General features: G+C 43.4%; 2 protein-coding genes and 1 long non-coding RNA gene across 3 annotated transcripts; 1 reads left to right on the forward strand and 2 right to left on the reverse strand.

The window, feature by feature from the left end:
* Positions 1-14,473: 14,473 nt before the first annotated feature.
* LOC138926811 (uncharacterized) lies at positions 14,474-17,890 on the reverse strand. Its single transcript, XR_011443489.1, has 4 exons — positions 17,588-17,890; positions 14,917-15,702; positions 14,736-14,858; positions 14,474-14,677 (listed from the first exon to the last, which is right to left on the reverse strand). It is a non-coding gene; the product is annotated as an uncharacterized lncRNA (long non-coding RNA).
* Positions 16,978-22,435, forward strand: Rad23 (UV excision repair protein Rad23). The gene is made up of 5 exons (XM_043213618.2): positions 16,978-17,170; positions 20,506-21,154; positions 21,704-21,798; positions 21,860-22,153; positions 22,223-22,435. The coding sequence occupies exons 1-5, from the start codon at positions 17,105-17,107 to the stop codon at positions 22,331-22,333; spliced, it is 1,215 nt and encodes a 404-aa protein (XP_043069553.1). The 5' UTR covers positions 16,978-17,104; the 3' UTR covers positions 22,334-22,435.
* A 42,775-nt stretch (positions 22,436-65,210) lies between these two features.
* On the reverse strand, positions 65,211-65,600 carry LOC122322145 (uncharacterized). Its single transcript, XM_043213585.1, has one exon. It carries the CDS (start codon positions 65,598-65,600, stop codon positions 65,211-65,213), a length of 390 nt encoding a protein of 129 aa, XP_043069520.1.
* Positions 65,601-72,089: the final 6,489 nt, after the last annotated feature.

Here is a 72,089-nt window from a genome sequence, read left to right on the forward strand (position 1 = left end):
CTCGGTGGGCTCTTCCATCCACACACCCTCCAGGTCTGCATGATCTAGGATGCTGGGGCTAACAATATTAGCTTTGGCAAGTGCCACTGCTAGCATCAACCCCTGCAGCTCCATTGCTATCATCCTATTTCGAGTTAAAAGCATCTCGAATAGGTGCCCAGTATCAATTTGGGACTTTTTTGCTGACCTCAGAAGTTGGTTGACGGTAGCGGAAATTTTATTGATTTGAATTTGTACTTTGTTGTTAATATTAGCCTGCCTATTGTTTGCATTTGTTAATTGGAATTCTTTAAATTTAATTCTTTCAAAATCTTCTGCGTCCGGTGTTCCTGCCACTACTTTTAGCGCAGTCCCTAAGAAGTCTAAACTTCTTGCTACCCTATGATGGATGCTCAAAGAGTCGAGCAGGTCGCGTAGATAGGCGACATCAACAAATAGGAGTTTTTGCATGTGAGATTGCGGGAACATGACGGTCATCCCATTAGTTTCTTCGATGACGCGCCTATATTCCAAGCGATTCGCTGAGTGCTTTATAAAAGCGAATTCCTCCCATATCAGGATTCGACCATCAATGAAATACATCAATGGGAATGTATTTGGCTTTGGAATAGTCCAAGACGCGTGCCGATGTTGCGGCCAAAAGGAAAATCAGGGTTATGGTTGAAAACCTGTAATTTGGATGTGCTGTGAATTCAATTGAAACTGGGTAGCCCACCATTAGAGCATGATTAAAATATTAATGGAAGCAAAAGCTTATGCCAAGTGGCTAGGAAAAAGACAAATAAAAAAAGATGAAAAATTATTAGACGGGCGATAGTTGAGTCACGCTCGGCCTTCCTAAGGTTGTCTTTGTGGACCACCCTCCCCTTAATGTGGACTGTGGTCCCCATGTCCGCTTCTACGGGTTCTTTCTCGAACAAAGGGGACAGTTTGATGCTCAGTCGCCTGCTAGACTACACTAGGATCTTTTCGCCAACTTCGAAAACCCTATTTTGCCGGGAAGCATTTTTCCTGTCGCGGAACTTATTCTGGGCGTGTTTGATCGTATCCTGTATCGCGTATTGTGGGTCATTCGATTCCGTTTGAACCGCGTCGGCTGGCCTCTTGTCATTGGCCGACGTGTAGCAGGGATATTCCCTTAAAAAATTAATGACGTCCGAATCATAATCTTGAATAACGTCGTCGTCAATTTCCTGAGCCGTGCTTTAAGCTGCGGCTGTATATTTCTCCCCGGTTCCGCCTACGCTCTGCGCGACGTGCTTCACCTTCTGCTTGTTGTGTAGGCCCAATCGATCGGACACGGTTGGCTCCCTGTTTTGGTATGACGGGGCCTGGGATGGCCTTAGCATTTTGGAAAGCGATGGGTCGATGTCCATGGGTTCAGGGGCGCCTCCACTGTGTGGGGCGGAGTGTACTTGCGCCTTGTGTTGTTTGACGTAGTACGGATTTTTTCCAGCATTTGTTTGTGTATTTGCCTGCGCAGAGGCCTGTCGGTATTCTTGCGCTTTTGGGTGCTGTTTCCTATCTTTATCCTCTTGGCTTTTGGCAAATGAAGCCGCGAAGGAGTATCTTTCGTGGTTGGATTCCACTTCTTGTGCCAAAGCGAGAGCTGAAGGCATATCTTTCGGTTTTGCCGAGAAAAGGACGTCCGTGAGGCTGCGCTTAAGCCCCGAGATAAATACTCGGAGTGCGTCATCCCGGAATTTGTCACACAAAACTTTTGCCGCCGAGGCTTCGTACGACATGGTAGCTTTGTTGGTGAGCAAGGTGAGCTTTTTCTCGACCTCGTCGTAGTATTGCAGGAGGGTTAGATTTCCCTGCCTGAGAGTACCCATTTCTTGCTCGATAACGTGAATCTGACGCTTATCACTGTACGTAAAGTCGAGTCGATTTATAATCGCGTCGAAATTTAGTGCAGTGCCAAACGAAGACAGTACGGCATCGGCAGAGCCCCTTATTTTATTCCTAATAATAATAACTGCCTGATAATGGCGCGAGCTATTTACATAATTCCTGAAAATATAGTATGCGGCTACTGCCGCTTGTCTCCAGGAGACGTATGCGTTCTGTGCTCCCATAAATTCGGGCAGGCAGTTGACGGCATCTAGGGGCTCGTCACATTTGACGTCGTCCCTAATTTCTATAGGTTTATAGGGTTTGATTTGGGAGCTTCCGCTTGGGCGAGAGCGATTTGTGTTGCGTCGACCCGTTCGGTCAGTTGTTGTATAGCTAGACGTAGCTCATTTTGTCTACGCTGGCTTTCAATATTGGCTTCCCGAAAGGCATGGTTAACGGCCGCCTGTATAGTGGCCGTCATTTGTTCCATGCTGAATGCCATATTTGCGGCCTCGGACTCAGAGTCGCTGGAGAATTGTCTTATACTTCTTTAGAGGTGAAAAGGGCTGCTCATGTGGAGCTGTACCCATAATATCGCCCAAAAGAATTATTGCATGCTCGAATTGCATGTCTATAGAGATATTTGGGCTTGTGGGGGGTTCGCGGGAGCTGAGCCGCCGCTTCAGTTATGTGTGCGAGCTCGTCGAACTGCGCTGTTGCCTTGCCCAGCAGAGACAAGGTGAGGGGTGCGCGGGGCCTGAGCCTCCGCTTATTATAAACGAAGAAAAAAAATAAAAACAACAAATTGCCACAAACTTCATGTGCGGCCGTATCGTGTTCTTGAAAATGGAGTGGGGAAACAAAGCGGAAAAGAAAAATAAGTAACCAAAACTGCGCGGCTAATACCAAGAATTCTTGTGTAACAAAACAGACATATAAAAGCTGAATTAAATACACGCGATTATATAAATTATTTCCGATTGAAATTTAAAATTTTCTGCCAGCGATTTTTTGGTTTTGGTTAGGAATTTGTATTCCGCACTTTTTGTGTTATATAGAATATTCATTTATTTATTCACAACACCAGAAATGCAAACAATATTGGGACAATAATTGGTTCACAAAATGAAATGGTTTAAATATTTTATAATAGGTAAAAAATGTTAATGCTAAACCGTCAGCCAACTAATAAAAATTATTTAAATTTTTTAAAAATTTTATGGGGCTGCAGTTTTTTATTAGCGTACGGCACAATATTTTACTATTCTTGTCTTTCTTTCTTTCTTTTTTTTTTTTTTTTTTTATTTTTTAATACACAAAGAAAAATTCATGCAGACTTAGAGGTACTATGTAAATAAAAGTGCTCACTTACATGGTTTTTTACGATGGGCGCCAAATAATATAAATTGGGTTTTGTGTAATAATGTTTGATATATGATGTTGTTGGTTATCCCTCGCTGCAGTCGGTGATGCTGCACACGCTGGAGATATTTGTAAGATAATTACCCCTGGCGGTTGCCGGGGGGTGTTGCTAATCCTTGTAGGTAGTGGTTGAAATCCCTGGCGGTTGCCGAGGGGAGATCCGTTCTGTGACGGGAGTTATGATGGGAGCACTTGCCCCGTTGTCACGGCCCTTGAGGCGCGGTGACCAATTCAACAAATGAATTTACAAGATAACGGCAGTGCCGGAGATTGGTTTTATGGTGCTCTTTATTGTATGAGACTCTGACACAAACTGAAACTTAAAGCTAACAAAAAGTATTTCATAGCGGCCACGCAAATGTGCAGTGCTTGCCGCTATGCATGGGCTTCCGGCCAGACGCTGTGTCAGCAGTTTGGCCAGAGCGAGCTCTTAAATAATCGGACATTACCGATGCTCGGTTAACTTCAGTTAACTTGTATAAGCCATCTTGTCCGAAATGTCAAAAAAACTGGAAAGCGAATGCACCGGACCGTCCACCCCAGCGCATTCCGTTAGGCTCAAACAAGGACAAGTAGGAAGAGAGCGACAACGAGCTTCGCGAAGGAGAGCATAGTAAGGCCAAGGTAGACGATAAGATTAGGTCTAGAAACACTAATAGGTTAAGGCAATATTGGAATTCGTTAAGTAAAATAGAAACAATAAGGTATAAAACTTCGGACAAGCGTCCATTTGCAGAAGTTAGATTATTAGGAGATGTAGTCCTGGGTCTGCTTGACACTGGGGCAGCGGTCAGTTGTATCGGAGGGAGTTTCGCAGAAAGGTTCATAAAAAGCAAGGCAGACTTTAAGCGGAAAGGAACAACAGTGAGCACTGCTGATGGTCAACGACAAAAGGTTGTGGGACAGCTGACGACGGATGTGGAGTTCAAAGGCCTAAACAAAACTCATACCTTTTACCTAGTTCCCACGTTAAGCCAAGATCTGTATCTAGGTATTGATTTTTGGAAGAGTTTCGAACTTTTGCCCTCGGAGTTCCAGATCGGCGAGATTTCGGCTAGGCAGGAGTTGTCCGAAACCCAGCAAACGAGCTTACAGGCGGTGATAGAGCTATTTCCATCCTTCGCCAAGCTAGGCTTGGGCAAAAACCATTTGATCAGCCATAGTATCGACGTCGGAGAGACGAAAGCGGTAAAGCAGAGGCATTATCCGGTGTCTCCGGCAGTAGAGAAGCTGCTCTACGGAGAGGTCGAGAGAATGATGAAGCTAGGGGTGATCGAAGAATCGCAAAGTGCTTGGTCGTCGCCGGTGGTGCTAGTGCAGAAGCCGGGCAAAGTCCGGTTATGTTTGGACTGTAGGAAAGTGAATAGCTTCACCCAAGGCGATGCCTATCCACTACCACAGATCGACGCAATCCTAAGCAGACTTCTTAAAGCGATGTTCATCTCGAGTTTGGATTTGAAGGACGCTTACTGGCAGATCCCGCTGGAACCAGCTTCACGCGATAAGACCGCGTTTACCATTCCTCTTTACCAGTTTAGGGTCATGCCTTTCGGGCTCATGAATGCTTCTCAAACCATGATGCGACTCATGGATAAAGTTATTCCGGACGCGCTACGGAACGGGGTATTCGTGTATTTGGACGACCTGCTCGTCGTATCCGATACTTTATATCGCATCTAGCGGTCCTGACGACGGTGGCGAAGCACATAAAGCAAGCGGGGCTAACGCTGAATATCGAAAAGAGCCATTTCTGCATGAGAACTGTTAAGTATCTAGGTCATGTGATCGGGGAAGGCGTCATAAGGACAGATCCCGAGAAGATATCTGCCATGGTTCCCTGTTCCGCGGACATTAAAGGCGTTACTCAGTTTTCTAGGCATGACCGGATGGTATAGCAAATTTATAAGTAACTATGCGGATATAGCAGCACCTCTAACCGATTTGATGAGACCCAAATGCCGTTTTACGATGACGCAGGCGGGTTTGGAGGCATTCTCAAAACTTAACAAGAAAGGAAAGTTAACTTCGGGCGGAGCCGAAGTTTATATACCCTTGCAGCTAAAACCGGATATATATCGCAAACATCGGATATAGTTAGCCGATCCTTATGAAATTTGGTAGGTTGTATCAACTGACCAAAAATAGAATCTGTATAAATTCCAGCTTTCTATCTTCAAAAACACGAAAGTTGGGTCATTTCCGATCGTTCAGTTATATGGCAGCTATAGGATATAGTCGACCGATCCTTATGAAATTGCATGTCGTATTATTTTGCCAAAAATAGCTCTCATGTCAAATTTGAACTCTCTAACTCTAAAAACACCGAAGTTATACCATTTCCGATCAATCAGTTATATGGCAGCTATAGGATATAGTCGGCCGATCCCGGCCGTTCCGACTTATATACTGCGTGCAAAGGAAAGAAGGGTGTGTGCAAAGTTTCAGGACGATAGCTTAAAAACTGAGAGACTAGTTTGCGTAGAAACAGACAGACGGACAGACGGACATGCTCATATCAACTCAGGAGGTGATCCTGATCAAGAATATATATACTGTATAGGGTCGGAGATGTCTCCTTCACTGCGTTGCACACTTTTGGACAAAATTATAATACCCTCTGCAAGGGTATAAAAACGCAATGTGTTAGGCTCCGGTTTTGCATAGTCCGGATTTTAGGAAACCGTTCTATATCCACTGCGACGCAAGCAGTTATGGGATCGGCGGAGTATTGGTTCAGAAGACGGAAGGAGAGAAAGGGGACGAGTACCCAATTCCCTTCGTTTCGAAGAAGTTGATCAAGGCCCAACGGAACTATTCCGTCACGGAACAGGAATGCCTGGCCGCGATTATTTGTATTAAGCGGTTCAGACCTTACGTAGAGGGACACAAATTTACGGTGATTACAGATCACGCTTCGTTAGGGTGGCTCATGGCACAACCAGACTTAAGGTCTCGGCTGGGACGATGGGCGTCGAAACTGCAGGCGTATAAATTCCAAATAGAACATCGGAAAGGCAAACTTCATGTCGTTCCTGACGCGTTGTCTAGGGCGTATGAAGGAGACGCAGAGGAGGAGGTAGTCGCCGGCTTAGGGATGGACTATGAATCTCCATTTTTCGAGAAGAATGAGTATAAGACTCTAAGGAACACGGTCGAAGCTAATAAGGAAACGGTGCCAGACTTGAAAGTCATGGAAGGGAAGGTTTTCCGGCGGGCGAAACAAGATCAGGAAGTAGGGCTAGGCGAGAGTTTCGCGTGGAAGTTATGGGTGCCAAACAAAATGATCCCGGAGGTAATGAAAGAAGCCCACGACAGTCCCACAGCAGCCCATGGAGGGATCCATAAAACGCTGGAGAGGATTCGACGGATGTACTACTGGCCAGGATTAGTTAGGGACGTGAAGGACTACGTAGGCAACTGTGAGGTTTGCAAAGCGTGTAAGGTACCCAACCAAATAACGAGATGCTCGATGACAATGGGACACAATTCATTTATTAGAGCTTTAGAGCGTTTAGAACGCTAATGCGGGAGAATCGGGTGACGCAGATTTTTACAGCCGACCATTCGCCGCAGGCTAATGCATCCGAAAGGGTGAATAGGTCCATCATCGCAGCCATAAGATCCTTCAGTCCATTTCGGTACGGGCGCAACCCCATATTATTTAGTGTTCGGGCAACAGTTTGTGGGATCAGGAGGATCGTACAAGCTCATGAGAGAGCTAGGGCTCTTGGAGGATAGAGAGATTTGGTTTTCCCGGGAGGATTCGTTGGATTTAGTACGGGCCCAGGCTCAGAAGGTTTTAGCGAAGCAAACGGAGAAGCATGAAAGGCGGTACAACGCACGGTCCAGAGAGGTGAGGTATCGAGAAGGACAAGAGATTTTCCGTAGGAACTTCAAACAAAGCAACTTTGCGGCGGGTTACAACGCCAAGATTGGCCCAAGATACGTTAAGGCGAGAGTTCGTAAGAGAACGGGTAATTCAACCTACGAGCTCGAGGACATGCAAGGAAGAGCAATAGGCAACCCCGGGGAGGGGAGATGGCAACCGATCTGGGTACTTTTTGCCGTAGTAGGACCATAGCAAGGCCGGACCATTGGCAAGGACCTAGTTGCCGGAGTCTAGGGTCTGGCCAACGGAGTGAATCGGTTATTGGAAGCTGGAAGCTAGAAGCAGAAATCCGCGCGGGTACAGCACTTTCTTTTTCGTTTCTGGCGCGACCCAAGGAAATTCATCCAATTAAAGAAGCAGAAAAATTTACGTGGGAAGCGCACAAGCAAGGTGGAGAACAAGCACCTTCGGAAGTCACCAGCAAATCACAACAGCAAAACCGAAGCGCAGCTTGTTGGCAGACGCGCCAAAGGGTCGGCGCTAAAGTGAGGCAGGTCACGGATCGTAGTGGCGAACGGAGGGCCTGGTACAAGGAGTACGGGGCGGTCGTAAGGAGAGACGTTGGAGTCGTGCGAGATTCCCAGTGGAGCAGTCGACAGCGCAAATCTAGACGGTGCGCGGCGCGAAACCGCCCACGAGGCGCGGCCGCGAGAGGACAGAGTTCCTACCGGAGAGCACGGTCGGAGCAGTCGCCGGAGGAGCTAGAGCTGGTTGTGGTCCGAGGCGAGCGAGCTCGGGAGCTAGGCTCGGAGCGTTTGCGGCGCTTTTAAGGAACGCTCCGCCGCAAGAAAGAGGAGCGAAATCAGTCCAACTGGTGGCCTCGTGGTGCCACGAGGCCTAAGTAAAGAATTCGCTAAGTGAATATTTTGTTGTGTGAACGGGTTAGCGAAAGCTTTCCCGAAATATTTCCTTTCCAGCTTCGAGCACGTGGAAGCGCTTCAACCAGCTCGTCGCGGATGAAAGGGGTGAGTAAGTGCGAGTAGTTTTATATAAAGCCAAACCAAGCGACGCGGAACATTCCGGTCGTCAATCTACCGCATCGTCCGATTCCCGGCCGCAGGGGGTCCACCAAGTGGACGATTACCTTCACCTAGACACCGCGAGCGATCCGATAAAGAGCCCGATCCGGGCTCGGAGGAAAAAAGTCGACCGAGTCCGTTATAGAGAAACGCGCAGATACGCAGCGATACCACGTACGCCAGGCGCAGTCAGCCTTTCACCACGGAGCGGTGCAGAAGAGTTTAGGGTGTAATTTTTATTTTTATTATTTGGAGATCAGAGAAAGAGATACATGAAATGAAATATTATTCGTAATCCACTAATTTAAGCTAATTTTAAGATTTGTTACATTGGAGTTCATTGCGCCCACGCGACTATTTTAAGTTTTTCATTTTCATTTATTTAACCTAGCATCTAGTTAGTAGATACGTAAGCCAAGAAGGAAAACTGAATTTTTAGCGAAGTATGGGGAAATAGGGATGGTGCTGTAGTAAATGTATAAGAACACTTTAGCCTAATAAACATGAATTTTATAATGAGATAAAAGAAAAATAATTCGCCTCGCTTAATTCGCCACCGCCTTGCAGCTGGACCACCCCCAACTATTGCGTTCTCGAGGATCTTGAGGATCTAAATAAAATCTGTTTTGAGAGGACTATGTTTGGCCTTCGCAGTTCGAGAGGCCGTGCACGCATTCTTCTAACGATAGAATTTATGATCTTCGAGGTAAGCATCAGGGAAAGAAAGGGGGCGCTATATGACCCACCCATTAGCCGACGAGGCCTAGCTGGCAACCGCGTGCAACCGCGCTCTTGAAATAGAGGTAGGCCTAATAGTCTAGGCAGACTATAGTCTAATAGATAGGCCTAACAACGATACTCCGGAAGGCAGTAAACAGTTTCCCAGTTTACATTTTGTATTGCAAATTACAGAAACTGAATTGGACAGTTTCCTTTGGTGGAAATTTTTCCTTTGATGAACCAAGTATTACAGACTCCAAACGCACGAACAGTATTTCTAAGTTACTACCTCGTGAGACACCAGATGTAAGTAGCATAGCATGTAGTAGTAGCATGTAGTAGCATAGCTTACGACACTAGGTAACATGACACATGATTTCTTCCATCGCTTGGTCCAACGCTTTGACATGCAAGGTCAAAGGATAAATTAAAATAAATAAATTAGAACGTTATAAAATGTTTCACTATTCATCACTTTCACACTATTCATGGTGATTTTGATGCATAAGGCAAAAAAAGAAAAGAAAAATTTATGATAACTATGTTAGATAACTATGTAGATAACTATGTTAGATTTTATATACAAAATGTTATATCTCCATTAGATGGCATATGAATTAATAATTCTATTTAATATAATATAAAAATATATAAAGTGTATAAACTAAAAGTAATATAAAGAAATCTATAAATAGATTCTTCTATTCGGCAATGGTTATTCTCTGATATTATTTCTTAAAATTATTTTTTTTAAATAGTTCAGAGGTAACTAATTTATTTTCAATTCAAATTTTATGGCAAATTTATTTTCAATTCTAATTTGATGACAAATGTTTTAAGGATGTAGTCTCATGTTCCGGCCTAATTTTAGAGGTTATTTCAAAAAAAATTTGTTGTAATAAAAATCGTTTCAATTTTCAAATATGTTTTTATAGGCATCATAAACTACTTGAAAATATTTTGTTTAATTTATTCTTTATGCATTTAAAAAAAGTGGTAGGTCCCTGGCGCAGGTGATTTCGACTGCTAGAGTCATCCGAAACAAAAAATTATAATAGATTATTCTTTTGTAAGCTTAGAGCTCTGTCCCGTATTAGAATGAAACATTTTCATCAATAAACAACAAAATGAAGAACTCACAAAATAAAAAATTTTAAAAAATTTAGTTTAATTTAATGATAAATAAAAAACTAATCATTAAAAATAAATGATTCTAGTACGGGACAGAGGTGTTACTTTTTATAACAACATATCCAAATTTGAGCTAGATCGGTACCTAAAATTTTGTGAATCATTTGCGCCGCACACAAAAATGTCGTTCCGAGAAAAACTCGTTTAAAGTTTAGACGCTACCGAGTAACTCATACTATTCGGTGTAGGCGGCCTCTCGATTATGGGCTGTATCTCTGTAATTATTTGATATTTTTATATGAAACTTCAACAGTACATTCTCAATAAACAGTACTTTCAAAATGTCAGAAAAATGAAGAAGTCGGGGGAGTCGTGTGGGTAGGTTCGCACTCAGCTTTATTCGCTGCTTACATGGTACTAAACTTAACTTAGAAAGAATAAACGCTAAACGTAAATATAAACCAGAGCGGACGATCGACGACGGCCGATGAGAGCGGGAGAATGCATAGAGGGGCGAGCGCGGATGCGCTCTTCAGCACGAATGAGCTTTTAAGCGCGGGTGCGCTTTTCAGCGCGGATGCGCTTTTAAGTTCAGCTGAGCGGCACAACGGCCCCTCACCTAAACATCCCGCCCCCCTTGCAATCAAAAAAGGAAAAAGATCTCTCGAAAAAGGATGATGGCAGATTTCTTGCCAACTGCGGAAGAACGTAAGCAGCAGTGTAGCTGCTGTAGCCCGGGTCTAGACGGCGACCGAGTCGAGAAATCGCACAATTTAGAAGACTGCGCGGAAATGGTCTTATTAAGGCCGGAAACTTGTGCGTGAATCGTCTTGAAGGGAAACTTGACAAGGTTGAACAGTCGTTCCGTTATGAAAGTCGCTTCGGAGCCTGAGTCTATCCGTGTTCGTGCCTGGACGGTGTACCCCAAATGGGACTCGTTGATAAGAGCCGTGCCCAGTAGGACGGTTCCTGACACGGAAGCGAAACACACCTGCACATTCGACTGATCCTCTGAGCCGTTTGCTGGCGTAGGCGGACTTGGAGCGGTGGCGAACGGATTGCCGCGGAGCAGGAGGGTGTGGTGTCGGCTGTGGCATGTGAAGCAGGTATAGGCGCTCGTACAGTCTCGCTGCTGGTGCCCTCGGGCAAAACAGTTTAAACATAACTTCTTCCTCCTTATGTAGTCAGAGCGCCCATTTACATCCATTTCTAGGAAACGCGGACATAAGCGAATGGGGTGGTCCTCCCTCGAACAGAGACCGCAGCCCTTTTGGCACGGAACCACTCGAGTCTCGTATGAAGTGAGCCTCCGAGCAGGAAGTAGGAAGTCCCTACCTTGGCGGAAATTGCACGGAGCCACTAGGCCTGACGTCGTCGATGGCCTCCAGAGTGCGATGGCGCTCTGTCAAGAAGTTATCTAATTCCTTCCATGTTGGAATCTCGGTCTTATTATGTACGGATTGCTCCCACATAGAAAGTGTGACTTTGGGGAGCTTTGACGAAATCATAAATACCAGGAGACGATCCCAAGCCTCAACATTTATGGAGGACATTTCTACGGCTGTCAGACAACTCTGAATGGTGGCTTGCAGCTCCTTCAGCGCGACTCCGGACTCTTGAGAAATAGCCTGGATGTTGAAAAGGATCTTCAACTGGCTACTGACCAATAGCCGCCGGTTCTACAAGCAGTCTTTGAGGCTTTGCCATGCGGTGACAAACCCTTCATGGGTAAGCGGAGCCTTAGAAACAATGGCGTGGGCGTCACAACTTGTTTTGGACAGTAAGTGGAACAACTTCTCTACCGGGGTGAGCCGCGAGTTTTGGATGTAAATGGCCGTAAACAAGTCTCTGAAGGTGGGCCACCGAAGATAATCACCCGCAAAGATCTCGGTATCCACTGGAGGTAACCGGCAGCCTGTAGACGCGGGCGTGTAGACATTTACGGAAGCCTGAGTGGATTGTGAGGCAATTTTCTCCCGAAGCTGGGCAATACACCTCGAATAGACGGAGTAATAGTAGCTGTACTTCGCTTCCAGCACTGTCGAGGCGGCCGCATTGACGTCGGACACGGCTAGCAAATCGGAGCAGCTCTTATAGCTCTTTTCCACCTTCTCCCATAGTGCCCGAATTTGGTCCCGATGGACTTCGCACATGTATTGGGAGCCTATTTCCGTTTCTGGGGCGCCCGGAGTATTTATGTTAGCCTCAAATTGGCTTATTCAATCTGTTGTGGCGATGAACTTTTTCAACGCCACTTCGACCGCACTTGGAGCCATTTTTGCAACGGAGCGAGTCTGCCTCTGTGAAGGACTGGGGGTTGTATTGACGGATTCGTCACTCTTTGCCCTTGGACTGGCACTGGTAGCCTTAGGCTTCAAAAGCGGCGTCCGCGGAGATGCGGATTGAGATCTGTCCAAACGGATGGCTGGGATCGAACGCGGTTTTTTATCGTCTCCCGTGGGCATTCTCAGAGTCTAATTCGCTGGTCAGCGCTTGTCGACTGACTTGCGCAACAGGTACCTCATGCGAAGTGGTGGCCGGTCGCACTAATGTGATGAGAACGGTGAGATCGCGGATGAAATGCAATTACAAGGAGCAAGTGCGAACTAGTGGCGCCGATGTCGAAAGGAAAGTCGTGTGCGGCACAATTCGAATGTGGAAAGAAGAACTTCAGGAACCAGAAAAAAAACCCAAAAGAAGACGAGGTTTGCTCAGATTGTAGGCGGATGTTGCCTGATGCGGAGTACAAGCAGCGTTGGGGCACAAAAAATGGACAAGTAAAGAAAAATTCGTGCTCGTTCAAAAAACAAATTGATGACGAACTGTATATGTATATATGTATATGTATACAAGTGTGGTTCCTACGTAGATATTGAATTCTTAACTCTTTTCGAACTTGCGGAGTTGGAAAGGTGGACTTGACCTTGGCTTGTATTTAACACAAAAAAATAAATAATCAATAATAATTAATTTTTGACTAATTGTCGGATTTAATTATTATGGAAGGGTGGAGCTGAAACCTTAATCTTTAATTAATTTGATTTAATTATCCCGAAGCCGGAATGGTGGAATTAAAACCGCGGCTCTATTCGGACAGAAGGTTGATAATTAAATTATTAATAATTTTCGATTATTACTTTTTTTTGTTAAAATAATTTTAATTGTATCATGGCCGGAAAGGTGACTTAAAACAAACCTGGCCCTTCGCTCGAACAGAAGTAATAATTAAATAAATTGTGGTGGTTAAAATTATAAATATAAATTTATAATTAATTGATTCCTTTTTTTTAAAGGTAGTTGTTACGCAGCCGATTATGCCGTCGGCACCCTGTACGTACCCCAAAGGAAAAAAACAGCACCAAAAAACACAACACGGCTAGGTCTGAATTTAAGCGACACAATCACGGATTTTGAGTGAAATGGCGGTTTATAATTGGCGGTTTATAAATGTTGGTTTTAGGAAATTTAAAAAATTTTTTTTTAGTTTTATCGGTTATATATTTCCTGAAATTGGAAGCAGAAAATATTTGGAAATATATGGACATGCATGCAAGTAGGGCAAGGTCATGTGGGGCACAGTGGAACGTCGATAAGTGGACTGTACATGTTAAATTTTATCGGTTTTATATTTCCTGGAATTGGAGGCAGAAAATACATATATGGACATGCTTGCAGGTACGGATATTTGTAAGGGCATGTGGGCATATGTTGGCACAGTGGAGCGTTGATAAGTGGACTGCATAATTGGGGGAACAGAAAAGTTATGTGGTGTAAAAAAATGGCACTGATTGGGGAAGATAAAAACAAATATTACGACAGCAGCGGACTGTTCGGTGAATTTGGAAATTCCGGAACTAATTCACACTGGCTGGCCAATATTAATTATGCCTTCTCTTTTTCACCACACAATTTCACTGTTCACTTGCGAATTTTTCGCGGATTAATTGCACCAAAAAAATATGTAAGTATCTATGTGTGTATGTATCTATGTGGATGCACATATGGCTCGACCGTTGGCAAGCGAATGGATAACGTAGAGGCCGAAAACGGCGAGGAGTATGGGCAGCACACAAAACGGAGGCGGATGGAAAAGTTTGAAGAATTTGAAGAAAAACTGAAACTGCCGTCGTGTTGAAAAACTCGGACTTGGAGTTGACACGGAGGGAAAAACAATCTTGCAGCAGTGTGAACAAAATTTAATGTTCGGACCACTGCTGAAGACCGGCAGAGAGAAGACGGAAAAATGTCTTATCTTTTGGCGGAACAATGCCGGGAACTGCTGGCAGAAGAAAATCCAGGAATAATCCGGCTCGAAGGACCAAATGTTTGTAGGGGAGCGTTGTTGCCGCAAAAGGTTCCAGGAGTAAAGTTGAAATAAAAAGTCGGGGGCGTCTTCGTTAAATTTACAAAAGAAACGCGTTCAGCTTTATTGGGCTGCTTACATTGGATACTGAACTTAACTTAGAAAGCATAAACGCTAAACGTAAATATAAACCAGATTGGCCGATCGACGACGGCCGACGAGAGAGGCAAATGCATAGAGGGGTGAGCGCGGATTCGCTCTTCAGCACGGATGAGCTTTTAAGCGCGGGTGCGCTTTTCAGCGCGGATGCGCTCTTAAGTTCAGCTGAGTGGCACAACGGCCCCTCACGTAAACAACCTGAAATTTCGGAATTTCAGCGCTGCAGGAAAGTTGATCTTAAATCCTGACTACTCACCTGAAAGTTGGCCAACAGTCCCTTGGTGACTCTGGCTTGGCGCTGAACAAAAAAAAATCCAGGTCCTGGCACTCCTGAATTCGTGACTGCGGGATCTCGGGAAGTTCAAAATTTTTTAACCTGCTAAATTTTCTCAAATTCAGTGGGGCACAAACATGAATTTCATAATGCGTGTACTCACTTGGATTTTGGCTCTTTTGTCCCGCAGTACCCATGGCTTGGTATGGGGACCATAAGCTGGGTCAGTTATTAATAGGCTAAGGGGGGGGGGCACTTTTTCAAATCCAACTTGACTTGAATTTACTCTGGAACTTTAGCTGCAAGAAAGAAACCATTAGAAGAAGAAGAATGTAAACATAGAATACTTATCTGCCATTTTTTACATGTCCCTTGATGCGTCCTCAGACCTTTAATGTTATGAAAGGGACCATGGTTTAATGTTCTCCTATGTCCATGTCGCCATGTCCTGACTAAATGTTTTCATCGTCATTTTGTGTTTCTTTTGTCGCAAATTGTAACACTTTTGGAATGCTTCTTCTTCTATGTAATCTGAGAGAGCTGCCACCCCCTGCGAGTCATGTTCTCCCCAGCCCTGGAACCCGACAAAGTGATACCCAAGTAGCATGTACCTGTGGTATCTAATTATTATTATACGACTGCGATGGATGTCTGTACTTCCCAATTTGTTCTCGGCCCTGACTGCAGTGAGGGAGACCCGGTGCCATGCCGCCGAGTCAATCCTTGGAATCATCGAATCATCCTGTCATCCGCCTTCTCCCGCTATGTACTCTCACTTTGGAGAGATTGTCGGACTAAAAGTTGCCTTATGGTAATAACTCGGCAATCTCTCCATGCCATGTCTCCCACAAGAGATTTATAGTTTGGCGGCGGCGGTCGACTCTCCTCTGGCTCCCCAATTGAATTGTTGACTTTTAAATTGTCAAACTGTTAAGCCTGCCCTGTGACACTGAAAACCAAATTAAACAAAAGTTTTCGCTCCCGCTCCGCCCTAAGCTATCTTAAAGTCAATTTAGAGACTAACAACCACAAATACAATTCAAATCGAAACAACTTCAAAAAATTTCAAATATAATTATATGCGACAAATCCGTTAACATAGTGTATTTTACTTCAACCTTTAGTTTATTTTTACTTTAGTTCTTAAACAAAAGAAAGACTACGCTTCCCTATCTATGTTTTCTATGGAGAAAACTTTTTCCAACCCAATTTCTGAGGAAATTTTTCTCAGTTGAAACATATTGATTTTTAAGCCCAAACTTAAAGCCTCTGACGACGAAAATCCGCTGTAGCACGTGTGATAGCGAAATCGCTTTTTATTTGGCTACCGAGCTAGGGTAACCAAAAATATTAAGGAAAAGGGTAATACTGAACAGCTGTTCTCTTTCTCTCTCTCTCTCTCTAATACTTCTCGTTCAATTTTCGCTCTTTCAATATGTGGGGTGTCAAAATAAATTAAATGAATTATTTTTACACCCCGAGATCAGCTTTTTTATTATTTTGATCCGGCAACGCCATTTAATTTGACAGCCATCGTTCTCGTCGTTAGAGTACCGGCAAAATCTAGGAGGCTACAATTTCTTCTTCTTCCTTTTTTCACACCGTTTTTTTATATGGAGTTTGGCCGCAGTAACACGTGTTACAGCGGATTTTCTTCGTCGGAGTACTAGGCATTAAGTTTGGGCTGTCAAATAGTCAAAATAAGAGCAAATGAGGGAGCTTCTAAAATAAAATGAGAGCGCTCACACTGTCAGTGTCCCGCAGCGCTGCGTTTGAGTTTGCCCTCCACTGGTTTGGACAGAGAGAGTTTATGACAGGGTCTTTTCGCCAACCCGTATTTAAAAAAAAAAAAATGAAAAATACCAGAAATTTACATGGAGATCCCAACATTTTACAGGTTCCTAGCGAAAAGATTAAAATTTTTATAACCTTTTTTGTTGTAATAATGCAGAAATTCAATAAAATGCTTGCCAAAGTCACGTTGTGAGTTACACAATGGAAGACCTATTTAAATCTGCTTTTTTTCCTACAATGTCTATTTGTAAATTCAAATCAATTTTAGGAGGGACATTAAATATATTTTTAACTTAAAAATAGCGTTCACACTGCAAACAAAAAATGTATTTACTCGGCAAAAATGTTATTCGATCTGAGTACTAGCCCATAATTTAACACCGTTCCAAATTTTAATAATTCATATTGACGTTAACTTAGCGGATTTGATTAAATTAATCGTGTTTGGCTCGATTATTCGTCACTTTCATGACGACTTGGATGAAAAATTTAATATTTGAATGGAATGCTATCGAGTTTTCATTTTATAAATTTAAATAGAAAGAAAGCAGCTAACCATGATTATCACAATAAAAAATCTTCAGCAGCAGACGTTTACTATTGATTTTGATGCTGAAAAAACAGTAAGTGCTTGAATACGATACACATTGCATATGTACATAAAAATATTTATTTTTTGTATATTCTGTCGTTTTTAAGCTTTGTATAAATGTGTAAATAAATAAAATATTTTTCGAAGCAATGACGTACGATTTGAAAATACAAATTAATAAGCAGCTTTAAGGGAAACGGACGAAACACATTTAGATATGCACATTCATATATATTTATTTTTATATATTTGCATATATACATATGCACTTACATACATGGGAACAGAAGAAACTATAGCCCAATGAATGTACATATGTACATCAAATATCTTATGTTTTATATATTTATGTTCATATCTACATATGCGGTTAAATGACATAAAAATATATGAAATTACAATATTTATATAAAAAAAAATGGTTACATATCTCTCTGGTTATACATACCTACGAAATGGTTATATTAGATTAAACCATGTCAATTTTTATAAAGCAAAAAAAGTGTTAAAAATTTTAAATTGGAATCTACAAAGTATTTCAAATTGGTGAAGTATTTTCAAATGGTAATGTTTTCAAACTGCAATATTTTTCTACCTCTTGATCTCTGACCTTTTTCTTGATCAGGATCACTTTTTTAAAAAATCAACTACCGATCAAGCGTCAGTTTAGGGCGGAACGGCCCGACTACATCCCAAAGCTGACAAACCCATATCTGAGACTTCTCTAAGTTTTCGTTAAAATCAATAAATTTGTTATTGAAAAAATAGATTTTTTGGATATGACTCTCCATTTTTAGACATTAGACATTTTTTGCCATAAACTAGTTAAAACGATTTATGCTGGTTTCCGGGATATTTATTATGAATCCCCACATCTTTAGCCCCTAACCACGACAAGGTCTTAATCCACGAGGGGGAAATATTATAATAATCTATTTTTCAATTTATAAACAATTTATCAAAATGCTTAATATGCATATATACAATATTTACTACATTTATTTATACTAAAATATTTAGCAAGTATTGTAGTCGTTCACTCTCTATCTTCACATTTCTGCACATTTAACCCGACCGTTAAGTATGTAGGAAACGGCTTAAAACTAAAAGTACACACATAAGTGATATCTGAACTTTATTCTGCAGCCCTTTTTAAATCCTTTTTGCCTTTATTTGTGGCGAAAATTCCTAATTTGTTTCCACTTTTTTTTTTGCTGGAAAAAAAATAGAAACTGGTTGAAATTGAGAAATTGACATTTTTTAATGCCGTAAATAAAAGACGAATTTATATAATTTAAAACGTTATAGATGTTTATTGCTGCGGCCCGACTGGTCACTGCGAAGCTAAAGCTCTCGATAATGGAGAGGGCGGCCCGACCTAGACACTGCGAGTTAAAACTTTCTAAACAAAGACCGTTGAGTCGAGCGGCCGAGAGAGGGTCGTCTTGCGATCAAAGCTATTTGTACATCCTTAAGCCTAATAAATAAACATTACACTAAACATTATATTAACATACTTAAACATAAACATTAGACCGCTGTGTTGCTGCCTAACCCGACAGAAACACTACCAAATTACTCCGAAACTTCAGCTTAGTCTCGTTTTTTGTTTAAAACAAAGGTATAATTCAGTTATTTTAATGTAATATTGTCGCAAAACTAAACATTTCGTCCAAATTCAGGAACAAACTGGTATTTTATATCCAAATGGGTCGCGGATTGCATTGCACTGCTGAAGAAAGAGATATTAAACGAAAAACCTAAAGAATGAGGGGAAAACATTAAGGGACATTTCTCAGACAAAGCAGTACTTACTAAAAAAAGTGTTTTCGGAGGAGGTTTTTTTTTTTTTACTAAAAAAACCCATTCCTATAATCGGAGGAGCTCAAAAAGGAACTTGCAGGAATCAGTTACTAGTCTCACAATTAGAAACAGACGGCTTGTGAAAAACTTGAAGTCACATTCACCTAGAAACGTACCTTAATGTATTATATGTACCTAAAAGTACCTTAAACAAGAAAGGAAAGCTAACTTCGGGCGCAGCCGAAGTTTATATACCCTTGCAGTTAAAACCGGATATAAATCGCAAACATCGGATATAGTTGGCCGATCCTTATGGGAATATGAATATATAATCCAATTTATTACAATACAAAATCTAAAAAGAGTCCCAAACTTCTATCTTCAAACATACCAAAGTTGGTATTTCTACCAAAAACCATTTCCGATCGTTCTGTTATATGGCAGCTATAGGATATAGTCGGCCGATCTTTATGAAATTTGGTAGGTCGGATCAACTGACCAAAAATATAATCTGTACCAGCATTCTATCTTAAAAAACACGAAAGTTGGGTCATTTCCGATCGTTCAGTTATATGGCAGCTATAGGATAAAGTCGGCCGATCCTTACGAAATTTGGCATGTCGTATTATTTTGCCAAAAATAGCGCTCATGTAAAATCTCTTACTCTAAAAACACCAAAGTAATACCATTTCCGATCAATCAGTTATATGGCAGCTATAGGATATAGTCGGCCGATCCGGGCCGTTCCGACTTCTACACTGCGTGCTAAGGAAAGAAGGGCGTGTGCAAAGTTTCAAGTCGATAGCTTTAAAACTGAGAGACTAGTTTGCGTAGAAACAGACAGACGGACATGCTCATATCAACACAGGAAGTGATCCTGATCAAGAATATATATACTTTATAGGGTCGGAGATGTCTCCTTCACTACGTTGCACATATTTGACCAAAATTATAATACCCTCTGCAAGGGTATAAACAAAAATTAAAATAAAGAAAAGAAAAGAAAAGTCCCAAAATTCGAACTCTAAAATACCAAATTTTTGTTAAATACCATTTCCGATAGTTCAGTTATATGACAGCTATATGATGTTGATTGCCGATTCCCAAGGAAATTTCTCTGCCCGATTTCAGCCGCTCACACACAGTGTAGAACGTATAAAATGACAAACTTGCAGCCTACTTTCTGCTGTTCCTTACTAATACTAATGCATTAAAATCATATCAATGTATTGAGTGCCGACCACTGCTTCAGAGTGTCGGAGATGTATCCTTCACTGCTTTTCACACTTTTGACCCAAAATTATAATACTTTATGCAGGGGTATAAATATAAATAACTTATTATTGGAATATTTACATGGATATTAGTATTAATTAAAGTTTACTGAGGGAACAAATTGACGAGTTTAATAAATTTTTACGCATTTTGGTTTACTTTCCGCTGCATATGATTTATTTTCTGACGCAAAACCAAAAAATTGTCCCATTTGACTAATATTTAGCGCACATGTGATTATATATAAAGTTTAATAAAAATTACATATTTTATTAAAATCCTTTTCAGGTGTTGGAATTGAAAATGAAAATATTCGATGCTCGCGGTTCCGAGTATATTGTTGAAAAGCAAAAACTAATTTATGCAGGTGTTATATTGGTGGATGATCATACTATTAGCTCATATAATGTTGACGAAAAGAAGTTTGTTGTGGTAATGCTGACCCGAGATACAGCAAGTTCAACATGTCAAACGCGCATTAAGGAAGCGGATAAAAATCAAACGTGCTTTCCAAATACACATACGTTACCTTTAGAAAGTTCAGAAAGTACAAAAACTTTTTGTGGTTCTACTAATCCATCTTTTACCACCGCTTCTTCTACTAATGCAACGATACAGAGTAACGATTTAGTCGTTGAATTGGAAAATGCGTCGTTACAATCACGCGCCGAATCAAATTTACTAATGGGCGACGATTACACCCAAACGGTTCGATCAATGGTTGAAATGGGCTATCCACGTGAGCATGTAGAACGGGCAATGTCAGCAAGTTTTAATAATCCAGAAAGAGCAGTGGAATACTTAGTTAATGGCATACCTGAGGAAGAGGAAAACATATTTAATGTTGAAGAAGAATCTACGAATCCCAGTTCAGCACAACCTGGTACGCAAAATGTACCCGAAACTTATATCGGGCAGTCAGCTGGTTTCTCATTAGGTAATTTTACAAAATATTTTCTCCTTATAAACTAATGAATAATGTCACATATACACACATACATATGTGACGAATCGGACCTGTAGGTTGTAAAAACAGTGAACCGTTAAGCACACTCGGTATTAAAACTTCACAACACACTTAAAATAAATTGAATAAATTAAATCAGGAAAAAACTGATTCAACTCGAAACTACACTTAACCGTGAAATTTAAATATTATATTTTATACCCTTGCAGAGAGTATTATAATTTTGGTCAAAATGCAATGCATTGAAGGAGGCATCTCCTACCCTATACAGTATATATATTCTTGATCAGGATCACCTCCTGAGTTCATATGAGCATGTCCGTCTGTCTGTTTCTATGCAAACTAGTCTCTCAGGTAAAGCTATAAAATATAATATACCTACTGCAAGACATTTTTTTTATACATATTTTTGTTATTATACCTGAACGTTTACGGTAAATTAATTGTTTTATACTTTTTGACACACCCGACTTGTTACTTTGCTTGTTTTAAATGTTTTTTTTTTTTTTAATTTCTTAGATCCCTTTGAATTTATGCGTAGCCAGCCACAATTTCTTCAGTTGCGCTCATTAATATATGAAAATCCGCAACTTTTACATGATGTTCTGCAGCAGGTAAGAGACATTAAATTGTGTTTATGTTGTTTTATATATAGTAGCAATTTTTCTTATATAGATTGGTCAAACAAACCCAGCTCTCTTGCAACTCATTTCGGAGAATCAGGATGCTTTTTTAAATATGCTTAATCAACCTATTGAAAGTGAATCAGGAACAGGAGACGCCGTTCCTCGCACTTCCTCTAACCGACGCCGTCGTGTATTCTCATCAGAATTAGAGGGAGCCGTAGCGGCGCAACGCCTTGGAACAAATGAATTAAGAGAAAATCAAACTGGAGGAAATGATGGCTTTGAACAACCTGGCGTCGCTACTATCAGTTTAAATTCACAAGATCAAGAAGCAATAGAAAGGGTACATATAAATATAAATATCTGTGTTTAATGATATATATAACTATTTGATTTTTGATTATTTTAACAGCTAAAAGCGCTCGGATTTCCAGAAGCACTTGTGTTGCAAGCTTACTTTGCCTGCGAAAAGAATGAAGAGTTGGCAGCCAATTTTCTCCTTTCCTCTAGTTTCGATGATTAAAAGTGTCAAATGTAAAAAATTTTAATTATGCAATTCTAAAAAAACTGTTATCAAATAAAAATAAACTAGGGTAGGATCCAGCCTAAGTTGGATAGATATAGAGTTGGATATAGAGTTCAAATTTTACAGGAGAGCTTATTTTGGCAAAATAACACGACATGCCAGATTTAATAAGGATCGGCCTATAAGGACTATATCCTATAGCTGCCTTATAACTGAACGATCGGAAATGACCCAACTTTCGTGTTTTTGAAGATAGAAAGCTGGAAAGCTAGTACAGAGTATATATTTGGTCAGTTTATGCGACCTATTTCATAACGATCTGTCGACTATGTCTTATAACTGCCATATAACTGAACGATCGGAAATGGTATTTGGTAGAAATGCTACTTGGTAGAAATGGTATGGTATTTGGTAGAATTAAAAGCTTGAAAATGGGTCGTGGAGCACATTGCACCGCAGTAGAGAGGAATCTAATCCTCACATTAAAAGCAGAAGCCCAATCGTTGGGACGAATTGTCAAACTATTGGAATGATAAACAGATAAACAGGAAAAACTTGGCAGAAATGGAGCAAAATCCACGAAATTTGACACGACCCTTATAAGGAAGTCGAAGAAGGAGCCTTTCCTTTTTTCAAAGGATCTAAAAAACTAAACGCAACCGTAACGAGTCACACCATTCGCAACAGACTAATTGAGCGTGGTTTGAAAGAGCATTCAGTGGGAAGAGTTCCTTTTATGAGCATGAGGCATATCGAAAGGCGACTCTGCTTTACCAAAAACCAAAAGACCCGCCAGAACTGGAAAAACATCCTTTGGTCGTATGAGACAAAGATTGATTTGTTGGATCTGATGGTAGATCCCATGTTAGACGCCCAAAAAACACAGCATTCGATCCCAAATAAACAAAAAAAGACAATCAAACAAGGAGGCGGCAATATAATGCTATGGGGATGTTTCTCTGCTTCAGGTGTTGATCCACTTTATTGGGTACAAGGCAATATGTGTTCTACAGACTATGTAAAACATAATGCAGGACGTTATGTTAACATATGCCGAAGAGGAATATTTGAATGCCTTTAAAGTGGATATTTATTTTAAATTGATTTTAGGACAATTAAATCGACTTTATGGATTGGTCAGCTCAGTCACCCGATTTAAACCCTATTGAGCATTTGTGGGGCATCCTAAAAAATGTGTGCTGCAGTTTTGAAAAACCATGGTAACGCAACATAATATTCTAACTGAAAACATTTCATGGTCTATTTTGCTACACTAGTAAATTTGGATAAAGATTAGTCATTTTGTTTCTATTTTTATTTTCAGGTCAAATAAAAAATAATTTAACTTAGTATAATTTTTTAGCTAAATGAATAAAGCTAAATGCATTTCTGTTTTCTAGTCTGTTAGATAGATGTTTATATATCAAAGAAAAATTAAAATTTCCACTCATTACCACGTTCCTTATTAAAAATACGTATTTGAAATAACGGAAAATAACTGATTGATCGGAAATGGAATAACTTTGGTGTTTTTAGAGCAGTGGTGGGCAAACTCTCATTTTACATAGCACGCGAGTATAGGGTAGGAAATTTTGCCGCAGCGCTGCCGGCACACTGATAGTGTAAGCACTCTCAAATTTTTTTTAAGAAGCTCTCTCATTTGCCCTCATTTTGATTCATTTGACAGCCCAAACTAAAAATCAAAATTGTACCACTTCGAAAAATTTTCACAAAAATTGGGTTGGAAAAAGTTTTCTTCATGGTTTTCTTCTTCAATATAGATAGGGAAGCGTAGTTTTTCATTTGTTTAAGAAATGTTGCTAGCAAAGCTTTTTTTAAAATAAAATACTTAATTTTAGTGCCCATTGAAACTTTTGAATTAACGAAAAATGAAATAAAAAAATACGTTTTTTTCGCTCAGTGAATTCTCTGCTATCATTGTTTTTCTCTGCTACGCACACACTCAAATTTTAAACATGTGTTAGTTTTGCCCACCACTGTTTTAGAGTTAGAGAGTTCAGATTTTTATACCCTTGCAGAGGGTATTATAGTTTTGGTCAAAAGTGTGCAACGCAGTGTGAGGAGAATTAGTCTCCTCACACGCTAAGACAGCAATGGCCAATCATTAGGGGGCCGCGGGAGATAGGCCAAGGACCAATACGAACGGGGAGGGGTAGGGTGTCACCATCGAGTACGAAGACGGAATCAAGGTGGAACGTAACGGTTCCCGGAGCAGCAGCAGACGAATGGAAAGACAAGGTTACATCGCCCAGTGGGAAGACGGAATCAAGGTGGAACGTAACGGTTCCCGGAGCACCAGCAGACAAATGGAAATGCAAGGTTTCATCGCCCAGTGGGAGGACGGAATCGACGTGGAACGTAACGGTCCCCGGAGCACCAGTGGACGAATGGAAAGGCAGTGAGGGGCAGAGCTCCATCATCGAGTGGAAAGACGAAGTCAACGTTTAACGTAACGGCTCCCGAGGCAAAGGTGAGCACATGAGCCCGCCGCGCAGCGGTGTTCAGGATGGGCGGTTTTTTTTTTTTTTTGTTAATTGTATTTGTTATGTTTATTGACTGTGGTTGTTTGGCTGTTCTCGCTGAAGCCTCTCAGGCTGGCTGGCTCGTCGCGTCCCGCCCGGTCGATCGCTAGGCACGTCCGCAGCCCACGACGCTCAAACTGGAGTGGGCGGGAAAGCGGGAGAGCGGGGCAGCGCAGCCAATACCACTACGACTCATTACCTAGGTGGCAACATTTTTGTGTAGGGTAGGTCATGGCAGACTGCGCTGCCACCGCGCCAGACCAGCAATTGCATTACAATATTGATTACATGGCAAAAAAAATTAAAATTAATTTTAGAAAACATGGCAAAAATTAAAAATTAAAATTAAGATTGGCAAAAATTCAAAAATTCAAATTTCATGTAAACAACAAAATTGGCAAAAATTAATTTAAACATGGCAAAAATTAATTTAAACATAGCAAAACAAGAATTTTTAGAAAACATGGCAAAAATTAAAATTAAGACAAAATAAATGGATCGTCCTGCGATCGATAAATTTGAATTAAAATTCAAATTAAATCAAACAACAGAAAACATGGCGGGACAAATTTTCCTTGGCTGGTTCGTCGATGGCGGGGGGTCATCAATGGCTGGGGGTCAACGATGGCTGGGATCAATGATGGCAGGGTCGTCGATGGCTGGTTCCTCGGGGCACGGTCATTGAGCCACGCGTGGCTGGGTCATCCACAGATGGCCATAAACAGAGTGGAAGGCTCATCTGGGCACGGTTATTGGGGCCGCGCATGGCTGGGTCATCCACAGATGGGCCGTAAACAGAATGGAAGGCTCATCTGGGCACGGTCATTAGGGCCGCGGTTGGCTGGGTCCTCCACAGATGGATCAACAGTGGCTTGTTCATCTGGGCACGGTCAATGGGGCCGCGCGTGGCTGGGTCCTTCACAGATGGATTAACAGTGGCCTGTTCATCTGGGCACGGTCAATAGGGCCGCGCATGGCTGGGTCCTTCACAGATGAATTAACAGCGGCTTGTTCATCTGGGCACGGTCAATAGAGCCGTGCGTGGCTGGGTCCCCCACAGACAAGTCATTAATGGCAGACTCATCTTTCAATGCATGCCTGCGATGGGCACCAATAGCACTGTTACCGCTGCTAGAGCGGGTTCAGCTTTTTATTTGTTTAACATACAGTAACTACTTATACTAATACATTTTATACAAATATTAAATAAAGGTACGAAGCAATTATTAACAGGCTTATATGTAAATGAATCACTAACAGAAATGTAAACATTCAAGAACAAAATTTGGAGTAACATTGAATAATAATATAAACGGATTCATTAGAGTGACTTAAATTTATACAGGCTTAATAAAAGATGAATACAAAATCAGAATTAATTAAGTTATAAATTGTTTCATATGAATTTAGCGTCCAAGCGCCAGCCTATAAACCTGGTGGCCAAGCAGAGGTCAAGCGCCAGGAAACAGAAAAGTGTAGTGAAAAGCCGGTACGCAGCGGCGGAGTAACAAGATAGTAGCTGCTTCTAAAGCTAGGACACAGGTGCAAACAGGAGTCACAAGTGAGCGTAAACATAAATGGGCAAGATATATAAATAACATTGAATCAACATATTTAAGGAGTCAAGAAATTTGTGGAATAATAACTTAGTAGTAGCTGTAGAATATTATATAGTAGCAGCGGCAAGTACATTTTTGTATGAACGTAGCGTCAAGGCACCGACCTATGTTCCTGGTGGCCAAATCAGAGGTCCAGCGTCGAGAAGATGGGGAATGTATTAAAAAGCCGGTGCTCCAGAGCGGAAGAAATTCGTAGACGTCTGTAGTTTGAATTCGTCAGGGATGAGTGAAGGAATAAAGTCACATGTTGATGATTTTTGTTAATGGCTTTAAGAAGATAGAGTAGTAGCTGAATAAAATAAGGTATTAAAATTTTTTATAGTATTTTATTCGAACGTAGCGTCCAGATGCCGTCTTGTGTTCCTGGTGGCCAAATCAGTAGTCCGGCTCCGGAAGGAAGGAAAGCGTAGTGGAGAGCCGGTGCACAATGGCGGAGTAGCTGGGGTTCCTCCAGAGAGTTCCTCAGAAGAACGGCAGCGATGTCAAGATTTAGGAGTCATCTAGTAGTTTGGAGTCGCAGGTGGGAAAAGTATGGCTTTTCTGCCTTTCCCGACAATCAGTGCCATGGAATTTTTCTTTAATTTTATTAATTGTTAGATGGCCAATCTGGCAACAGCACACAGCACCGATGTTTACAATTTTATTCTGATATGCAAGTAAGCGTATTAGCTTTTAGGCATAGTAGTACAAAAGTAGGAATCACAGTAGTAGCAAATGGCATGGCAAAAGCAGCAGAGTATTAAGACTTTTATCAGCAGTTTGGAATCAAAGAAGAGGCTGGGTGGTAAATAATACCATTTGGAATGTCGAACACATCTTTAATTTTACTTGGCACTGCTAACATCCAGATATAGTAGTATGAAATTCGAAAACTACTTTTTGATTAAAATTTGTAATTTATTTATTATTATGTGACGCTGTTGGTTCTGGTTGTGCAGTCACTTTTGATTAAGTAGTTGTATAAGTTTCGAAAACTACTTTGAATAATTTCACTTATTTTCTGGGACGCTGTTTGTTTTGATAGCACAGTCACGTGTTGAGAGCTTATTAAAAACAAGAAAGGAAAGCTAACTTCGGGCGGAGCCGAAGTTTATATACCCTTGCAGTTTAAACCGGATATATGTCGCAAACATCGGATATAGTTGGCCGATCCTTTGAGAATATGAATATATAATCTAATTTATTACAATACAAAATCTAAAAAAAGTCTCAAGCTTCTATCTTCAAAAGTACCAAAGTTGGTATTTCTACCAAAAACCATTTCCGATCGTTCAGTTATATGGCAGTTATAAGATATAGTCGGCCGATCGTTATGAAATTTGGTAGGTCGGATTAACTGACCAAGAATATAATCTGTACCAAGTTCCAGCTTTCTATCTTCAAAAACACGAAAGTTGGGTCATTTCCGATCGTTCAGTTATATGACAGCTATAGGATATAGTCGGCCGATCCTTACAAAATTTGGCATGTCGTATTATTTTGCCAAAAATAGCGCTCGTGTAAAATTTTAACTCTCTAACTCTAAAAACACCGAAGTTATACCATTTCCGATCAATCAGTTATATGGCAGCTATAGGATATAGTCGGCCGATCCGGGCCGTTCCGACTTATATACTGCGTGCAAAGGAAAGAAGGGTGTGTGCAAAGTTTCAAGTCGCTAGCTTTAAAACTGAGAGACTAGTTCGCGTAGAAACAGACAGACAGACGGACAGACGGACATGCTCATATCAACTCAGGAGGTGATCCTGATCAAGAATATATATACTTTATAGGGTCGGAGATGTCTCCTTCACTGTGTTGCACACTTTTGACCAAAATTATAATACCCTCTGCAAGGGTATAAAAATTTAGTAAATGATCAGACCGCCAGCTATTTCGAATCCGTATTGTTGTAGTTGCTCCTTTTATTTTCAAGAAGAAAAATAAATGGTCGGACCGCCAGTTTACTGCAGATTTAATAAAAAAGACTAGATCACAGCAAAAACAAAACACAGCAAAGAATAATGATTGAATAATGACTATTATTATTGAAATCATATTGTTGTTATTGCTGGATTCAACTAGGTGGTGTCTTTTTATTTTCACGGTAGATTAAAAAGCTTTAATGAGGCTGACGAAGTATTAGTGCAGCTTGATGTATTCACATATTCAAATAGAGATGCATTATCAGAGAGATCAATTCACATAGTATGAGTAATGCAGCGTGGTGGCTAGCAATTGATTGATGTATTGGTGCCATGTATGATTCAGTTGGATGTATTAGCAGTGGTGGATTTACGTAGTGTCAACACAGATAAAATACAGATGCAATAATGCAGTGAATTGGCTGTTTGTGTGTAATCTGCCATATACACAGAACAGGCACATTATAGTAGTGTGCGCACATTAAAAAGCTCACATGGAACATTTTTAAAATAGGTTAAAAATTGGTTGTGAAAATTAAAATTATAAGCGCACACTATACATAAATAACATATAACTTTTGCCACAACGCGTATGATTCAATTTATTCCAGCTTGGTAGGGTTTGGCATTCACTTTGAGATAATTTGGATGTGCACGTGGCGGATTTGCGTATGGGAATAAAATCTTTCACATTATTCAATTTTCCACATAATAATTAGCCACAGTCAAAACTTCTTTTCAATGCATGCCTGCGATGGGCACCAATTGGACTGTTTCCGCTACTAGAGCGGGTTCAGCTTTTTATTTGTTTAACGTACAGTAATTACTTATACTAATACATTTTATACAAATATTAACTAATATAGAAAGCAATTAACAACAGGCTTATATATGTAAATGAATCATTAACAGTCATGTGAGAAGTGCAGGAATTCATTTTGAAATAACATTAAAGAATAATACAAATGGATTTACAAGAATGACTTTAATTTATACAGGCTTAATATAGAAATTACCTAAATTACCTATTACCTAAATCCTGGAGGCCAAATCAGAGGTCAGAGGGCTGGGATGATAAAGATTGAATTGGAGAGCCGATACCCAATGGCAAAGTAGTTTGTTGGAGGCTACCGCAGAAGTTAGGAGATTAGGTATCCGATAGATTGGAAAATCGCAGATGTATGTAAGTGTATCCGGGCAACTTGGTTTTTCAATGCATGCCTGCGATGGGCACCAATAGGACTGTTTCCGCTTCTAGAGCGGGTACAGCTTTTTATTTGTTTAACGTACAGTAATTACTTATACTAATACATTTTATACAAATATTAACTAATATAGGAAGCAATTAACAACAGGCTTATATATATAAATGAATCACTAACAGTCATGTAAACATTCAGGAACAAAATTTAGATTAACATTAAAGAATAATACAGATGGATTTGCTAGAGTGATTAAAATTTATACAGATTTAATATAAAAAATTTAATATTGACTAAGAAAGTAAAATCCAAACTTCGACCTGAATCCTGGAGGCCAAATCAGAGGTCAGAGAGCTGGGATAATGAAGTTAGAATTGGAGAGCCAGTACACCATGGCGAAGTAGTTGGTTGGGAGATGCCACAGGAGTAAAAAGATTAGGTGTCCAATACTCGAAGATTGAAGATTAGGTAATTAGAATTCACAGATGTATACAGGTGAGATCAAGTAGCTTGGTCGCATAGGATTAACAGCAGTACAGATGTGTAACAGATTCATTAAGTAGAAGCAGCAGATTCGTGATAATAAATATTTACAGCATTGAGTGTAACGTCCAAGCAGTGATTTACAGTCCTGAGGGCCAAGTCAGTAATCACACACAAGGAGGTGGAGAAAGTATTGGAAAGCCAGTGCACCAAGGCGAAGTATCAGGATAAGACATCTAATAGCTGAGTCAAATAGTTAATAGCCAGAAGAGGGTACCTGAGATTATAAAGAGTAGTTAAAAAAGGGAAAGGTATGGCTTTACTGCCTTTCCCGACAAATCAGTGTCATATGTATTTTATTAGTTTAAGTTTGCCTGACCAGTCAAGAGTCAGATAGTCCAAATGCTTAGCAACAAATTGCTGAAATAACTGGGAACTTTTTTTTTTTTTTTTTTTTTTATATTGTATTTGTTATGTTTATTGATCGTGGTTGTTTGGCTGTTCTCGCTGAAGCCTCTCAGGCTGGCTGGCTCGTCGCGTCCCGCCCGGTCGATCGCTAGGCACGTCCGCAGCCCACGACGCTCAAACTGGAGTGGGCGGGAGAGCGGGAGAGCGGGGCAGCGCAGCCAATACCACTACGACTCATTACCTAGGTGGCAACATTTTTGCGTAGGGTAGGTCATGGCAGACTGCGCTGCCACCGCGCCAGACCAGCAATTACAGAGTTTTAATTTTAACATGGCAAATTAAAATTAAGTGGCAGGATTAAAATTAACAATGGCAAAATTATAACATGGCAAATTAAGCAAACATGAGAAATTAAGCAAATACATGACAAAAAAAAACAAATTAACATGGCAAAATAAAGAATGGCAAAACAAAAATTAACATGGCAAATTAGAAATTCAAATTAAAATTACAAACAAAATGAAAAGATCGTCCTGCGATCAAATTAACTTACAAATTCCATGATGTTTACTAATTATGAATTGCATTAAAGTTAAAACCAACAATCAGCATGGCGGGGCAGGTATCTTTGGCAGGTCATCAAAGGCTGGGTCACTGGCTGATGAGAGGGGCGCAGGCATCTTAGCCGCACGTGGCTGGGTCCTCCATAGATGGGTAATCGATGGCTTGATCAGGTGGCACGGTCATAAGGGCCGCGCCTGGCTGGGTCCACCGCAGACAAGTCATTAATAGCAGACTCATCTGGGCACGGTCAATGGGGCCGCGCGTGGCTGGGTCCTTCGCAGACAAGTCAATAATGGTAGACTCATCTGGGCACGGTCAATGGGGCCGCGCATGGCTGGGTCCTTTGCAGATGGGTCAACGATGGCTTGATCAAGTGGGCACGGTCATAATGGCCGCGCGTGGCTGGGTCCTTCGCAGATGGATCAACAGTGGCTTGTTCATCTGGGCACGGTCAATGGGGCCGCGCGTGGCTGGGTCCTCCACAGATGGATCAACAGTGGCTTGTACATCTGGGCACGGTCAATGGGGCCGCACGTGGCTGGGTCCTCCATAGATGGGTCATCGATGGCTTGATCAGGTGGCACGGTCATAAGGGCCGCGCGTGGCTGGGTCCACCGCAGACAAGTCATTAATGGCAGACTCATCTGGGCACGGTCAATGGGGCCGCGCGTGGCTGGATCCTTCGCAGACAAGTCAATAATAGTAGACTCATCTGGGCACGGTCAATGGGGCCGCGCATGGCTGGGTCCTTTGCAGATGGATTAACAGTGGCTTGTTCATCTGGGCACGGTCAATGGGGCCGCGCGTGGCTGGGTCCTCCACAGATGGATCAACAGTGGCTTGTTCATCTGGGCACGGTCAATGGGACCGCGCGTGGCTGGGTCCTTCACAGATGGATTAACAGTGGCTTGTTCATCTGGGCACGGTCAATGGGGCCGCGCGTGGCTGGGTCCTCCATAGATGGATCAACAGTGGCTTGTACATCTGGGCACGGTCAATGGGGCCGCGCGTGGCAGGGTCCTCCACAGATGGGTCAACAGTGGCTGTCTCATCTCGGCACGGTCATTGAAGCCGCGCGTGGCTGGGTCATCCACAGATGGGCCAAAGTTGGAAGGCTCATCTGCGCACAGGTATTGTAGCCGATGGTCAGGTATTGTAGCCGATTATTGATGGTCCGTAAACAGAATGGAAGGCTCATCTGAGCACGGTCGTTTGGGCCGCGCATGGCTGGTACATCCACAGATGGGCCAAGGTTCGCAGGCTCATCTGGGCACGGGCATTGGAGCCGCACGTGGCTGGGTCATCCACAGATGGGCCAAAGTTGGAAGGCTCATCTGGGCACAGGTATTGTAGCCGCGCATGGCTTGAGTCATCCTTCAGTTGGCCAAGGTTGGCAGGCTCATCTGGGCACGGTCGTTCTTGCCGCGCGTGGCAGGGATTGTCGATGGCTGATTCATCTGGGCAAGGTCGTTTGGGCCGCACGTGGCTGGGTCATCCATCTGCTGGGCCAAAAATGGCAGACGTAACTGGGCACGGTCGTTGAGGCCACACATGGCTGGGTCCTCCTGGTTAGACTGTCGATGGCTGGCTCATCTGGGCGCAGCCATAGGGCCGCGAGTGGCTGGTTCATTGATGACATGATTCAGAGGGCGCTTAAAGGCGCATGTGGCTGGATCTTCTTTGGCATGACTAAACACCCGCGGCGCAGGCTTGATGGCAATTCGTGTCTGGCTCAAACTTGGATGGTTCATTGATGACATGATTCAGAGGGCGCTTAAGGCGCATATGGCTGGATCCTCCTTAGTTGGAAGCGATGGCAGGATCTTGCCTTCAGGTCAATCAAAGAAATTACAGGCATTACAAGAATTTCAAGGCAGGTGAGCCTGTAATGAGAGAGATTGTTAGACAAATTGCATTATGGCAGGACCACGCTATGGTGCATGAAGAACATTGCGCGTAAACATTGAAACGCAATTGGATCAGCGAAAGCTGATCAAAGATCGACTGAAAGGCCACATTATATAGGATTCATGGCTAGCTCATTGATCGACACGAACTATAAGGCTCCTATGGCTGGTGCATAGCTGATAGCCAAAACCTTGGCTGGGGCAAACTCGGCATGGGCTAGTGGGCCGAGTGTGGCAGATTCGTACTTGGCATAAAGTATATGTGCCTAATATGGCTGGTGCAGATATGGGTGCCGCGCATGGCTGGGAAAACGTGGATTGGATCGCCAATGGCTGGCGCATCTGGGCACGGTCGGTATGGCCGCGCATGGCTGGGTCCTCCTGGCTAGGATCAACGATGGCTGGTTCATCTGGGCACGGTCGTTTGGAACACGCGTGTCTGGGTCATCCAACAGGTGGGACAAAAGTGGAAGGCACAACTGGGCACGGTTATTGCGGCCACGCATGGCTGGGTCCTCCTGGCTAGGATTGACGATGGCTGGCTCATCTGGGCATGGTCGTTTTGGTCGTTTTTGCTCATCAGGGCACGGTCATTAAAGCCGCGCGTGGCTGGGTCATCCTGGCTAAGATTAACGATGGCTGGCTCATCTGGGCACGGTCGCTAGGGCCGCGCGTGGCTGGGTTATCCAACAGTTGGGCCAAAAATGGCTGGCTCAACTGGGCACGGTTATTGTGGCCGCGCATGGCTAAGTCCTCCTGGCTAGGATTGTCGATGGCTGGCTCATCTGGGCACGAGCATTGGGGCCGCATGTGGCTGGGTCCTCCAGGTTTGAATTGTTAATGGCTGGCTATCTGGGCACAGTCGTTTTGGGCCGCGCGTGGCTGGGTCCTCCATAGATGGGTCAACAGTGGCTGGTTCATCTGGGCACGGTCAATGGGGCCGCGCGTGGCTGGGTCCTTCGCAGACAAGGCATAATGGCAGACTTATCTGGGCACGGTCGTAAGGGCCGCGCGTGGCTGGGTCCTCCGAAGACAAATCGTTAGAGGCAGACTCATCTGGGCGCAGTCGTAAGCCGCACATGGCTGGGTCCACCGCTGACAAGTCAACAATGGCTGGTTCATCAGGGCGCAGTCTTTGTGTTTTCAATGCATGCCTGCGATGGGCACCAATAGCACTGTTACCGCTGCTAGAGCGGGTTCAGCTTTTTATTTGTTTAACATACAGTAACTACTTATACTAGTACATTTTATACAAATATTAAATAAAGGTACGAAGCAATTATTAACAGGCTTATATGTAAATGAATCACTAACAGAAATGTAAACATTCAAGAACAAAATTTGGAGTAACATTGAATAATAATATAAACGGATTCATTAGAGTGACTTAAATTTATACAGGCTTAATAAAAGATGAATACAAAATCAGAATTAATTAAGTTAAAAATTGTTTCATATGAATTTAGCGTCCAAGCGCCATCCTATAAACCTGGTGGCCAAGCAGAGGTCAAGCGCCAGGAAACAGAAAAGTGTAGTGAAAAGCCGGTACGCAGCGGCAGAGTAACAAGATAGTAGCTGCTTCTAAAGCTAGGACACAGGTGCAAACAGGAGTCACAAGTGAGCATAAACATAAATGGGCAACATATATAAATAACATTGAATCAACATATTTAAGGAGTCAAGAAATTTGTGGAATAATAACTAAGTAGTAGCTGTAGAATATTTTATAGTAGTAAAAAATCAGAATTAATTAAGTTATAAATTGTTTCATATGAAATTAGCGTCCAAGCGCCAGCCTATAAACCTGGTGGCCAAGCAGAGGTCAAGCGCCAGGAAATAGAAAAGTGTAGTGAAAAGCCGGTACGCAGCGGCGGAGTAACAAGATAGTAGCTGCTTCTAAAGGTAAGACACAGGTGCAAACAGGAGTCACAAGTGAGCGTAAACATAAATGGGCAAGATATATAAATAACATTGAATCAACATATTTAAGGAGTCAAGAAATTTGTGGAATAATAACTAAGTAGTAGCAGCGGCAAGTACATTTTTGTATGAACGTAGCGTCAAGGCACCGACCTATGTTCCTGGTGGCCAAATCAGAGGTCCAGCGTCGAGAAGATGGGGAATGTATTGAAAAGCCGGTGCTCCAGAGCGGAAGAAATTCGTAGACGTCTGTAGTTTGAATTCGTCAGGAATGAGTGAAGGAATAAAGTCACATATTGATGATTTTTTTTAATGGCTTTAAGAAGATAGAGTAGTAGCTGAATGAAATAAGGTATTAAAAGTTTTTATAGTATTTTATTCGAACGTAGCGTCCAGATGCCGTCTTGTGTTCCTGGTGGCCAAATCAGTAGTCCGGCTCCGGAAGACAAATCCCCGACAAATCAGTGTCATAAGTATCTTATTAGTTTGAGTTTGCCTGACCAGTCAAGAGTCAGATAGTGTTTCCAAATCCAAATGCTTAGCAACAAGTTGCTGAAATAACTGGGAACAGTGTTTCCAACAAGAATCCAAATTCTATGAATAATTCAATATACACTAATTGGTCTCATTCTAACAACAGAGTAGAGGGCATAGGTTTGTATATGTGAATGGCGTGAAGAAGAAGAAAATTTTCCGTGGCCATTATTGTTTACTATTGGTAAGCGTGGAGGCGTGAAAAGTAAAACATTCATACTTATATTGAATTTATGGAAGCATGACAAATATGTTGTGGCTAATTCCTTTTTTATAATTGCAATCCAGCAGAAGTAGTCAAGGGTCCTTGGCGTATCCAGCCATATCATCATTGAAGTGGACAGACAGCCTTGGTAATACAGGTAGGTGAGCAGATGATTTTGATTTCTATATTCCAGATTTGGCCAGATTAATCTTGGGGTTCATGAGTCAACTCAATTGAGGTTGAGAATACAAAGTGCACCTTGGCAGTGGCTACATCACAATTCCTTGCAAGAAGCCGCAGGGTAAGCAGTGCACAACGAAATTGGAGCACTGTTTTGAATCTGTCAACAACGCGCATGGTCATCCATTGGTTAGTGTTTCAGACAGTAAATACAGTCATATTAATGCTAAAGAATGTGGACACTGAAGAGCTACTAGTGGAATCCGAGAGACAGCATACAAATTATTTGAAGAAGGTATAGTAAATTATGTTTTTCCTGTATTAATCAAAGTCGTGATAATGATTCAAAACATTTACAATTAGCAGTATCTAACTGGCTGACCCATCAACAAGAGCTGCTAGAGCAGGTGGCGGAAACACACCCGGAAACAGTGAAGTCATGAACAAGCACTGAATATGTTTCGACCGATTCCTGATTTCTGGAACATTCCCCAGCGCGCAGCAGCACCACAAAGGAGTCCGGAGACAGTGGAATCTCAAACAAGCACTGAATAATACTGGCCAATTCCTGATTTACTGTGCCTATTTCCAGCGCATAGCAGCACCACTAAGAGTCCTCCAGAATAATGTATTAACCATAACGTCGAGGGATGCATCAAAGGATCCCATTCCGTTTTAAAATGCTCACTTTTCACACAGATTATTTATTAATCCAAATTCCTTGTTTTAAATCAAACTATTGTTCAATTTAAAAGTATGATAAAGTAGGAGATGATTCGGAAAAGTAAAACGGTTGTAATTGTTGTGAAAGTAGCTGCCGCAGTGGAAGAGAATATTTGTAAATTTGTTCTATTTGAATCCTTGTTTTAAGTCAAACTATTGTTCAATTAAAATATAATAAAGTAGAAGATGATCCGGAAAAGTAAAACGGTTGCTATTGTTGTGGGAGTAGTTGCCGCAGTGGAAGAATATTTGTAAATTTGTTCTATTTGAATTTAGGTATATTCAAGCAAGGCTGGAGGTCTGCCGCTGAGTTCAGTGCGTGCTTCGACAACAGATTTAATATTGCGCAGGTCATGTATGTCTAACAGATTTAGGAGTTTTACAGGTTTAGAGATTTCTAAATTAGTAATTGCGTGCAGAAGTTAGGAGATTAGGTATCCGATAGATTGGAAAATCGCAGATGTATGTAAGTGTATCCGGGCAACTTGGTTTTTCAATGCATGCCTGCGATGGGCACCAATAGGACTGTTTCCGCTTCTAGAGCGGGTACAGCTTTTTATTTGTTTAACGTACAGTAATTACTTATACTAATACATTTTATACAAATATTAACTAATATAGGAAGCAATTAACAACAGGCTTATATATATAAATGAATCACTAACAGTCATGTAAACATTCAGGAACAAAATTTAGATTAACATTAAAGAATAATACAGATGGATTTGCTAGAGTGATTAAAATTTATACAGATTTAATATAAAAAATTTAATATTGACTAAGAAAGTAAAATCCAAACTTCGACCTGAATCCTGGAGGCCAAATCAGAGGTCAGAGAGCTGGGATAATGAAGTTAGAATTGGAGAGCCAGTACACCATGGCGAAGTAGTTGGTTGGGAGATGCCACAGGAGTAAAAAGATTAGGTGTCCAATACTCGAAGATTGAAGATTAGGTAATTAGAATTCACAGATGTATACAGGTGAGATCAAGTAGCTTGGTCGCATAGGATTAACAGCAGTACAGATGTGTAACAGATTCATTAAGTAGAAGCAGCAGATTCGTGATAATAAATATTTACAGCATTGAGTGTAACGTCCAAGCAGTGATTTACAGTCCTGAGGGCCAAGTCAGTAATCACACACAAGGAGGTGGAGAAAGTATTGGAAAGCCAGTGCACCAAGGCGAAGTATCAGGATAAGACATCTAATAGCTGAGTCAAATAGTTAATAGCCAGAAGAGGGTACCTGAGATTATAAAGAGTAGTTAAAAAAGGGAAAGGTATGGCTTTACTGCCTTTCCCGACAAATCAGTGTCATAAGTATTTTATTAGTTTAAGTTTGCCTGACCAGTCAAGAGTCAGATAGTCCAAATGCTTAGCAACAAATTGCTGAAATAACTGGGAACTTTTTTTTTTTTTTTTTTTTTTTATATTGTATTTGTTATGTTTATTGATCGTGGTTGTTTGGCTGTTCTCGCTGAAGCCTCTCAGGCTGGCTGGCTCGTCGCGTCCCGCCCGGTCGATCGCTAGGCACGTCCGCAGCCCACGACGCTCAAACTGGAGTGGGCGGGAGAGCGGGAGAGCGGGGCAGCGCAGCCAATACCACTACGACTCATTACCTAGGTGGCAACATTTTTGCGTAGGGTAGGTCATGGCAGACTGCGCTGCCACCGCGCCAGACCAGCAATTACAGAGTTTTAATTTTAACATGGCAAATTAAAATTAAGTGGCAGGATTAAAATTAACAATGGCAAAATTATAACATGGCAAATTAAGCAAACATGAGAAATTAAGCAAATACATGACAAAAAAAAACAAATTAACATGGCAAAATAAAGAATGGCAAAACAAAAATTAACATGGCAAATTAGAAATTCAAATTAAAATTACAAACAAAATGAAAAGATCGTCCTGCGATCAAATTAACTTACAAATTCCATGATGTTTACTAATTATGAATTGCATTAAAGTTAAAACCAACAATCAGCATGGCGGGGCAGGTATCTTTGGCAGGTCATCAAAGGCTGGGTCACTGGCTGATGAGAGGGGCGCAGGCATCTTAGCCGCACGTGGCTGGGTCCTCCATAGATGGGTAATCGATGGCTTGATCAGGTGGCACGGTCATAAGGGCCGCGCCTGGCTGGGTCCACCGCAGACAAGTCATTAATAGCAGACTCATCTGGGCACGGTCAATGGGGCCGCGCGTGGCTGGGTCCTTCGCAGACAAGTCAATAATGGTAGACTCATCTGGGCACGGTCAATGGGGCCGCGCATGGCTGGGTCCTTTGCAGATGGGTCAACGATGGCTTGATCAAGTGGGCACGGTCATAATGGCCGCGCGTGGCTGGGTCCTTCGCAGATGGATCAACAGTGGCTTGTTCATCTGGGCACGGTCAATGGGGCCGCGCGTGGCTGGGTCCTCCACAGATGGATCAACAGTGGCTTGTACATCTGGGCACGGTCAATGGGGCCGCACGTGGCTGGGTCCTCCATAGATGGGTCATCGATGGCTTGATCAGGTGGCACGGTCATAAGGGCCGCGCGTGGCTGGGTCCACCGCAGACAAGTCATTAATGGCAGACTCATCTGGGCACGGTCAATGGGGCCGCGCGTGGCTGGATCCTTCGCAGACAAGTCAATAATGGTAGACTCATCTGGGCACGGTCAATGGGGCCGCGCATGGCTGGGTCCTTTGCAGATGGATTAACAGTGGCTTGTTCATCTGGGCACGGTCAATGGGGCCGCGCGTGGCTGGGTCCTCCACAGATGGATCAACAGTGGCTTGTTCATCTGGGCACGGTCAATGGGACCGCGCGTGGCTGGGTCCTTCACAGATGGATTAACAGTGGCTTGTTCATCTGGGCACGGTCAATGGGGCCGCGCGTGGCTGGGTCCTCCATAGATGGATCAAGAGTGGCTTGTACATCTGGGCACGGTCAATGGGGCCGCGCGTGGCAGGGTCCTCCACAGATGGGTCAACAGTGGCTGTCTCATCTCGGCACGGTCATTGGAGCCGCGCGTGGCTGGGTCATCCACAGATGGGCCAAAGTTGGAAGGCTCATCTGCGCACAGGTATTGTAGCCGATGGTCAGGTATTGTAGCCGATTATTGATGGTCCGTAAACAGAATGGAAGGCTCATCTGAGCACGGTCGTTTGGGCCGCGCATGGCTGGTACATCCACAGATGGGCCAAGGTTCGCAGGCTCATCTGGGCACGGGCATTGGAGCCGCACGTGGCTGGGTCATCCACAGATGGGCCAAAGTTGGAAGGCTCATCTGGGCACAGGTATTGTAGCCGCGCATGGCTTGAGTCATCCTTCAGTTGGCCAAGGTTGGCAGGCTCATCTGGGCACGGTCGTTCTTGCCGCGCGTGGCAGGGATTGTCGATGGCTGATTCATCTGGGCAAGGTCGTTTGGGCCGCACGTGGCTGGGTCATCCATCTGCTGGGCCAAAAATGGCAGACGTAACTGGGCACGGTCGTTGAGGCCACACATGGCTGGGTCCTCCTGGTTAGACTGTCGATGGCTGGCTCATCTGGGCGCAGCCATAGGGCCGCGAGTGGCTGGTTCATTGATGACATGATTCAGAGGGCGCTTAAAGGCGCATGTGGCTGGATCTTCCTTGGCATGACTAAACACCCGCGGCGCAGGCTTGATGGCAATTCGTGTCTGGCTCAAACTTGGATGGTTCATTGATGACATGATTCAGAGGGCGCTTAAGGCGCATATGGCTGGATCCTCCTTAGTTGGAAGCGATGGCAGGATCTTGCCTTCAGGTCAATCAAAGAAATTACAGGCATTACAAGAATTTCAAGGCAGGTGAGCCTGTAATGAGAGAGATTGTTAGACAAATTGCATTATGGCAGGACCACGCTATGGTGCATGAAGAACATTGCGCGTAAACATTGAAACGCAATTGGATCAGCGAAAGCTGATCAAAGATCGACTGAAAGGCCACATTATATAGGATTCATGGCTAGCTCATTGATCGACACGAACTATAAGGCTCCTATGGCTGGTGCATAGCTGATAGCCAAAACCTTGGCTGGGGCAAACTCGGCATGGGCTAGTGGGCCGAGTGTGGCAGATTCGTACTTGGCATAAAGTATATGTGCCTAATATGGCTGGTGCAGATATGGGTGCCGCGCATGGCTGGGAAAACGTGGATTGGATCGCCAATGGCTGGCGCATCTGGGCACGGTCGGTATGGCCGCGCATGGCTGGGTCCTCCTGGCTAGGATCAACGATGGCTGGTTCATCTGGGCACGGTCGTTTGGAACACGCGTGTCTGGGTCATCCAACAGGTGGGACAAAAGTGGAAGGCACAACTGGGCACGGTTATTGCGGCCACGCATGGCTGGGTCCTCCTGGCTAGGATTGACGATGGCTGGCTCATCTGGGCATGGTCGTTTTGGTCGTTTTTGCTCATCAAGGCACGGTCATTAAAGCCGCGCGTGGCTGGGTCATCCTGGCTAAGATTAACGATGGCTGGCTCATCTGGGCACGGTCGCTAGGGCCGCGCGTGGCTGGGTTATCCAACAGTTGGGCCAAAAATGGCTGGCTCAACTGGGCACGGTTATTGTGGCCGCGCATGGCTAAGTCCTCCTGGCTAGGATTGTCGATGGCTGGCTCATCTGGGCACGGTCATTCGGGCCGCGCGTGGCTGGGTCATCCAACAGTTGGGCCTAAGGAATGGCAGGCACAACTGGGCACGGTTATCATGGCCGCGCATGGCTGGGTCCACCTGGCAAGAATCGTCAATGGCTGGATCATCTGGGCACGAGCATTGGGGCCGCATGTGGCTGGGTCCTCCAGGTTTGAATTGTTAATGGCTGGCTATCTGGGCACAGTCGTTTTGGGCCGCGCGTGGCTGGGTCCTCCATAGATGGGTCAACAGTGGCTGGTTCATCTGGGCACGGTCAATGGGGCCGCGCGTGGCTGGGTCCTTCGCAGACAAGGCATAATGGCAGACTCATCTGGGCACGGTCGTAAGGGCCGCGCGTGGCTGGGTCCTCCGAAGACAAATCGTTAGAGGCAGACTCATCTGGGCGCAGTCGTAAGCCGCACATGGCTGGGTCCACCGCTGACAAGTCAACAATGGCTGGTTCATCAGGGCGCAGTCTTTGTGTTTTCAATGCATGCCTGCGATGGGCACCAATAGCACTGTTACCGCTGCTAGAGCGGGTTCAGCTTTTTATTTGTTTAACATACAGTAACTACTTATACTAGTACATTTTATACAAATATTAAATAAAGGTACGAAGCAATTATTAACAGGCTTATATGTAAATGAATCACTAACAGAAATGTAAACATTCAAGAACAAAATTTGGAGTAACATTGAATAATAATATAAACGGATTCATTAGAGTGACTTAAATTTATACAGGCTTAATAAAAGATGAATACAAAATCAGAATTAATTAAGTTAAAAATTGTTTCATATGAATTTAGCGTCCAAGCGCCATCCTATAAACCTGGTGGCCAAGCAGAGGTCAAGCGCCAGGAAACAGAAAAGTGTAGTGAAAAGCCGGTACGCAGCGGCAGAGTAACAAGATAGTAGCTGCTTCTAAAGCTAGGACACAGGTGCAAACAGGAGTCACAAGTGAGCATAAACATAAATGGGCAACATATATAAATAACATTGAATCAACATATTTAAGGAGTCAAGAAATTTGTGGAATAATAACTAAGTAGTAGCTGTAGAATATTTTATAGTAGTAAAAAATCAGAATTAATTAAGTTATAAATTGTTTCATATGAAATTAGCGTCCAAGCGCCAGCCTATAAACCTGGTGGCCAAGCAGAGGTCAAGCGCCAGGAAATAGAAAAGTGTAGTGAAAAGCCGGTACGCAGCGGCGGAGTAACAAGATAGTAGCTGCTTCTAAAGGTAAGACACAGGTGCAAACAGGAGTCACAAGTGAGCGTAAACATAAATGGGCAAGATATATAAATAACATTGAATCAACATATTTAAGGAGTCAAGAAATTTGTGGAATAATAACTAAGTAGTAGCAGCGGCAAGTACATTTTTGTATGAACGTAGCGTCAAGGCACCGACCTATGTTCCTGGTGGCCAAATCAGAGGTCCAGCGTCGAGAAGATGGGGAATGTATTGAAAAGCCGGTGCTCCAGAGCGGAAGAAATTCGTAGACGTCTGTAGTTTGAATTCGTCAGGAATGAGTGAAGGAATAAAGTCACATATTGATGATTTTTTTTAATGGCTTTAAGAAGATAGAGTAGTAGCTGAATGAAATAAGGTATTAAAAGTTTTTATAGTATTTTATTCGAACGTAGCGTCCAGATGCCGTCTTGTGTTCCTGGTGGCCAAATCAGTAGTCCGGCTCCGGAAGACAAATCCCCGACAAATCAGTGTCATAAGTATCTTATTAGTTTGAGTTTGCCTGACCAGTCAAGAGTCAGATAGTGTTTCCAAATCCAAATGCTTAGCAACAAGTTGCTGAAATAACTGGGAACAGTGTTTCCAACAAGAATCAAAATTCTATGAATAATTCAATATACACTAATTGGTCTCATTCTAACAACAGAGTAGAGGGCATAGGTTTGTATATGTGAATGGCGTGAAGAAGAAGAAAATTTTCCGTGGCCATTATTGTTTACTATTGGTAAGCGTGGAGGCGTGAAAAGTAAAACATTCATACTTATATTGAATTTATGGAAGCATGACAAATATGTTGTGGCTAATTCCTTTTTTATAATTGCAATCCAGCAGAAGTAGTCAAGGGTCCTTGGCGTATCCAGCCATATCATCATTGAAGTGGACAGACAGCCTTGGTAATACAGGTAGGTGAGCAGATGATTTTGATTTCTATATTCCAGATTTGGCCAGATTAATCTTGGGGTTCATGAGTCAACTCAATTGAGGTTGAGAATACAAAGTGCACCTTGGCAGTGGCTACATCACAATTCCTTGCAAGAAGCCGCAGGGTAAGCAGTGCACAACGAAATTGGAGCACTGTTTTGAATCTGTCAACAACGCGCATGGTCATCCATTGGTTAGTGTTTCAGACAGTAAATACAGTCATATTAATGCTAAAGAATGTGGACACTGAAGAGCTACTAGTGGAATCCGAGAGACAGCATACAAATTATTTGAAGAAGGTATAGTAAATTATGTTTTTCCTGTATTAATCAAAGTCGTGATAATGATTCAAAACATTTACAATTAGCAGTATCTAACTGGCTGACCCATCAACAAGAGCTGCTAGAGCAGGTGGCGGAAACACACCCGGAAACAGTGAAGTCATGAACAAGCACTGAATATGTTTCGACCGATTCCTGATTTCTGGAACATTCCCCAGCGCGCAGCAGCACCACAAAGGAGTCCGGAGACAGTGGAATCTCAAACAAGCACTGAATAATACTGGCCAATTCCTGATTTACTGTGCCTATTTCCAGCGCATAGCAGCACCACTAAGAGTCCTCCAGAATAATGTATTAACCATAACGTCGAGGGATGCATCAAAGGATCCCATTCCGGTTTAAAATGCTCACTTTTCACACAGATTATTTATTAATCCAAATTCCTTGTTTTAAATCAAACTATTGTTCAATTTAAAAGTATGATAAAGTAGGAGATGATTCGGAAAAGTAAAACGGTTGTAATTGTTGTGAAAGTAGCTGCCGCAGTGGAAGAGAATATTTGTAAATTTGTTCTATTTGAATCCTTGTTTTAAGTCAAACTATTGTTCAATTAAAATATAATAAAGTAGAAGATGATCCGGAAAAGTAAAACGGTTGCTATTGTTGTGGGAGTAGTTGCCGCAGTGGAAGAATATTTGTAAATTTGTTCTATTTGAATTTAGGTATATTCAAGCAAGGCTGGAGGTCTGCCGCTGAGTTCAGTGCGTGCTTCGACAACAGATTTAATATTGCGCAGGTCATGTATGTCTAACAGATTTAGGAGTTTTACAGGTTTAGAGATTTCTAAATTAGTAATTGCGTGGATTCAGATTAGAGTTGGCTGCATAAATGTGGGAGCATACGGTCAGTAAAAGTAATAGCAGCAAGACATCTAATTTCAAAGAATTATTAGATTTTAGCAGCATTGTGGACGAAGACTTGAATTGAGTCAAGAGTGCAGAAATTAGCAGGAACTTGGCGAGTCTGATTCAATTAGAAATCCTATATAGTTGCGGCAAAAATGGAAGCACCAAAGTAGACACACATTTTCCTGGAATATAATTTATAAGCAGCACATCAGCCAGGGAAACGCAACTGCTGATTCAAGTGATTCCACCAAGGCACGCAGATGAGGAATGCAAAATGTTGCAAAATGAACCATTGAATAAATCAAAGTATTGTTTTAAGGAGTAGTTTATATAAAGTATTGGGTATATATTTATATTTTTGATTAAAGAGTAGTTTATTTAATGGATTAAACATATATTTGTATTTTAAGAAAGATTATAAAAAGTTAGAATGGATCCATGGTGAAAGTTTTGACCAATTTCGTTAGAGAGTCTACTTTCTTAGTAAGTTTTTTGACGATCCGATTGCTGCGCTGGACAGCGCCAAGCAGGTCCTCTTCCATCGATGAATCTTCAGAGAAAGACGCTCCAAAAGACATATCCGAATTATTAAAGCCACCAATTTTGTACACAAAAGCGTCATCAGATGAATAGCTAGAATCCAATTGGGCCGATGCAGGCGACCGGCGAGAAGGTTTAAATAGTTTAAGTGCTCGGCAGGATATCCTAGGTGGAGATTCAGCCAGACAGGAAGATGGACTCGAGATATGTCGCTGCGGTGAAGGGCAGCTGGAGTCAGGTTTAACTGTCGAGGAAATTCGGCGAGGTGGCTTGGAAGATACAAGTGCATGTCGGGACGTAGTTGGAGGAGACGGTGATCTGCGGGATGGTGAGTTGGAATCATGACGGCGGGGCGTAGAGTAGTCAGGGCCAGTATGGGCTGGCATAAGTGACCGGCTAGGTGACTTTGGTGAATCAATCATTCGGACTGATGTTGTGGGTGGAGACGAGGCTCGATGAAAAGATGAGTTAGTTTCACAGCGCTGAGGTGTGGAGTGGGTGGAGCTGACTTGGGCGAGTATTTGAACCCAGCGAGGTGACTTTGTTGATTCAGACTTTCGGCTTGGCTTTGTTGGTGGCCGTGAAGATTGACTAGTCGAAGAGTCAGAATCATGGCACTGAGATGGCTTTGCTGATTCAATTGCATGACGAGAAGTTGTCGGTGGAGACAAAGATCGATTGGTGTCGCAACGACGAGGCGAGGAATTAGTGAATCCTTGGAGATCGTTTCGAGGGGGCAGCGGGCGATTGGTTAAATAACATTCCAGTGCTTCTATAAATTCCTTGCACCCCTAAAGCTGGCAACATGTGCGCCGCCACAGTTCACGCATTTGGGGGTTGCAGATTTTGGACGATCGCAGCTCGTTGAGCGGTGAGGGCCGGCACATTTCAGGCAGGCGTAGTCACGGAGGCAATAGTTTTTAGTATGCCCGTATCTTTGGCAACGATGGCACATGTTGGGTTCGTCTCGCCACCTCTGGCGCTCAATAGAAATACGCCTATCTCCAAGCTTGGTAATGGCAAGAAAAGAGTTGATCCGTTCCAAATCGAAGGGCATCAGTGCGATGACGAAGATGTCCATTGGTGTGCCGTCACGATATGATTTAAGGTTTATGAAGCTGGTTTTTATGAAGCAAATAGTAAAGTTGAGTTTACCAAACTCTCTTTGAATATGAGAGATGGAAGTGTCGTGGCGAAGCCCACGGATTATGAATCGTCGGTTGTTATTTGAATGATGAAAGAATGAGTGGGCCTGCAGACCAGCACTGTAAAGTTTTGATAGTACTCGAGAGTGTTCTTCTTTTGTGTCACAGCTAACTTTGACTATATCCCGATTGATGCAAACGATTCCGTGCTGCCGATTCAAAGGGCGACGAGGATTTAGGAGTCTTCTAATGTCATCTACGGATGTGACATTATATACAATGATTGGTGGGATGAAGACCTCCTGGTCAGTGAAAGTAGCAATTTCTGAGTTGTGATGGTACTGTACGAAAATCTTGAGTCTGAATTCAAATAGCGTTTGCAAGCGAATGGAAGGCAAAGCCAAAATGAAAAAGTAGAGTTGTAGCTTTATGAAATAAACTACGCATTAGAGAGACGTAAACGAGTATTTTGTTATGTTTATTGATCGTGGTTGTCTCAGGCTGGCTGGCTCGTCGCGTCCCGCCCGGTCGATCGCTAGGCACGTCCGCAGCCCACGACGCTCAAACTGGAGTGGGCGGGAGAGCGGGAGAGCGGGGCAGCGCAGCCAATACCACTACGACTCATTACCTAGGTGGCAACATTTTTGCGTAGGGTAGGTCATGGCAGACTGCGCTGCCACCGCGGCAGACCAGCAATTACATTACAATATTGATTACATGGCAAAAAATTAAAATTAATTTTAGAAAACATGGCAAAAATTAAAATTAAAATTAAGATTGGCAAAAATTCAAAAATTATGGCAAAATTTCATGTAAACAACAAAATTGCCAAAAATTAATTTAAACATGGCAAAAATTAATTTAAACATAGCAAAACCAGAATTTTTAGAAAACATGGCAAAAATTAAAATTAAGACAAAATGAATGGATCGTCCTGCGATCGATAAATTTGAATTAAAATTAAAATTAAATCAAACAACAGAAAACATGTCGGGATAAATTTTCCTTGGCTGGTTCGTCGATGGCGGGGGGTCATCAATGGCTGGGGGTCAACGATGGCTGGGATCAATGATGGCAGGGTCGTCGATGGCTGGTTCCTCGGGGCACGGTCATTGAGCCGCGCGTGGCTGGGTCATCCACAGATGGCCATAAAAAGAGTGGAAGTCTCATCTGGGCACGGTCAATGGGGCCGCGCGTGGCTGGGTCCTCCATAGATGGGTCATCGGTGGCTTGATCAAGTGGGCACGGTCATTAGAGCCGCGCGTGGCTGGGTCCTTCACAGATGGATCAACAGTGGCTTGTTCATCTGGGCACGGTCAATGGGGTCAAATTCGTAGACGTCTGTAGTTTGAATTCGTCAGGAATGAGTGAAGGAATAAAGTCACATATTGATGATTTTTTTTAATGGCTTTAAGAAGATAGAGTAGTAGCTGAATGAAATAAGGTATTAAAAGTTTTTATAGTATTTTATTCGAACGTAGCGTCCAGATGCCGTCTTGTGTTCCTGGTGGCCAAATCAGTAGTCCGGCTCCGGAAGACAAATCCCCGACAAATCAGTGTCATAAGTATCTTATTAGTTTGAGTTTGCCTGACCAGTCAAGAGTCAGATAGTGTTTCCAAATCCAAATGCTTAGCAACAAGTTGCTGAAATAACTGGGAACAGTGTTTCCAACAAGAATCAAAATTCTATGAATAATTCAATATACACTAATTGGTCTCATTCTAACAACAGAGTAGAGGGCATAGGTTTGTATATGTGAATGGCGTGAAGAAGAAGAAAATTTTCCGTGGCCATTATTGTTTACTATTGGTAAGCGTGGAGGCGTGAAAAGTAAAACATTCATACTTATATTGAATTTATGGAAGCATGACAAATATGTTGTGGCTAATTCCTTTTTTATAATTGCAATCCAGCAGAAGTAGTCAAGGGTCCTTGGCGTATCCAGCCATATCATCATTGAAGTGGACAGACAGCCTTGGTAATACAGGTAGGTGAGCAGATGATTTTGATTTCTATATTCCAGATTTGGCCAGATTAATCTTGGGGTTCATGAGTCAACTCAATTGAGGTTGAGAATACAAAGTGCACCTTGGCAGTGGCTACATCACAATTCCTTGCAAGAAGCCGCAGGGTAAGCAGTGCACAACGAAATTGGAGCACTGTTTTGAATCTGTCAACAACGCGCATGGTCATCCATTGGTTAGTGTTTCAGACAGTAAATACAGTCATATTAATGCTAAAGAATGTGGACACTGAAGAGCTACTAGTGGAATCCGAGAGACAGCATACAAATTATTTGAAGAAGGTATAGTAAATTATGTTTTTCCTGTATTAATCAAAGTCGTGATAATGATTCAAAACATTTACAATTAGCAGTATCTAACTGGCTGACCCATCAACAAGAGCTGCTAGAGCAGGTGGCGGAAACACACCCGGAAACAGTGAAGTCATGAACAAGCACTGAATATGTTTCGACCGATTCCTGATTTCTGGAACATTCCCCAGCGCGCAGCAGCACCACAAAGGAGTCCGGAGACAGTGGAATCTCAAACAAGCACTGAATAATACTGGCCAATTCCTGATTTACTGTGCCTATTTCCAGCGCATAGCAGCACCACTAAGAGTCCTCCAGAATAATGTATTAACCATAACGTCGAGGGATGCATCAAAGGATCCCATTCCGGTTTAAAATGCTCACTTTTCACACAGATTATTTATTAATCCAAATTCCTTGTTTTAAATCAAACTATTGTTCAATTTAAAAGTATGATAAAGTAGGAGATGATTCGGAAAAGTAAAACGGTTGTAATTGTTGTGAAAGTAGCTGCCGCAGTGGAAGAGAATATTTGTAAATTTGTTCTATTTGAATCCTTGTTTTAAGTCAAACTATTGTTCAATTAAAATATAATAAAGTAGAAGATGATCCGGAAAAGTAAAACGGTTGCTATTGTTGTGGGAGTAGTTGCCGCAGTGGAAGAATATTTGTAAATTTGTTCTATTTGAATTTAGGTATATTCAAGCAAGGCTGGAGGTCTGCCGCTGAGTTCAGTGCGTGCTTCGACAACAGATTTAATATTGCGCAGGTCATGTATGTCTAACAGATTTAGGAGTTTTACAGGTTTAGAGATTTCTAAATTAGTAATTGCGTGGATTCAGATTAGAGTTGGCTGCATAAATGTGGGAGCATACGGTCAGTAAAAGTAATAGCAGCAAGACATCTAATTTCAAAGAATTATTAGATTTTAGCAGCATTGTGGACGAAGACTTGAATTGAGTCAAGAGTGCAGAAATTAGCAGGAACTTGGCGAGTCTGATTCAATTAGAAATCCTATATAGTTGCGGCAAAAATGGAAGCACCAAAGTAGACACACATTTTCCTGGAATATAATTTATAAGCAGCACATCAGCCAGGGAAACGCAACTGCTGATTCAAGTGATTCCACCAAGGCACGCAGATGAGGAATGCAAAATGTTGCAAAATGAACCATTGAATAAATCAAAGTATTGTTTTAAGGAGTAGTTTATATAAAGTATTGGGTATATATTTATATTTTTGATTAAAGAGTAGTTTATTTAATGGATTAAACATATATTTGTATTTTAAGAAAGATTATAAAAAGTTAGAATGGATCCATGGTGAAAGTTTTGACCAATTTCGTTAGAGAGTCTACTTTCTTAGTAAGTTTTTTGACGATCCGATTGCTGCGCTGGACAGCGCCAAGCAGGTCCTCTTCCATCGATGAATCTTCAGAGAAAGACGCTCCAAAAGACATATCCGAATTATTAAAGCCACCAATTTTGTACACAAAAGCGTCATCAGATGAATAGCTAGAATCCAATTGGGCCGATGCAGGCGACCGGCGAGAAGGTTTAAATAGTTTAAGTGCTCGGCAGGATATCCTAGGTGGAGATTCAGCCAGACAGGAAGATGGACTCGAGATATGTCGCTGCGGTGAAGGGCAGCTGGAGTCAGGTTTAACTGTCGAGGAAATTCGGCGAGGTGGCTTGGAAGATACAAGTGCATGTCGGGACGTAGTTGGAGGAGACGGTGATCTGCGGGATGGTGAGTTGGAATCATGACGGCGGGGCGTAGAGTAGTCAGGGCCAGTATGGGCTGGCATAAGTGACCGGCTAGGTGACTTTGGTGAATCAATCATTCGGACTGATGTTGTGGGTGGAGACGAGGCTCGATGAAAAGATGAGTTAGTTTCACAGCGCTGAGGTGTGGAGTGGGTGGAGCTGACTTGGGCGAGTATTTGAACCCAGCGAGGTGACTTTGTTGATTCAGACTTTCGGCTTGGCTTTGTTGGTGGCCGTGAAGATTGACTAGTCGAAGAGTCAGAATCATGGCACTGAGATGGCTTTGCTGATTCAATTGCATGACGAGAAGTTGTCGGTGGAGACAAAGATCGATTGGTGTCGCAACGACGAGGCGAGGAATTAGTGAATCCTTGGAGATCGTTTCGAGGGGGCAGCGGGCGATTGGTTAAATAACATTCCAGTGCTTCTATAAATTCCTTGCACCCCTAAAGCTGGCAACATGTGCGCCGCCACAGTTCACGCATTTGGGGGTTGCAGATTTTGGACGATCGCAGCTCGTTGAGCGGTGAGGGCCGGCACATTTCAGGCAGGCGTAGTCACGGAGGCAATAGTTTTTAGTATGCCCGTATCTTTGGCAACGATGGCACATGTTGGGTTCGTCTCGCCACCTCTGGCGCTCAATAGAAATACGCCTATCTCCAAGCTTGGTAATGGCAAGAAAAGAGTTGATCCGTTCCAAATCGAAGGGCATCAGTGCGATGACGAAGATGTCCATTGGTGTGCCGTCACGATATGATTTAAGGTTTATGAAGCTGGTTTTTATGAAGCAAATAGTAAAGTTGAGTTTACCAAACTCTCTTTGAATATGAGAGATGGAAGTGTCGTGGCGAAGCCCACGGATTATGAATCGTCGGTTGTTATTTGAATGATGAAAGAATGAGTGGGCCTGCAGACCAGCACTGTAAAGTTTTGATAGTACTCGAGAGTGTTCTTCTTTTGTGTCACAGCTAACTTTGACTATATCCCGATTGATGCAAACGATTCCGTGCTGCCGATTCAAAGGGCGACGAGGATTTAGGAGTCTTCTAATGTCATCTACGGATGTGACATTATATACAATGATTGGTGGGATGAAGACCTCCTGGTCAGTGAAAGTAGCAATTTCTGAGTTGTGATGGTACTGTACGAAAATCTTGAGTCTGAATTCAAATAGCGTTTGCAAGCGAATGGAAGGCAAAGCCAAAATGAAAAAGTAGAGTTGTAGCTTTATGAAATAAACTACGCATTAGAGAGACGTAAACGAGTATTTTGTTATGTTTATTGATCGTGGTTGTCTCAGGCTGGCTGGCTCGTCGCGTCCCGCCCGGTCGATCGCTAGGCACGTCCGCAGCCCACGACGCTCAAACTGGAGTGGGCGGGAGAGCGGGAGAGCGGGGCAGCGCAGCCAATACCACTACGACTCATTACCTAGGTGGCAACATTTTTGCGTAGGGTAGGTCATGGCAGACTGCGCTGCCACCGCGGCAGACCAGCAATTACATTACAATATTGATTACATGGCAAAAAATTAAAATTAATTTTAGAAAACATGGCAAAAATTAAAATTAAAATTAAGATTGGCAAAAATTCAAAAATTATGGCAAAATTTCATGTAAACAACAAAATTGCCAAAAATTAATTTAAACATGGCAAAAATTAATTTAAACATAGCAAAACCAGAATTTTTAGAAAACATGGCAAAAATTAAAATTAAGACAAAATGAATGGATCGTCCTGCGATCGATAAATTTGAATTAAAATTAAAATTAAATCAAACAACAGAAAACATGTCGGGATAAATTTTCCTTGGCTGGTTCGTCGATGGCGGGGGGTCATCAATGGCTGGGGGTCAACGATGGCTGGGATCAATGATGGCAGGGTCGTCGATGGCTGGTTCCTCGGGGCACGGTCATTGAGCCGCGCGTGGCTGGGTCATCCACAGATGGCCATAAAAAGAGTGGAAGTCTCATCTGGGCACGGTCAATGGGGCCGCGCGTGGCTGGGTCCTCCATAGATGGGTCATCGGTGGCTTGATCAAGTGGGCACGGTCATTAGAGCCGCGCGTGGCTGGGTCCTTCACAGATGGATCAACAGTGGCTTGTTCATCTGGGCACGGTCAATGGGGTCAAATTCGTAGACGTCTGTAGTTTGAATTCGTCAGGAATGAGTGAAGGAATAAAGTCACATATTGATGATTTTTTTTAATGGCTTTAAGAAGATAGAGTAGTAGCTGAATGAAATAAGGTATTAAAAGTTTTTATAGTATTTTATTCGAACGTAGCGTCCAGATGCCGTCTTGTGTTCCTGGTGGCCAAATCAGTAGTCCGGCTCCGGAAGACAAATCCCCGACAAATCAGTGTCATAAGTATCTTATTAGTTTGAGTTTGCCTGACCAGTCAAGAGTCAGATAGTGTTTCCAAATCCAAATGCTTAGCAACAAGTTGCTGAAATAACTGGGAACAGTGTTTCCAACAAGAATCAAAATTCTATGAATAATTCAATATACACTAATTGGTCTCATTCTAACAACAGAGTAGAGGGCATAGGTTTGTATATGTGAATGGCGTGAAGAAGAAGAAAATTTTCCGTGGCCATTATTGTTTACTATTGGTAAGCGTGGAGGCGTGAAAAGTAAAACATTCATACTTATATTGAATTTATGGAAGCATGACAAATATGTTGTGGCTAATTCCTTTTTTATAATTGCAATCCAGCAGAAGTAGTCAAGGGTCCTTGGCGTATCCAGCCATATCATCATTGAAGTGGACAGACAGCCTTGGTAATACAGGTAGGTGAGCAGATGATTTTGATTTCTATATTCCAGATTTGGCCAGATTAATCTTGGGGTTCATGAGTCAACTCAATTGAGGTTGAGAATACAAAGTGCACCTTGGCAGTGGCTACATCACAATTCCTTGCAAGAAGCCGCAGGGTAAGCAGTGCACAACGAAATTGGAGCACTGTTTTGAATCTGTCAACAACGCGCATGGTCATCCATTGGTTAGTGTTTCAGACAGTAAATACAGTCATATTAATGCTAAAGAATGTGGACACTGAAGAGCTACTAGTGGAATCCGAGAGACAGCATACAAATTATTTGAAGAAGGTATAGTAAATTATGTTTTTCCTGTATTAATCAAAGTCGTGATAATGATTCAAAACATTTACAATTAGCAGTATCTAACTGGCTGACCCATCAACAAGAGCTGCTAGAGCAGGTGGCGGAAACACACCCGGAAACAGTGAAGTCATGAACAAGCACTGAATATGTTTCGACCGATTCCTGATTTCTGGAACATTCCCCAGCGCGCAGCAGCACCACAAAGGAGTCCGGAGACAGTGGAATCTCAAACAAGCACTGAATAATACTGGCCAATTCCTGATTTAATGTGCCTATTTCCAGCGCATAGCAGCACCACTAAGAGTCCTCCAGAATAATGTATTAACCATAACGTCGAGGGATGCATCAAAGGATCCCATTCCGGTTTAAAATGCTCACTTTTCACACAGATTATTTATTAATCCAAATTCCTTGTTTTAAATCAAACTATTGTTCAATTTAAAAGTATGATAAAGTAGGAGATGATTCGGAAAAGTAAAACGGTTGTAATTGTTGTGAAAGTAGCTGCCGCAGTGGAAGAGAATATTTGTAAATTTGTTCTATTTGAATCCTTGTTTTAAGTCAAACTATTGTTCAATTAAAATATAATAAAGTAGAAGATGATCCGGAAAAGTAAAACGGTTGCTATTGTTGTGGGAGTAGTTGCCGCAGTGGAAGAATATTTGTAAATTTGTTCTATTTGAATTTAGGTATATTCAAGCAAGGCTGGAGGTCTGCCGCTGAGTTCAGTGCGTGCTTCGACAACAGATTTAATATTGCGCAGGTCATGTATGTCTAACAGATTTAGGAGTTTTACAGGTTTAGAGATTTCTAAATTAGTAATTGCGTGGATTCAGATTAGAGTTGGCTGCATAAATGTGGGAGCATACGGTCAGTAAAAGTAATAGCAGCAAGACATCTAATTTCAAAGAATTATTAGATTTTAGCAGCATTGTGGACGAAGACTTGAATTGAGTCAAGAGTGCAGAAATTAGCAGGAACTTGGCGAGTCTGATTCAATTAGAAATCCTATATAGTTGCGGCAAAAATGGAAGCACCAAAGTAGACACACATTTTCCTGGAATATAATTTATAAGCAGCACATCAGCCAGGGAAACGCAACTGCTGATTCAAGTGATTCCACCAAGGCACGCAGATGAGGAATGCAAAATGTTGCAAAATGAACCATTGAATAAATCAAAGTATTGTTTTAAGGAGTAGTTTATATAAAGTATTGGGTATATATTTATATTTTTGATTAAAGAGTAGTTTATTTAATGGATTAAACATATATTTGTATTTTAAGAAAGATTATAAAAAGTTAGAATGGATCCATGGTGAAAGTTTTGACCAATTTCGTTAGAGAGTCTACTTTCTTAGTAAGTTTTTTGACGATCCGATTGCTGCGCTGGACAGCGCCAAGCAGGTCCTCTTCCATCGATGAATCTTCAGAGAAAGACGCTCCAAAAGACATATCCGAATTATTAAAGCCACCAATTTTGTACACAAAAGCGTCATCAGATGAATAGCTAGAATCCAATTGGGCCGATGCAGGCGACCGGCGAGAAGGTTTAAATAGTTTAAGTGCTCGGCAGGATATCCTAGGTGGAGATTCAGCCAGACAGGAAGATGGACTCGAGATATGTCGCTGCGGTGAAGGGCAGCTGGAGTCAGGTTTAACTGTCGAGGAAATTCGGCGAGGTGGCTTGGAAGATACAAGTGCATGTCGGGACGTAGTTGGAGGAGACGGTGATCTGCGGGATGGTGAGTTGGAATCATGACGGCGGGGCGTAGAGTAGTCAGGGCCAGTATGGGCTGGCATAAGTGACCGGCTAGGTGACTTTGGTGAATCAATCATTCGGACTGATGTTGTGGGTGGAGACGAGGCTCGATGAAAAGATGAGTTAGTTTCACAGCGCTGAGGTGTGGAGTGGGTGGAGCTGACTTGGGCGAGTATTTGAACCCAGCGAGGTGACTTTGTTGATTCAGACTTTCGGCTTGGCTTTGTTGGTGGCCGTGAAGATTGACTAGTCGAAGAGTCAGAATCATGGCACTGAGATGGCTTTGCTGATTCAATTGCATGACGAGAAGTTGTCGGTGGAGACAAAGATCGATTGGTGTCGCAACGACGAGGCGAGGAATTAGTGAATCCTTGGAGATCGTTTCGAGGGGGCAGCGGGCGATTGGTTAAATAACATTCCAGTGCTTCTATAAATTCCTTGCACCCCTAAAGCTGGCAACATGTGCGCCGCCACAGTTCACGCATTTGGGGGTTGCAGATTTTGGACGATCGCAGCTCGTTGAGCGGTGAGGGCCGGCACATTTCAGGCAGGCGTAGTCACGGAGGCAATAGTTTTTAGTATGCCCGTATCTTTGGCAACGATGGCACATGTTGGGTTCGTCTCGCCACCTCTGGCGCTCAATAGAAATACGCCTATCTCCAAGCTTGGTAATGGCAAGAAAAGAGTTGATCCGTTCCAAATCGAAGGGCATCAGTGCGATGACGAAGATGTCCATTGGTGTGCCGTCACGATATGATTTAAGGTTTATGAAGCTGGTTTTTATGAAGCAAATAGTAAAGTTGAGTTTACCAAACTCTCTTTGAATATGAGAGATGGAAGTGTCGTGGCGAAGCCCACGGATTATGAATCGTCGGTTGTTATTTGAATGATGAAAGAATGAGTGGGCCTGCAGACCAGCACTGTAAAGTTTTGATAGTACTCGAGAGTGTTCTTCTTTTGTGTCACAGCTAACTTTGACTATATCCCGATTGATGCAAACGATTCCGTGCTGCCGATTCAAAGGGCGACGAGGATTTAGGAGTCTTCTAATGTCATCTACGGATGTGACATTATATACAATGATTGGTGGGATGAAGACCTCCTGGTCAGTGAAAGTAGCAATTTCTGAGTTGTGATGGTACTGTACGAAAATCTTGAGTCTGAATTCAAATAGCGTTTGCAAGCGAATGGAAGGCAAAGCCAAAATGAAAAAGTAGAGTTGTAGCTTTATGAAATAAACTACGCATTAGAGAGACGTAAACGAGTATTTTGTTATGTTTATTGATCGTGGTTGTCTCAGGCTGGCTGGCTCGTCGCGTCCCGCCCGGTCGATCGCTAGGCACGTCCGCAGCCCACGACGCTCAAACTGGAGTGGGCGGGAGAGCGGGAGAGCGGGGCAGCGCAGCCAATACCACTACGACTCATTACCTAGGTGGCAACATTTTTGCGTAGGGTAGGTCATGGCAGACTGCGCTGCCACCGCGGCAGACCAGCAATTACATTACAATATTGATTACATGGCAAAAAATTAAAATTAATTTTAGAAAACATGGCAAAAATTAAAATTAAAATTAAGATTGGCAAAAATTCAAAAATTATGGCAAAATTTCATGTAAACAACAAAATTGCCAAAAATTAATTTAAACATGGCAAAAATTAATTTAAACATAGCAAAACCAGAATTTTTAGAAAACATGGCAAAAATTAAAATTAAGACAAAATGAATGGATCGTCCTGCGATCGATAAATTTGAATTAAAATTAAAATTAAATCAAACAACAGAAAACATGTCGGGATAAATTTTCCTTGGCTGGTTCGTCGATGGCGGGGGGTCATCAATGGCTGGGGGTCAACGATGGCTGGGATCAATGATGGCAGGGTCGTCGATGGCTGGTTCCTCGGGGCACGGTCATTGAGCCGCGCGTGGCTGGGTCATCCACAGATGGCCATAAAAAGAGTGGAAGTCTCATCTGGGCACGGTCAATGGGGCCGCGCGTGGCTGGGTCCTCCATAGATGGGTCATCGGTGGCTTGATCAAGTGGGCACGGTCATTAGAGCCGCGCGTGGCTGGGTCCTTCACAGATGGATCAACAGTGGCTTGTTCATCTGGGCACGGTCAATGGGGCCGCGCGTGGCTGGGTCCTCCATAGATGGGTCAACAGTGGCTGGTTCATCTGGGCACGGTCATTGTTGCCGCGCATGGCTGGGTCATCCTTCAGTTGGCCAGGGTTGGCAGGCTCATCTGGGCACGGTCATTGGGGCCGCGCATGTCTGGGTTCACCTGGCTAGGATTATCGATGGATGGCTCATCTGGGCACGGTCATTGGGGCCGCGCATGTCTGGGTTCACCTGGCTAGGATTATCGATGGATGGCTCATCTGGGCATTGTCGTTTGGGCCGCACATGGCTGGGTCATCCTTCTATTAAGCCAGAAATAGCTGGCTCGTCTGAGCACGGGCATAATAGCCGCGCGTGGCTGGGTCCTCCTGGCTAGGATTGTCGATGGATGGCTCAACTGGGCACGGTCGTTTGGGCCGCGCATGGCTGGGTCCACCTGGCTAGGATCGTCGATGGCTGGCTCATCTGGGCACGGTCGTTTGGGCCGCTCTGGCTGGGCCATTAATGACATGATTCAGAGCGCACTTAAAGGCGCATGTGGCTGGATCAATGGCTGGCACATCTGGGCACGGCTATTGGGCCGCGCGTGGCTGGGCCATTAATGACATGATTCAGAGCGCGCTTAATGGCGCATGTGGCTGGATCAATGGCTGGCACATCTGGGCACGGCTATTGGGCCGCGCGTGGCTGTGCCATTAATGACATGATTCAGAGCGCGCTTAAAGGCGCATGTGGCTGGATCCTCCTTGGCATAACTGGAGATCCGCGGCGCGGGCTTAATGGCAATTCGTGTCTGGCTCAAACTTGGCTGGTTCATTGATGACATGATTCAGAGGGCGCTTAAAGGCGCGTGTGGCTGGATCTTCCTTGGCATGACTAAACATCCGCGGCGCGGGCTTGATGGCAATTCGTGTCTGGCTCAAACTTGGCTGGTTCATTGATGACATGATTCAGAGGGCGCTTAAGGCGCATATGGCTGGATCCTCCTTAGTTGGAAGCGATGGCAGGATCTTGCCTTCAGGTCAATCAAAGAAATTACAGGCATTACAAGAATTTCAAGGCAGGTGAGCCTGTAATGAGAGAGATTGTTAGACAAATTGCATTATGGCAGGACCACGCTATGGTGCATGAAGAACATTGCGCGTAAACATTGAAACGCAATTGGATCAGCGAAAGCTGATCAAAGATCGACTCAAAGGCCACGTTATATTGGATTCATGGCTGGGTCATTGATCGACACGAACTATAAGGCGCCTTTGGCTGGTGCATAGCTGACAGCCAAAACCTTGGCTGGGGAAAACTCGGCAAGGGCTTGTGGGCCGAGTGTGGCAGATTCATACTTGGCATAAAGTATATGTGCCTGATATGGCTGGTGCAGGTATGGGTGCCGCACATGGCTGGGTCAACGTGGATTGGATCACCAATGGCTGGTGCATCTGGGCACGGTCAGTATGGCCGCACATGGCTGGGACCTCCTGGCTAGAATCAACGACGGCTGGTTCATCTGGGCACGGTCATATAGGCCGCGCGTGGCTGGGTCATCCACAGATGGATCAACAGTGGCTTGTACATCTGGGCACGGTCATTGTTGCCGCGCATGGCTGGGTCATCCTTCAGTTGGCCAGGGTTGGCAGGCTCATCTGGGCACGGTCATTGGGGCCGCGCATGTCTGGGTTCACCTGGCTAGGATTATCGATGGATGGCTCATCTGGGCACGGTCATAGGGGCCGCGCATGTCTGGGTTCACCTGGCTAGGATTATCGATGGATGGCTCATCTGGGCATTGTCGTTTGGGCCGCACATGGCTGGGTCATCCTTCTATTAAGCCAGAAATAGCTGGCTCGTCTGAGCACGGGCATAATAGCCGCGCGTGGCTGGGTCCTCCTGGCTAGGATCGACGATGGCTGGCTCATCTGGGCACGGTCGTTTGGGCCGCGCATGGCTGGGTCATCCAACAGTTTGGCCAAAAGTGGCAGGCGCAACTGGGCACGGTCATTGTGGCCACACATGGCTGGGTCCTCCTGGTTTGGATTGACGATTGCTGGCACATCTGGGCATTATCGTTTGGGCCGCGCATGGCAGGGTCAACCACCAGTTAGGCCAAAATAGGCAGGCGCAACTTGGCACGAACAATGGGCCGCACATGGCTGGGGCATCCTTCTATTAGGCCAAAAAAAAAAAAGGCTGGCTCAACTGGGCACGGGCATTATAGCCGCGCATGGCTGGGTCCTCCTGGCTAGAATCAGCGATGGCTGGTTCATCAGGGCACAGTCATAAAGGCCGCGCTTGGCTGGGTCATCCATCAGTTTGGCCAAAAATGGCAGGCGCAACTGGGCACGGTTATAATGGCCACGCATGGCTGGGTCCACCTGGCTAGGATCGTCGAGGGCTGGCTTATCTGGGCACGGTCATTTGGGCCGCACGTGGCTGGGTCCGCCAGGTTTGGATTGTTGATGGCAGGCTCATCTGGGCACGGTCGTTTAGGCCGCGCGTGGCTGGGTCAATCCAACAGTTGGGCAAAAATGGCAGACGCAACTGGGCATGGTTATCATGGCCGCACATGGCTGGGTCCTCCTGGCTAGGATTGAGGATGGCTGGCTCATCTGGGCACGGTCATTTGGGCCGCGCATGGCTGGGTCCACCTGGCTAGGATCGTCGATGGCTGGCTTATCTGGGCACGGTCATAAGGGCCGCACGTGGCTGGGTCCTCAAGGTTTGGATTGTCGATGGCTGGCTCATCTGGGCACGGTCATTTGGGCCGCTCATGGCTGGGTCAATCTTCTGAAGGGCCAAAAATGGCAGGCGCAACTGGGCACGGTCATTGTGGCCGCACATGGCTGGGACCACCTGGCTAGGATCGTCGATGGCTGGCTTATCTGGGCACGGTCATTTAAGCCGCGCGTGGCTGGGTCCTCCACAGACAAGTCATTAATGGCAGACTCATCTGGGCACAGTCAATGGGGTCGCACGTGGCGGGTCCTCCATAGATGAATCAACAGTGACTTGTTCATCTGGGCACGGCAAATGGAGCCGCGCGTGGCTGGGTCCTTCACAGATGGGTCATCGATGGCTTGGTCAATTGGGCACGGTCATTAGAGCCGCGTGTGGCTGGGTCAATCCAACAGTTGGGCCAAAAATGGGAGACGCAACTGGGCACGGTTATCATGGCCGCGCATGGCTGGGTCCTCCTGGCTAGGATTGACGATGGCTGGCTCATCTGGGCACGGTCATTTGGGCCGCGCGTGGCTGGTTCATCCTACAGTTGGTTCAAAAATGGCAAGTGCAACTGGGCACGGTTAACATGGCCGCGCATGGCTGGGTCCACCTTGCAAGGATCGTCAATGGCTGGATCATCTGGGCACGAGCATTGGGCCGCACATGGCTAGGTCATTCTCAGCAGGGCTTGTAGACCGCATATGGCATGGCTGGGTCCACCTGAGCAGGTTCATCAATGGCAAAGAATAGTGGGTACAAGTGGGTACAAGAATGAGTCTAAACGTAGATAGATTCATTGGCAGCAATGGCATCAATAAATGAATCATGCCCCAGCAAGGACTGCATCTCTGCGGACATGACAGAACCTGAGGCTGCCGCAGAGAGATTGTTGTTGAAAGATATGTCCGTGATTTCCAACACTGCAAGGCAGTCACCTTGCCGAGAGTATGAAGGAGCCTATTGAATAGACCTTCCAAATGATCCAGTTTGGTGTGGGTGTTTTTATGAAGCAAGATCAGATCATCCACAGATTGCTGATCTAGTTTCTGTTGCTGCTGTTGCTGACTCATATTATGCTGCCGACTGCCAAATTGTTTGCGAGTCTGGGCTGTATCCTTCAAACTTTGCTCCATCTTGAGTTTGGCCTGAAATTTACTTAGATGTTTCTCAGCCAGATTGGCTCGCTTGGAGTTTGCTGAATTTTTGCGGCTCGCATTGGCCCGGTTGCCGCTCCTAAAGGGATTGGGTTTGATATCCTGACGACGATCCTGGCTCCTGTGCTGGCTATTTGGGTGAGAAGCTGGTCTTTCAGCCATTTTAGAGTGACTCTGCCGAAGAATGTTCCAATAATTATTATTGTTGCTGGGCCCATGTGAACTACGCTGCTGTTGATGCTTTGGTCTATGGTTAGCATTAGTTTTGGGTCTAGGATGTTGAGAATACTTGGCGAACCCTGAGCGATGATTGGGGGACTTGGCAGAGAATTGAGAGCCATATAGTTTGTACTTAATGTCCTTGTAGACCGGACAGCCTCTATATGCACTAATGTGCTTGCCCTTACAATTGCCGCAGCAGGCAGCCGTGTGTCTGGGCTTGCTGCATGCAAAGGTCGGATGGGAGCCAGCACATTTCATGCACACAAACTCGCGTCTACAATCAGCTTTCATATGACCAAATCCCTGGCACCTGTGACATTGTGTCAAAGGGTTGGCACGGGTCAATGATGGAAGATATCGTTGCTTAGACGGAGTTTTGGGCTTGTGAGTGGCCGTCGTCGTGATCGGAGTCATGGGCAAGGACTGAATGACATCAATTACGGCATCCTTTGACTTGGTGGGGGCAGTAGCAGTTTCATTGCGCTTTTGTAAACCATCCCTATACAAGGCCTGAGCAAATTTACTTTTGAACACTGGCGTCTTTGCCGGGGCTGGGAGGGCAGGGAAACTATCATCAGTGAACACAACATTGCGCTGCGGGGTTTTGGCCAGATCTTTTGGCGAGGAGTGGACCACCACAAGAGCAGACTCCTGGTGAGTAGCTGACACCTCAGGGCTCAAACCATTGTATTGCATCGTGGCCATTGGAGACGACTGGGAAATGGGGGCAGAGGGCACCTTGCGCTTACCTGGCAACCTGGCTTACCTAAAAGTGGCAACATAGTTGTTCTCCCTAAGGCTCACACAGGCATCTTTGAACGATTTCAGGTTGGCCAGGAAATTATTGACTACCTCCACAGACTGTACCTTGCCAGGGGAACAGCTTGGGTTAGCTTTCTTGGATGCACTCATAATAGTGGAGGAGGATGCTGACAGATTACGCTTACTATTATTATCAGTGGACACGGCAAGAATGGGCAACATGGGAGAGGCAGTCGTGGCTGCCAACTGCGTATTGGTGGAAGCTTCTCTTACAGTCGGCAAAGCAGTGTCAAGTGGGTTGGTGCTAGTAGGCATGTGTCTGCCCTTGTTTAAAGAGAACCCTGACCCATTATGAGATGTTGGTATAAGAGTATTGGCTTGCATCGATTTATTATTAAGAGCATAACTTTAAACGTGGTGTTCATGAGAGTGAGTATAAGTATGTGAATTGGCGTGTGCATGATCGTTAGCAATATTAGCATGAGTATGATTATGTGTGTGAGTATGAGTGTGCAAGTTTTTATTCTCTTTGTCATAATTGTTGGAAATAAACTCACCACATTTCCCCTGGCTCCTGAATTCACGCTCACCATCTGCCATGTCTCTCTTGTTCTCCATCTCTCCACTCGGATCTCTCAAAAGTTGTGTAGACTCAACTTGGGCTGTAACGTGCAACCTCATGTTGCCCAGTATTGAACACAGATCTGACTTCGCGGGGCACGCTATAGTATCCGGCTTTTGCTCGTCGGCTTTGGGGGTGGAGGTCTTGCTAATTCAGATCTGGTCCCTGGCTATTATTATTAATCAAGAAATTGAGCGTGCTTCCGACGACATACGCAATTTAAGCGTAGATAAAAGACAGAAACCGGGAAAAGGTAAATTAATTTCAGAAGAAAGCTAGATCACACTGCGAGAAGGAAAGAAAAAAAATGAAAATTCGGAAAACGAGACGCTGATGTCATTACGTCTGTGGCCCACCCTACCTAAGATCACTGGCTCCAAGTTTAATTCGCGTGATCCCTTTAGGTACCCTTACGACCGCATCATCATTGGCAGAGTTCTAACGGAAAAATTACTCCATAGCTTTGTTTAAATTCATTTTTGTTTAATAATCTAAATTAAATTCTATGTTTAAGGTGGAATAAAGAACAGGATAATTTCATGAAATTAGGCATGTATAACCAATTTAGTATAAGAGGATCTTAATCTTAATAAGGCTTAACATTTATAAAAATATATAGAAAATTTCCTAGTAGACAACATAGGTTAAACTTAACTTAAATTTCTAATCGTTCTTACTGACAAAAATATCTTATGTGGTTCTCATTTTTTCTTCAGTGTTTTCATTTTTTCAATTTAATTTTTTCTTTGCTAGTATTATTATTTATTTGATAAATTTAGAAATTAGAATTCATGTAAAATTTAGAAATGTTTTTTTTTTTTTTAAATAAAAGAAATTTTAATTTTTCCACTTTAATTTGCTTTTAGCTGGGGTTGTTTTGCTTTTTAATTGGGTTTGTATATTTTTCTTTTTTTTAATCATTAGAATGTGAATGCCGAGTATGAATTAACCAACGAACGAGATTTGTTTTATAGTGACTCACTTTGTGTACTCTCCACGACGAAGATCGATCTCCCGAGGGGTACCTGCAATAGAACAGCGACTTTGGTTCGCCAGGGGTTGAATAGATACCGAGCATTCATCTGTTTTAGACAACCAGCTATTTTCTTAAACTAATAAAAATTTTCAGAGACCTAAGATTCCTAAGATTTACATAATTGTATTTTTTTTTTTCCTTTGTATATTTTTTTATGTTTTATAATTTCTTTTTCTAATTGTTCTTTTTTCTAATTTCTTTTTCTAATTCTCAATTATATGTTTTATAATTTAGGTGTAGGTACCTACATATATTTCCTGTTCTGAACAATATTTGTTTAAGTTTGATTTTCATTTAGTATTTAAATTAATTTTATTTCCAATTTTTTTTTCCAGTGCAGCCATCGCATATTATAGGTTAAATGTTGATAAAATTCTGACACTGGGCGAATTTATAGTTTTTTTTTTTTTTTTTTTCCTTTTAATAATTTACACCAATCGAAAATGAAAGATTATTCCCAGTGTCGTGGCTGATCTCTATTGTTTTGTTTGGCCGATGGCCTGGTATATGACAATTTTGGTGCACTACATATTTGCTCTGCACTAAGCAGCTATTTTATGTGACCTAGTTGATTGCCGCTGCTCAGGTAGCTACCAAGGGTGAGCTTCTGAGACGGTTACAAAAAAAAAATATAAATAAACGAGCGGGTTTTCTGCCCGCTAAGATGGGGCGAACGCTGGTGCTGGGTTGTTGGGGTGTTCCTGTTGTTGGGGTGCTCCTGTAGACGCGGGGCGTGGCTCCCAGTACGGCGTCCAAGGGGTGCTCCAGTAGGCACTACGTGTCCCGTCGCTCCTTCGGCGATGTCCGGACGATCCCTCGATGCCCGCGCAACTCAGCACTTGCTGTAGCCGCGGGTGGCCAAGGCGGTCCGATTATCCACTGGGACCCAAAAAAAAAAAATCTAATAACGAACGCCGTCAGAAACCGGCTCAAGCCAAGTTGCTTAATTTTTTTGGCTTACCTAGGCAGCCGCCAAAATAAATAAATGAATAAGCCACTTGCTCTTCCGGAACACTTGTATATATATATTCCCGACTTAATGAGCGGCACTCGGATTAGACGCGTGTGATCGCTTCGAATAACTTTTGACGAAAAGAACGTATCCGGAATTCGGATACGGGTCAGCAAAGTTGGCTGCGATGCAGAGCCGAGCTTTGCATTGCGAATCTGTCATGCATGTCAGCTGGTCTATTGCACCTGTAGCTGCGGGTACACTAATTCAGTAATGCAAAAGCTACGTGCATATGTACCTATGTAAGAATAGAGCCTACTTCCAGGCTAACTATATTTATAAGCGCTTGCGCAACGCTTCAGGCGCTGTTACAAAACCCCCCGCCGAAATCCAGCTAGGGTATTTGTACCAGATACCCTAGATGGATACCGCCTGAAGCTAGGTCACTGGCGAATATCCTTGGCATGGTAAGTGCCTAATAACCGACCCTGTGGATCTTCCAATTCGTAGTAGCAGTTACCCAATTTCTTGCGCACCCGGGCTTTGACAAACGACGGCCCAAACTTGGCATTGTATCCGGATTGGAAACAGCTTTGCTTGAAATTACGTCGGAAGACCTCTTGACCGACGTTGAAAGATACTGACTTTGTCCGAAGATTATATCTCTTTTCGTTTTCATCATGCATCTTCTGCATCCGTTTTTTAGCTTCCATATGAACAATTTCGAAAGACTCCGGACGATTGAAAAGTACAGAACGATCGTCGAGCAGGTTCAGCTTCCTTAGCAGAGAATATGTGGCACCCGATGTGATCATATGTTGTCCATAGACCATATAGTACGGAGACGTTCCGATGCTAGAATGCACAGAGGAACGCAAAGCACAACTAATTCTACTCAAGTTCTCATCCCAGTCCTTTTGGTCAGGACGTACATAAGCCCTGATCCCTGGAATAACGGAGCGATTAACGCGTTCCGAAGCGTTAGCTTGAGGGGCATGCACAGCTGTTAATACGTGCGTTACTCCGTACTGCTGCATTAGCTTTTTAAAACCTTCAGCTCGAAATTGGGAGCCGTTATCTGAAACAATGGTCTCTGGCACCCCAAAGGTCATAAAAAGTTCACTCTCAAGATAGTTTACTACTACCGCGGTGTTTATCTTTTTCACCGGCTTCAGGAATACATATTTCGAGAAGTGATCGAGCACTATAAAAATGCCAACATTTCCGCTTCTAGAACGCGGATAGGGTCCGAGGAAGTCAATGAAAAGTCGCTGGAAAAACCTTTGGGTTTCCGGAGCTTTTCCTAACGGCGGACGTAGGGAACAATTCGGTGATTTGGTGGACTTGCACACTTCGCAAGCGTTCACATAAGCTCTTACGTCTTTTACTAAACCGGGCCAATAGTAGTATCGCCTAAGCCTCTCAATAGTCTTGTGTATCCCGCCGTGTGAGCATAAAGGACTGTCATGAGCACGAACCAAGACTTCTCGGATCATTTCTTTGGGGATCCACAGTTTCCAAGCATACTCATCATGAAGAGTTTCTCCCGTCAGATGTTCTGCCTTTCTATACAAATACCCACTATCGACCTTTAAATCAGGGAAATTTGTCCGGTTAGCGCTGACATTGTCGACTAATGCCTTATATCCGACAGACTTAAAATGAATAGAGTTTAAATCGACAAGTAGTCCATCTTGCAGATCTATAGCCGCGAGCTCGTCTTCGTTGACTCGTGAGAGTGAATCAGGAACCACGTTTAACGAACCCTTGCGGTGATCGATACGAAACTTGTATGGTTGTAAAGCGATCGCCCACCGACCCAGTCGAGAATTCAAGTCGTGATTGGCCATAAGCTACTTAAGAGAAGCGTGATCTGTAATAATTTGGAAACTGTGACCTTCAACGTACGCTCGGAAATGTTTAAGAGCTACAATCGCTGCCAAACACTCTTGCTCCGTGACGGTATAGTTCCGTTGGGCCTTGTTCAGCTTTTTCGACACGAACGCAATCGGGCGCTCGTCTCCTTCTTCAGAAACCTGAACCAAAACAGCTCCTACCCCGCTTTTGCTGGCATCGCAATGTATTGAAAAGGGCTTAGAGAAATCTGGGTTGCACAGAACAGGCGCTTCCGTTAAACATTTCTTTAAATCTTGAAAAGCCTTTATTGCTTCAGGGGTCAAACTAAATTTACGCTTTGTCGTCATCAGGTCTGTTAAAGGTGCTGACAGAGCTGCAAAATTCGGAACAAACTTTCTGTACCAACCACAGAGTCCCATAAAGCTTCGTAGTCCACGAAGGGTTTTCGGAATCGGGAAATCTGTGATGGCCGCCACTTTCTCTGGATCGGTGAGTATTCCGCCATCACCGATGATGGGGCCCAAGTATTTTACCCGTTTCATACAAAAATGGCTCTTACTAACGTTGATAGTCAAGCCTGCTCTTTTAATGTGTACCGCCAACTCTCTGAGTACCTTCAAATGGGTCTCGAAACTTGACGAAACCACCAATAAGACGTCTAAATAAACGAACACTTCGTTTCGGTAATGCGGTGGTACCACCTTGTCCATCAGTCTCGACATAGTACTCGTGGCATTGCACAGGCCGAAGGGCATCACCTTAAATTGGTAAAGCGGCCTACCGGGAACAGTAAAGGCCGTTTTATCGCGAGAGGTGACTTCTAACGGTACCTGCCAATAAGCATCCTTTAAGTCTAAGCTAGTAATGAACTCTGCCTTGGGAAGTCGACTCAAAATACCGTTTATCTGCGGCAAGGGGTAAGCATCTTTTTCGGTGTAGCTATTTACCTTCCGGCAGTCAAGGCAAATTCGCACTTTACCTGGCTTGGTTACCATAACTATTGGCGAAGACCAAGCACTCTGCGACTCCTCTATGACACCTAATTGGAGCATTCTGTCTATTTCGGAATACATAGCCCTCTCCACAGCTGGCGAAACCGGAAAATGACGTTGTTTTATGGGTTTCGCGCTACCCACGTCAATAAAATGCGTGATTAGATTAGTCTTCCCAAGCCCTTCCTTCGTGAACGATGGAAAACAATTGATGACTTCCGATAGTTTCCTTTTCTGGTCTTCGGATAAACTATGGGTATCGACACTGCTGCTATCACTGGCTTTGTCTTCAACCAACTCCACTTCCTCTATCGCTAGACTTTTAGGAAGTAGATCGTAGTGCTTCCAGAAATCTATCCCGAGGTATAGGTCGTGTTTCAGAGAAGGCACAATATAAATAGGTAAACATTTCTTAGTATTTGCATATTCTACTTCAATTTTTATTCGGCCTATTATGCGCTGAGGACTTCCATCAGCCGTCACAGCATTCCTTTCCATCGCCTTAAAAGGTACGTTTCCTCTCATTACTTCTGCTGCTAAGCTACCACCTACGCAACTGATGGACGCCCCCGAATCCAGCAACCCATACACAGTGCGATCCAACAATCGAACTGGAATAAATGGTCGAGGATCTCGAGCTGCATAAAGATTGGCACAAATGTATTCTAGGCCGAGTTCGCAACGCTTCACGGTTTGCCAGAAGCTTTTCATGCGCCTTGAACTACGCGATTTGATCTTTTGAAATCTAGGTACATAATTGATTTTAGGGGTAGATGGGGATTTTCTTAATTTATTAACTTTATGATGAAGCAGAGAACTATTATTACTAACCAGTAAATCTAAAGAAATGGTATTATCTATTTTAAGCAATTTTTTTCCTACTCCCTCGATGTCCCTTGATGTCGTAAGGTACTCGAGGGCGTCGGTCTGAACGGCGGCCTCGACGTGCCGGCTTTGGAGTTTTTTGAGCATTTAACACAACTTGGCTTATATGTGTTATTAGCACCACAGCCATAACAGAAAACTCTCCTTTCGGCCAAACAGTCCTGGTATCGGTGGCCTTCTTCTTTACAATTCCAACACACCAAGGAAAATGCCTCTATCTCTACCTCTGTCTCTTGCGCGCCTTGCTCCACCGAATCTTGGACTAATTCCGAGATCTCTCGCCTGAATGGGTTGGCTTTGGCATACCCGTGTATTTTCTTGACTTCATCCAAGAAAACCTCACGTCTTCTGCAAGTTTCTCTCAGCTCTTGAACTGTTCGGATCTCAACATTAAGAATTTCGTGCCTAATCTCAGTGCGTAAATTATTCTTGAGGACACGTACAAGCTTGTGAGCAGACCAAGGAACTTCCAATTGGTCCACCAATCCCGATATGCTTTCGTAAAAACTATCGAAAGACTCATTGGTCTTCTGCTTCCTATTTCTAATCAGCTCTTCAACATCTACATCGTCCCTTTCTTCCCTAAATTGGGTACGTAAGGCGGAACACAACGACCTCCATTGTACTTCACTCACGGACTTGTGGTAGCGCCAATAAAACTCATAGGCTTTACCTTCGAACAGAAAGCTGGCATTTCTGCACAGTATTGTGAAGTTTCCCTCTAATGTCTGGTGCGTGAGTGCTTCAACTCTATAAATAAAGTTGTCTATTGACACTCCGACTCCTAAGTACTTCAACTTCCAACCATTCAAGATCTGAACAACCTTATCCGGTCGGTTATACAAGTCCGAACCAACGCTTCTGTGAGAGCTGGGTGATCCGGCTTGGTTTGCTGGCACGCTTTCATTTCGGTTGATTGAATTCCTCTCGTCAGGTCCACTTTGACCTTCTGTAGCGCGTGTAGGCAAAGTAGGTCTTGCACCGCTATTAACATTTTCATTAGCTGGGGTTACGGCCAATCGTCGAAAACTTTCTTCTACCGAACTCTGAACTAACCCTACCAGTCTCTCCGAAAGAGTCGTGAGCAATCTCCGCTCCATATGTAACCAACTACTTGGGCCCTCCAGATCGGGTTGGCTTGCCTCACCTCTCTCTCTGGCTATACTTTTACTGCTCCGGGCCTTCTCTGAGGTTGAGGGTTGTATCAAAACCTCTTCTAAGACCCGACCTTTAGCACGCGTTTGTGGACCAGCCGGCCTACAAGGTACTAGGCAAACTGGACATTTATCATTCCCCTTGAAATGATTCTCAATACACTTCTTGTGGTACTCGTGTTGACATGAAGTAGTATAAGAGTCCGTTGCGCCTCTTATTTCCTTATCGCACAACGGGCATGCTGGTGCCGAAGCCCCTACTGGTGAATGCATCATTTTAAAAAAAAACCAACTGACGATCCAATACAGGCAACACTCTAACTTGATACTAAACGTTAAAATACGCGTTCAACTAAATCGAAAAAAAGATAACTGATCAATAATCAAAAGATACTTATAGAACTCTGCGCTAGATGTCCAGCGTGTCGAAGGGTACTAATATTTATTGTTTTCCGAAAGTCCGAAAAGAGACTTTAGATTTTAATTTGAAATTTAGAAAGATAGTAAAAGATTAGATTCGAAGAAGATTTATTGAATTAATTCGGACAGAACGGCGTTCATCATAACACTGTCTGTATTCCTGTAGTCTTTCTTCACATCACCAAAAACTTCATTCGAAAGGACAAATAAATAAAAACTTTCCTCAACTTCAAGTGGCTAAACGACCTCTCGCAAGTCAGGTCGCCTACATTCCGAATCTCTCAGTTTTGGAAAATCTTCATAGAAGTTGTGTTAGACTAAGCTTGGTTTAATTGCTTGTGGCCAGTGGATCGATAACCGTTCCTTACTGTTTTCCGCAAACAAATTAAGGTCAAAAAAAAAAATAGTTCTAACAAATTACTTATGAGAGAGTCGAGTTTTATTACCGCCTGTTTTTTTCTTTAGCTTTGGTCAATAAGAATCCCTCAGATTGTACTCCTATTGCTCTCCAAAACATAAACAGATTACACGGTGAAAATCAACTGATTCGATATAACAGAATTAAAAAAAAATAAGGAAAATAAAGAATATTCTGGAATTTATTTACGATGAGTCCTACCGAGTGCAAAAGTTACACCCATTAGGCCCCACGTTGGGCGCCACTATTTTTAATAATAATAACTTATTATTACTGTAACGTGCAACCTCATGTTGCCCAGTATTGAACACAGATCTGACTTGAATGAATGAAATGAAAATTCGGAAAACGAGACGCTGATGTCATTACGTCTGTGGCCCACCCTACCTAAGATCACTGGCTCCAAGTTTAATTCGCGTGATCCCTTTAGGTACCCTTACGACCGCATCATCATTGGCAGAGTTCTAACGGAAAAATTACTCCATAGCTTTGTTTAAATTCATTTTTGTTTAATAATCTAAATTAAATTCTATGTTTAAGGTGGAATAAAGAACAGGATAATTTCATGAAATTAGGCATGTATAACCAATTTAGTATAAGAGGATCTTAATCTTAATAAGGCTTAACATTTATAAAAATATATAGAAAATTTCCTAGTAGACAACATAGGTTAAACTTAACTTAAATTTCTAATCGTTCTTACTGACAAAAATATCTTATGTGGTTCTCATTTTTTCTTCAGTGTTTTCATTTTTTCAATTTAATTTTTTCTTTGCTAGTATTATTATTTATTTGATAAATTTAGAAATTAGAATTCATGTAAAATTTAGAAATGTTTTTTTTTTTTTTAAATAAAAGAAATTTTCAATGGGGCCGCGCGTGGCTGGGTCCTTCGCAGACAAGTCAATAATGGCAGACTCATCTGGGCACGGTCAATGGGGCCGCGCGTGGCTGGGTCCTCCACAGACAAGGCGTAATGGCAGACTCATCTGGGCACGGTCATAAGGGCCGCGCGTGGCTGGGTCCTCCGCAGATGGATCAACAGTGGCTTGTTCATCTGGGCACGGTCAATGGGGCCGCGCGTGGCTTGGTCCTCCATAGATGGGTCATCAATGGCTTGATCAAGTGGCACGGTCATAAGGGCCGCACGTGGCTGGGTCCTCTGCAGACAAGTCAATAATGGCAGACTCATCTGGGCACGGTCAATGGGGCCGCGCGTGGCTGGGTCCTTCGCAGACAAGTCAATAATGGCAGACTCATCTGGGCACGGTCAATGGGGCCGCGCGTGACTGGGTCCTCCATAGATGGATCAACAGTGGCTGGTTCATCTGGGCACGGTCAATAGGGCCGCGCGTGGATGGGTCCCTCGCAGACAAGGCGTAATGGCAGACTCATCTGGGCACGGTCATAAGGGCCGCGCATGGCTGGGCCCACCGCAGATGGATCAACAATGGCTGGTTCCTCGGGGCACGGTCATTGGGCCGCGCGTGGCTGGGTCCTCCATAGAAGAATCAACAGTGGCTTGTTCATCAGGGCACGGTCAATGGGGCCGCGCGTGGCTGGATCCTCCACAGACAAGTCATTAATAGCAGACTC

The sequence above is a fragment of the Drosophila bipectinata genome, chromosome 4 (genome assembly GCF_030179905.1).
Source record: "Drosophila bipectinata strain 14024-0381.07 chromosome 4, DbipHiC1v2, whole genome shotgun sequence".
Taxonomy (NCBI): Eukaryota; Metazoa; Arthropoda; class Insecta; order Diptera; family Drosophilidae; genus Drosophila; species Drosophila bipectinata.

Bases quoted from the DNA above. Each gene is read 5' to 3' on its own strand.
- Rad23 (XM_043213618.2), top strand. From the start codon at position 17,105: ATGATTATCACAATAAAAAATCTTCAGCAGCAGACGTTTACTATTGAT. The intron at 17,171-20,505 runs GTAAGTGCTTGA...AATCCTTTTCAG, and splicing joins ATTTTGATGCTGAAAAAACA to GTGTTGGAATTGAAAATGAA. The intron at 21,799-21,859 runs GTAAGAGACATT...TTTCTTATATAG, and splicing joins TACATGATGTTCTGCAGCAG to ATTGGTCAAACAAACCCAGC.
- LOC122322145 (XM_043213585.1), bottom strand. From the start codon at position 65,600: ATGGTCTATGGACAACATATGATCACATCGGGTGCCACATATTCTCTG.